General features: G+C 36.8%; 4 protein-coding genes and 2 pseudogenes across 6 annotated transcripts; 2 read left to right on the top strand and 4 right to left on the bottom strand.

The window, feature by feature from the left end:
• Positions 1-1,378, bottom strand: part of LOC125807250 (MADS-box transcription factor 22-like) — a 1,751-nt pseudogene extending 373 nt beyond the window's left edge.
• Positions 1,379-13,355: 11,977 nt separating this feature from the next.
• On the bottom strand, positions 13,356-14,486 carry LOC125807225 (uncharacterized; annotated as a pseudogene).
• A 12,668-nt stretch (positions 14,487-27,154) lies between these two features.
• LOC125807251 (uncharacterized) lies at positions 27,155-28,832 on the top strand. The gene is made up of 2 exons (XM_049486966.1): positions 27,155-27,314; positions 28,272-28,832. Exons 1-2 carry the CDS (start codon positions 27,159-27,161, stop codon positions 28,830-28,832), a joined length of 717 nt encoding a protein of 238 aa, XP_049342923.1. The 5' UTR covers positions 27,155-27,158.
• A 1,759-nt stretch (positions 28,833-30,591) lies between these two features.
• Positions 30,592-31,727, top strand: LOC125807252 (uncharacterized). Its single transcript, XM_049486967.1, has 2 exons — positions 30,592-30,781; positions 31,174-31,727. The coding sequence occupies exons 1-2, from the start codon at positions 30,592-30,594 to the stop codon at positions 31,725-31,727; spliced, it is 744 nt and encodes a 247-aa protein (XP_049342924.1).
• Positions 31,728-32,830: 1,103 nt separating this feature from the next.
• Positions 32,831-36,866, bottom strand: LOC125807229 (uncharacterized). 3 transcript variants are annotated; one of them, XR_007441655.1, is made up of 4 exons: positions 36,706-36,866; positions 35,875-36,175; positions 33,877-34,019; positions 32,831-33,070 (listed from the first exon to the last, which is right to left on the bottom strand). XR_007441655.1 is itself a non-coding variant. In XM_049486950.1 (3 exons), exons 1-3 carry the CDS (start codon positions 36,706-36,708, stop codon positions 34,000-34,002), a joined length of 324 nt encoding a protein of 107 aa, XP_049342907.1. In that variant the 5' UTR covers positions 36,709-36,866; the 3' UTR covers positions 33,843-33,999. The 3 variants fall into 3 exon arrangements, 1 of the variants encoding a protein (XP_049342907.1); XR_007441656.1 differs by lacking the exon at positions 36,706-36,866 and adding an exon at positions 36,506-36,683; XM_049486950.1 differs by lacking the exon at positions 32,831-33,070 and having other exon boundaries at positions 33,843-34,019.
• Positions 36,867-37,771: 905 nt separating this feature from the next.
• On the bottom strand, positions 37,772-38,386 carry LOC125807253 (agamous-like MADS-box protein AGL62). Its single transcript, XM_049486968.1, has one exon. The coding sequence runs from the start codon at positions 38,384-38,386 to the stop codon at positions 37,772-37,774; it is 615 nt and encodes a 204-aa protein (XP_049342925.1).
• Between the last annotated feature and the right edge of the window lie 22,616 nt (positions 38,387-61,002).

Here is a 61,002-nt window from a genome sequence, read left to right on the forward strand (position 1 = left end):
GATTTCGCGAAAGAAACCTATCGATAATGGACTCAACATTAGCATTGCCAAAGGAGTATGTTTTTCTTGCAGGGGAGAATACCATTATGGCAATTTCAACCCCACATAGTGTGCATAGTTCATTGGCTTTCCTGAAAAGTCTTGAACGACGTTTAGAGAATGTGACTTGGAGGTGATTCTTGACTTCTACTTTGGTAACTTTGATCTTCTGCCGACCCATGTTTGGATTCATTGCTAGGTATTGTCTTTTACCTTATAATTGAGGATAAACATAGTCTTTTGTGATGGATAATGTAATGATCCAAAAGGTCATTTTTAGAAATTTTCATAAAATTATCATTTTACCCCTCTCAAAAGTTCTCTCAAGTCATGTTTGACCAGTTTATAAAGTTGGTTTTGAAATTTGATTAAAAATTGTAGTTTTTGGAAGGTTCAAAGTTGTTAAAAGTGGTATGAACCGAATTTTTGAGTCCTAGATTGGAATTCTATAGAATCGGTTTTGCTTTGGAGCACTTGAATCCGAACCACTAGGCGGAGCATGTCTACCATCCTTTCCCTTGTCAATTCTATACGGAGAATCTCTCAAGCAATGACAACTTTTACCACAACCAAAGCAATTATCCGTACCCATCAACCATTTTCTCGAATGGCTCTTACCACACTTTTGGCGTGAGGGAATTGAAAATATGTTTCCACCCCCACTTCCTCCTTGAGGCTTAGGGTTAGACACCCTCTCTTTGTTGAACTTAGGAGTTGGAGCCTTGGAGGAACCTTGACCGGAAAACCTTCGTCGGAACCTAGAACGATCATGTCCATTGGAACTTGAATGTGGAAAGTCACCATCACTGGTCTTTGCTCTCTTTGCCTCCCTAGACCTTTCCTTAAGCTTCTCCTCTTTTATTTGTTCAGCATGAATCTTAGACGTGAGATATCCATTTTTTTAATGAGGATGATGGTACGACATTCCTTAACCACCAACCATTTCAGACGCACCCGAGACAAACTTACTCATCCTTGCCCTCAAGTCAGCAACAATAAAAAGAACATATTTACAAAATTTTGTGAACTTCAAAGCATACTCCTTCACACTCATATTTCCTTGACGAAGGTTGATGAATTCAAGTACCTTTTCATCCCTTATCTCAAGGGGAAAGAACCTATCAAGGAAAGCACCCTTAAACTTTTTCCAATCAAGAGGACCCGCATCAACCGCCCTCTCTTCTTTCCATTGGTTGAACCAAACTTGAGCAACACCCTTAATTTGGTAAGCGTCCAATTCTGCCATTTCCACCGGCGTCACACAAACGATCATCAAAACCTTGTATATTTCATCAATGAACACTAGACGATATTCCTCAACCTTAGAACCATAAAACATTGGGGATTCATTCTAGTGAAGTCCCTCACTCTAGTTGATAACATACACATATTTGGGTTCATGGGAACCACAACCTCCCTATTGGTGTAACGACCCGGAAATCTAGTAGGTGAAACTAGAGCCTAACGAGTGTGTGTTTGAGTTTGATATGGGGTTATGAGTTGTAAAATGATGTCCAGAGATTAGGTTGAGGAGTTTAGGGGTTAAACTTCAAGGTACGACCCCCCAAGGACCAACCAAGGGTCCTTGAGGGGGACCCTAAAGTCTAACCCCCAAAGCTGCCTAGAACGAAAAAGCTGCCAAAATTTTGGTGACCTACGAAAGGCACCTATTGGGCGTTGGTCCATTCACGCCCCGTAGGTCATGGGGTGTAGGTCAAGGCCCCAAATGGTGACGCTCAGACCCAAACCACGGACCAGCAGGATAGAGCTTCACCCCACCTACGGTCCGTAGGTCATGGGCGTAGGTCACCACCTGTAAAAGCTGTCAAGCTCGGCCAAGTGAGGGGTGTTATGGTAAATTCATAATTAATTAGTTATGGGTTGGGGATGGTTATTATTGATTAATTAAGGTATTTTAAGGCATTTAAAGGTATTAAAACTCCTTTTCCAATTCATTTCTTCAAATCACAAAATAGAAACCTCCCACCCTCTCCAAATATTCTCTCTCTAGAAACCACCATTGGAGAAGAAGGAGTCAAGCTTTGAAGCTCAAGATATCACCTTTCACTCACAATTTTCATGGATTTTCTTCCCTAAAGTTATGGTAGTCTTCATCTTTGATTAAGTTTCATTCAAGGAGCCCTATCAAAAGATGATTTCAAGCTTCCAAAATCCTCCAAAAACCTAGGGTTTTCAATCTATGCATGGGTTCACTTCCAAAATGTTTTCAAAGGCTTATATGTGATGAATTATGAATGGATTGTTGAATAAATGATGAATTATGGTAAATTTTCTCTACGAACCCATGTTTCCTCCAAAATCCTAAGTTGTGATTTGTGATTGGGAATTGATTGATCATGAAAGTTTGTTGAATTGTTTATGTTTATATTGAAATATTTATTGAATCATGTTAACTCCCTTATCTATTGTAGTATCTTAGATGTTTGGGTTGTGATTGATGTATAGCCTTGGAGGGCAACTTCATGACGGATCTATGTATGATCATGATGTGAAGTATATGTGTGTGATCTCAATGAAAGTGTTATTATCATGTTTAGAATGTAATTGTGTTATGATTGAAAGAATATTCTCAATTAACACTCATGAATGATGATGATAGAATGTGAAGGGTTTCTATAATGAGATGTTGTATCTTGAATTGGTAGGCTTAGGCATCCTATTCATGTATAAATGAAAGTAATGTGGATTGATGTATCTTGAATTGGTAGGCTAACGCATCATTTTCTTGTATTGATGAATGTGATCTTGAATGAAGTACCTTGAATTGGTAGGCTAAGGCATCATCTTCTTGTATAATTAATGTGCTCTAGGCTATCTCTTGAATCGATAGGCCAATTGCATTCCTTTCATAATGAGCCAATACTAATGTAATGATGACTCTTGAATCGATAGGCCTATGGAATTCCTTTCCTAATGAGTTAATGTACCATGAATCGATAGGCTTATGGCATTCCTTTCATGTGTAAAGTAATGTAATGATGAACCATGAATTGATAGGCTAATGGCATTTCTTTCATGAGGATTCTAGAGATATCCTAATAATGAACAATGAATCGATAGGCTTATGGCATTCCTTTCATGTGTAATGATGTAACTTGGGTCGATAGGCCAATGGCATTCCTCTCAAGTACAATAATGTAATGTGAATGAATACTCTATGGGAATGGAGGCTAAGCACCGAGTTGATATGGTAAGATGGAAACTCTCCCAATGTTAGGTTAGAGTTCTAATGAACATCTTCTTATCCCATAACTATGTGCCCACATAGGATATTAGCTAGTGGATCCACGTAAGCTAAAATGTTACAGGTCCTACGTTAGGCAAGAATACCACCTCTTTACGGTGTGGGTTCATGACACCGGATTTTATGTCAACCTCACATGGTCTATGTCGGTTAAACGCTTATTCCCATCATGTGAGATGTGCACTATGGTTACTTGAGAGGTTTTATGAAGTGTGGGTGGTAGTATTGGATGTCATCCATGCATTGCACGAGTAGGCTTTGAGAGGGCTATAGTGAGTTCTCTAATGTCTTAATGTCTAATAAATTAATGTTCTCTTAATGAAGCTAATGAAAAATGTTGACTTATATGCTTAAATTTGATGATGCATGCTTTACTTGGATTGTATTATGAGTTACTTCCTTGTCATGACTTATGAAATGTTTATGTCTCTTATGTATGAGTATTGTGTAAAGATAGAAAGAATGAACGGTAAGTTCACTTTTGGTGGCCTTAATGTGGTACTTAGTGTGGATGGTGGTATGGGACTCTATTCATACATTGCACAAAGTATAGCTTGGGGTTACTTGAGGTGAAATCTTAATGTGATTAAATGGCTTATATGTTGATTTTGTTCTAATGTGAAGAAATGAGTTGTATGTTGGTTATGTTTGTATATTATGCCTCTTATACTTATGTTCATGAAGTTTTCACAAATTGGCATAAAAGCATGACTTTAAAATAAAATGTTTGTTTTAAGCATAGATTTTGCATGGCTATCATATTTAGTACATTAAATGTGCTAACCCATATTTCTTCATTTTTACCAAAGTGTAGGTTCCGACATTTGAGTTGATTCTCTCTAGTTGAAGCTTGGATTGAGTTCTTCCAAGACTATTGGTATTTCCTCATGGATTTGAGGACAAGTACTTTGATGTTTCATTTCTTTCATGTAATAGACATTTGTTAGACTTTCTATTGTAAAGGGTCGTGACCCTACTTTTGTTTCAAGATATTGTTCTAGATGGCCATGTGAGACAAGTAGACTTCCGCTGTTTTTAAATGATTTTTTATTGTATGGATTTAAATGAGTTTTAAATTATGTACTATTTATATTATCTTATATGAGACATGCTATGAGGCTTGTAAGATAATTTTCAGAGTCTTGTACACCGTTTCACATCTAGGGGGTAGCCCTGGGTCGTCAGAAACATGGTATAAGAGCACAAGGTTTTGGGAATGGTTTTTAGGATTGATGTCTCACAAGCCACGTCTAGTAGAGTCTTGTTCATGGGTGTGAGTCGTGACACATTTATGAATGAGAGGCTATAGGACGTTAGGCAGCTACACTTCTTTCATTAATCTTTGAGTTGTTAATCCCTTAAAGTGTTTAAAGTGTCATTCGAGGACAAATGTTCCTAAGGGGTAGATAATGTAAAGACCCGAAAATCTAGTAGGTGAAACTAGAGCTTAATGAGTGTGTGTTAGAGTTTGATATGCGGTTATGAGTTGTAAAATGATGTCCCAAGCTTAGGTTGACGAGTTTAGGGGTTAAACGTCAAGGTACGACCCCTCAAGGACCAATCAAGGGTCCTTCAGGGGGACCCTAAAGTCTAACCCCCAAAGCTGCCTAAAACCAAAAAGCTGCAAAAATTTTGGTGACCTACAGATGGCACCTACTAGGAGTAGGTCTATCCACGCCCCATAGGTCATGGGGCATAGGTCAAGGCCCTAAATGGTGACCCTCACACCCAATCCATGGACCAGCCCGACAGGGCGTCACCATATCTACGGTCCGTAGGTCACCACCTGTAAAAGTTGTCAAGCTCGGCCAAGTGAGGGGTGTTATGGTAAATTCATAATTAATTAGTTATGCGTTGGGACAATTATTATTGATTAATTAAGGTATTAAAACTCCTTTTCCAATTTATTACTTCAAATCACAAAATAGAAACCTCCCACCTTCTCCAAATATTCTCTCTCTAGAAACCACCATTGGAGAAGAAGGAGTCAAGGTTTGAAGCTCAAGATCTCACCTTTCGCTCTCAATTTTGGTGGAGTTTCTTCTCTAAAGGTATGGTAGTCTTCATCCTTGATTAAGTTTCATTCAAGGAGCCCTATCAAAAGATGATTTCAAGTTTCCAAAATCCCCCAGAAACCTAGGGTTTTCAATCTATTCATGGGTTCAATTCCAAAACGTTTTCAAAGTATGTGATGAATTATGAATGGATTGTTGAATAAATGATGAATTATGGTGATTTTCCTCTATGAACCCATGTTTCCCCCAAAATCCTAAGTTGTGATTTATGATTGTGAATTGATTCATCATGAAAGTATGTTGAATTGTTTATGTTTATATTGAATTGGTTATTGAATCATGTTAATTCCCTTATCTATTGTAGTATCATAGATGTTTGGGTTGTGATTGATGTATAGCCTTGAAGTGCAATTTCATGAAGGATATTTGTTTGATCATGATGTGAAGTATATGTGTGTGATCTTAATGAAAGTGTTATGATCATGTTTAGAATGTAATTGTGTTGTGATTGAAAGCATATTCTCAATTAACACTCATAAATGATGATTATAGAATGTGAAGGGTTTCTATAATGTGATGTTGTATCTTGAATTGGTAGGCTTAGGCATCCTATTCATGTATATATGAAAGTAATGTGGATTGATGTATCTTCAATTGGTAAGCTAAGGCATCCTTTTCTTGTATTGATGAATGTGACCTTGAATGAAGTACCTTGAATTGGTAGGCTAAGGCATCCTCTTCTTGTATAATGAATGTGTTGTAGGCTAACTCTTTAATCGATAGGCCAATGGCATTCCTTTCATAATGAGCCAGTGAACTAATGCAATGACGACTCTTGAATCGATAGGCCTATGGCATTCCTTTCCTAATGAGGAAACGTACCATGAATCGATAGGCTTATGGCATTCCTTTCATGAGGATTCTAGCGCTATCCTAATAATGAACCATGAATGGATAAGCTTATGGCATTCCTTTTATGTGTAATGATGTAACTTGAGTCGATAGGCCAATGGAATTCCTCTCAAGTAAAATAATATAATATGAATGAAATAATTTATGGGAATAGAGGCTAAGCACCAAGTGGATATGATAAGATGGAAACTCTCCCAATGTTAGGTTAGAGTTCCAATGAACATCTTCCTATCACATACCTATGTGCCCACATAGGATATTAGCTAGTGGATCCACCTAAGCTAAAATGTTACCGGTCCTACCTTAGGCAAGTAGACCACCTCTTTACGGTGTGGGTTCATGACAACGGATTCCATGTCAAGCTCACATGGTCTATGTTGGTTAAACACTTATTCCCATCATGTGAGATGTGCACTATGGTTACTTGAGAGGTTCTATGAAGTGTGGGTGGTAGTATGGGATGTCATCTATGCATTGAACGAGTAGGCTTCGAGAGGGCTATAGGGAGTTCTCTAATGTCTTAATAACTAATAAATGAATATGCTCTTAATGAAGCTAATGAAGAATGTTGACTTATATGCTTAAATGTGTTTATGCATGTTTTACTTGGATTATATTATGAGTTACTTTTTTGTCATGATTTATGAAATGTTTATGTCTCTTATTTATGAGTATTGTGTAAAGATGGCAAGGATGAATGGTAAGTTCACTTTTGGTGGCCTTAATGTGGTACTTAGTGTAGATGGTGGTATGGGACGCTATTCATACGTTGCACAAAGTATAGCTTGGAGTTAATTGAGGTGAAAGCTTAATGTGATGAAATGGCTTATATGTTGATTATGTTCTAATGTGAAGAAATGACTTGTATGTTGGTTATGTTTGTATATTATGCCTCTTATACTTATGTTCATGAAGTTTTATCAAATTGGCATAAAACCATGACTTTCAAATAAAATGGTTGTTTTAAGCATAGTTTTTGCATGGCAATCATACTTAGTACATTGAATGTGCTAACCCATATTTCTTCATTTTTACCAAAGTGTAGGTTTCGGCATTTGAGTTGATTCTCTCTAGTTGAAGCTTGGATTGAGCTCTTCCAAGACTATTGGTATGTCCCCATGGATTCGAGGACAAGTACTTTGATGTTTCATATCTTTTATGTAATAGACATTAGCTAGACTTTCTATTGTAAAGGGCCATGACCCTGCTTTTGTTTCAAGATATTGTTGTAGTTCGACATGTGAGACAAGTAGACTTCCGTTGTTTTTAAAGGATTTTTTATTTCATGGTTTTAAATGAGTTTTAAATTTCGTACTATTTCTATTATCTTATGTGATGACATGCTATGAGACTTTTCGGAGTCTTTTACGTTGTGTCACTTCTAAAGGGTAGCCCTTGGTCGTGACAATTGGCTTGTTCCGTCATGGCTTGAGCCAACACTTAAAAAGCAGCTCGAAACTTTGCAATAGTCACTTGTTCAGCCAAAGGGCCAAAACTTGAGGAGCTTTTCATTCCACATTCTCATTCGCATTCCTCCTAACAGAAGCTCTTTGAGGGGCCATAGTCTAAAAAGGATCGGATAAGGGTTAACAGAGAGACATATACAGTTACACTGTATCGCATGACTTTAGAATGATGAACTAAACATCTTACAAGTTGATATTCATAAATGTGGCGCGTTTTACACTCATGAACAATACTTTACACGACATGGCTTATGAATGATAAGTTTGTCACGACCCAAATTACACCCTAGGCATAACATGGAATATAAAACCCCGAAGGGACCTACACAAGCCACTTAGCATACATCATACAAGATAATAGAAGTAAAGACTTTAAAATATAGCATTTTATACATCAAAAGAGTTTGACAAAGCGAAAGTTTAACGTAAGTCTAAAGCCATATAATACATCATAAGGAAAGTGATTGGGACGTAACTCATACATCACATACAAAGTCTAAAATGAAATGACATAAATTAAAGCTATAGAGTGTATCGGTCCTTGGAACATGATGACTCACCAATAACTAGAAGTGTAACACCCCGTATCCAAAACAGACCAAAAATGCAGATTTTGAGAAGTTGCAGGTGCAACCCACGGTTGCCATCCATGGACCGTAGGTTAGACCACGGCCCGTGCTGGTGGTCCGTGGTTTACCACCACAACCCCTCCTCAAACCCAGCTCAAAAAATCGGCTAAGTCTCGACCCACGATCTATAGGTCAGACCACGGTCCGTGGTCTATGTCCGTAGATCAAGGCCCCTTTTACCCAGCCTCTGACACAAACAACGGCCAACCAGCACAGATCGTCGTTCGATCCATGGTCCGTAGGTCTGATCGTAGGTGAGGGTAAATAGCCAATTAGAGGAAAGTTGTGATTGGGTAAAATTCAAATGGCCATAACTCTTAGAACAAAAGGAATTATGTGTCTCATGACCTATGATATGATAGATAATTGAATCCTCTTTCCAATGCCATCGAGTTTGCTAAAATCCGACCTCTGAGTAAACTGTTATGTTTGTTTTAGTGAAGCCTTGTCGGGCAAACTTGACCTACGACTCCAATATACGGGCCGTAGATTGACCTACAGCCCGTAGGTCCCGTCCGTCGATCACTCTGACATCAGTTAAGTCAGGGGTTTTTTGGTCTTTTCCTATTTCGTTGGACCCCTAAGCTACGTCGTTTAGACCCTAAATTATGATGTTTTAGTCAGTTTAAGCCTAGAAACATAACTAGACCTTACCTAAGTCAAATCATTAATCAAAACTTAGAAAAAAATTAGAGTGTAAGAGGAGAAGAGAAGTCAAGAACCCTAGTTCAACAACACAGCAAGGCTCCATTAGTTCCAGCCCCGAAATCTAAAGATTTCTCCGTGGAATTCGTCACCAGCTATGTGGGATTTCACTAGTGGGTTCCTTTCACCCATTAGGTCCTTAGTTTTCAGTCAGTTTCTTGATTCCCTTATTATGATTAGACCTAGGGTTTCTTGAATGTTAGAATTATTGGGTTCCTAGCTGTTAAAATGATCCAAATTAGATTAGTATGTTAATATTCAGTTTATTGCATGAATTCCAGAACCCTAGCTATGTATTTCTTTAGTTCTTGAATTACACATGCTAGGTAAGATATTTCAGTTATTCAGTTATATATGCCTCAGTTATTAATGCATCAATATCAGTTTAATTGTTGCACACTCAGTTTGCATGTTCAATTCGAGTCATCCAGTAAATTACAGATATTTAGTCATAATGTGTTAATTACTTAATCTATTGGGAGTAGCATAATACCGAGTTGGACTAGGGTTCAGCGTACACAAATAATCCCAGAACTACTAGCCACGTAGGTTGTAAGTCCCCTCTGTGGGCATCATTTCAGTGATCACGCCAGCATGCCTCTATACCTCTGGCAGGGTATATTGGGTCCTCTCGATGAGGCGTATACATCGGACTCCACATTTAGCTCATGTAGTTTTATGATCGGTTGTTAGTAGCTCCCACAGTTCAGTCAGATTCTATTGCATTGACCATTTATCATTATATCCAGTATTCAGTTTCAGCATGTTATAAATTGGTCACTGCATTCAGTTATCTCAGCATTCAGTATCTATATCATGTTCAGATTATATCATTGCTTATTTTCTTTGTTCAGTTATATGTTGTTTCAGCTGTACTCTATCCTGCATGCTCAGTACCTCTCAAGTACTGACGCATACTCTGCGCTACATCTTCTCGTGATGTATGTTCAGGTTCTCAGCATCCAAATCATGCATAGATCGGTTCTCGATCTCCATTTCAGCAGAATCAATGGTGAGTCCTCATACTCCGAGGACAATAGTCATGAGTTTCTTTTCAGTATTTTTAGTCCTTTAGTTTCAGTTTTGCTAGACATAGTTGGGGCTTGTCCCAGTATTTCTAGTCAATTAGAGGCTATTTTCAGACATAGATAGATTCAGCTTAGTATTGAGTTAATATCTTCCTTGTATTAAACTCATCAGTTTTCATATATCTCAGTTATAGTATATGGGTATTCCCCATCTTTTCATTTTGTTTATGATTATAGCTTCCGCACAATTTATATTATTCAGTTTATATTTAGTATGCTCATGATCATGCCAGCAGGGTTAGCTTGGGATCACTTGTGGTTTTAGGTCCCGTGTCCGCGTCTCGGGGGTAGCTCGGGGCATGACAAGCTTGGTATCAGAGCACTAAGTGTCTGAAAAGCCTCACTAGGTAGAGTCCTTTTTCATGGATATGTAGTGCGCACCACATCTAATGAGAGGGGAGAGGGAGTCTACAAAGTGTCTTATGAAGAATCTTCATTTTCTTGTTACTCTTATCGTGTGTAAGGTATGATCTAATTTCATTCTAACTCGACGTTCTACGTTTTAGTGATCAAAAATATCATAGGATATAGTCAAATCATTTGAAATAAAGGACATAAGAAAAGCTTTGAAGAAAACATTGTCATGTGGGGTCTTAGCTTTATCCGACATTAAGACAACAAGAGCTATATCATGGAATCCGGTATATCCCTTAAACCAAATGAAGGGGAATCTACTTGCCAAGGTAGAATCTGTACATATTATTATTTGCTAAAGTGGATCCACTAGCTAGGCCATTTAAGACAATTCTACGAGGGCACGTAGTTTGGGACTAGAGGTTGCTACTAGAGACTCTTCTATTTGATCCTCCACCTCAAAGCACTCTCGGTGCTAAGTCTAAGTTCCAACAGAATAGATAAAAGTCAAAGATCGTTATAACATAGGAAAGGCAATGATCAATACCAATCCACGTCTTTCAAAATTAAAACATAGAATATCTCCTTATACATCATTCAACATAGATGAGAAATTTTTCACTAATGTGAATCCATATGTGAGAAATACCTTTCACAAGCATGATGATAATATCATGTGAGAAAACCTTTCATAATAACATTGATAATTTCCTTTCAAAGAATCCTTAAATAATTAAAAATAACTTCATAAAGACATGTATATCTTCATAATTTCATAATTCATTGGTTCATGAGTGCATCGTAGGTTCATAATTGAAAAATTATAATATAGGCATGAGTCAACATAATTTCAACTAAATATCATGTAGTAATATTGAATCATGCATTAGAAGACTTAATTAACAATAATCAATCACCATAATGAAACCCATGAAATTGAATTTAAACCCTCACTTGAATCAATTGAAATTGAAGGGAGAAATTGGAAACCTTGGGGACCCTATGGAGGAAAGGACTTCATAGGTGAATACCCACATACCTTGATCCTTTAAGCCCAGAAAATAAGGGAGGATTGAAGACTTGAACGGAACCCTAGCTCTTCTTATTCTTTCTTAGCCTTGAGAGAATTTGGGGAGGATGGGTTTGGTTAGGTTTAGGGAATTTAGAAGAATGAATTGAAAGTGGGTAATTTGGGGCTTAAAAACTTTATATAGGACTTAGGTTAGAAGGTAAAATGAAATAGTTTTTTGATTAAGAACTATTAGGGAAAAGACGTAAAAGCCACTTAAAGTAACTGCCGGACTCGACCTACGGTTCCGATCCATACTGGTCAATCGTAGACCAAGTACTGGACCATAATTTCATCAATCTTTTGACACAACATTTCTATGGCTCGTAGGTCTCCCTACGGTCCGTAGAAACCAAAAGTAGCAACAAACTTTAACCTTAAAAAACTCACTAAGACTGGGACTCATCTATGAAACCTACCTACGACTCGAACATAGGATGACGGACCATCCTGGTGAACCTTACAAAGGGTACTGGGACTTGATTTTAGAAAATTATTTTCCCCCTTCCTAGGGTTTCTATCTACGACCCGTAGAATCTTCTACGGTCCGTACATGGGAGCCGTAGACACAGCCCGCAACACTAAAATTTTATTTTCCTTCTTTCCAAATTTGAGGTGTTACATTAGATTAGTAAGAGCATCAAGAGGTGTACCCGAGATCGTATGTAGTAAAATGAGGTTCTAATTAAGTTTATGATTTTCTATGTGTTCCTAGATAGTATATTTGAGTTATCAATGTGGAATAGGTTGGTCTAAGAATTAATTATTACCATTATGGGTTTGATTGAAGGGGTATCCTTTGTTAGGTAAAAATAGAGAAGTTTTCTCTCATTTTTAATAAACAATTTTTTCTTATCTTCTACTCTTCTTTTTCTGGTACATAAAAAAACTCGCATGATTTAATGTTGTCGACAGAGTTCACAATTCACTAGAGTTCACGTTACCACTATACTGATGAGTAGATCGCTATATTCAGTTGTCACGACTCGAGCCTACACCCTAGACATGGCCGGCACTAGAGAACCATTGATGGTATCCAAGAGAACCCTCATCCTGACTGACTACAAGCGGAAGACTAACTCAAGAATACACAAGCATCATACTAAAAGAAACGTTTAAAAACAACTTACTAAATCTCAAAACTTTGCTAAATATACTGAGTATGACTCATAAGTTTAAATAAAACATTTGATAACTGAAAGACTCTCACAAACTGTCTATATATGAAGCCTCTACTATATATAGACGAGTGTCAAGACAAGACCCATGACTACTCAAAATGTTACTAATACTAACAACTCATAAAATTGGAGTTCTCCGAAAGCAAGGAGGTCTTACTCAAAAGTTGGTGAGCAGACGAAGTGATATCAACAGTCTCTTGTTGAGAATCCTAAGAACCTATATCCGCATCATTAAAAGATGTAGGTCGAATGACATCAGTACATTCAATGTATGAGTATGTTATATAGCTTAATAACAAATAATTGAAAGAAAGGACTGGAATAGATAACAATGTACTCCAGCTGAATGTAAAGAATAAAGGAGTTAAGTCATTTAAAAATTTACAAGATACTTTCTCATGTTTGAACTCAACATTATAAGTGATATATAAAAATACACTTTAACTCTATTGGGAGATTCTCTAACCGACAACCATCACTATGAGCTACGTGGATAGAACACCACAGGACCACGAATCAAAAGGTAATACTGGTAACAACAGTTTTACTTGACAACAAAAATAATTAAGCTACTAGTTGTTGACACAATCATTTCTCTGCGTTTTTTACACTACTTGTCCTTGCGAATAAAATCATGGTTGATCGTTATCGTTTGTACCTGATGATCTTTCCTCTAATTTATTCCCTGATATCATATCATTGAAAGGATGTTCCACAAGTTGGATGAATTGTGGTTTCATTGGTGAAAGAACAACACTGCAGTTTTTGTTCTCCTCTTTGCGTTTGTGTTTTTTCCAATCTTATGTTGCCTCCATCACCTTTTCAGCGAAGGTCCGTATTTTGCGTGTCACACCAAAACATGAACCCCCTAATGTTTTGCTTTTCATGATCTGTGTTCTTTCTCATGTCATCCGCATTGTCATCTATCAACAAGGATGGTGGATGATTATTGTTGGGACTTGATGATCCTTCCTCTGATTTCTTCCCTGATATCATATCATGGCAAGGACGTTCCACAAGCTGGATGAATTTTGATTTCTTTGGAAAAAGACCAATGCTCCAGTTTTTGTTGTCCTTCTGTTCTCTAAAAGTTGCCCCCTTGCGTTTGTGTTTTTATCCTTGCAAGTGGTCATTCAGGACATCTTGACTTCGGGTACATACCTGACAAAGTTCACAATTCCATTCCGTAACATTTTTCACTGGAGCACTGCTTAATGAAGGCTTATCAGCAACCTCTTCAATCAGAGTTATAGCTTTCCATTTTGCTCTAGAGAAAATAGTGTCAGGCTTAGCCTGTATCAATGACAAAATAAGCACTTCTCAAAAATTTAAACACATCGTAAATGGTTTATGGATCTGTAAGCATTAAATGAATCTAAACTTGTTTTGATTAAGGAAACATATTTTGGAGTACACTTTCCTGATTCGGCTCAACATTCACTCAGTTGTATAAGAATGAATGTTGTTTCCATTGATAACTTCTAGGAAACAGGTGCTTAACAGATATACTTTCAGCACAAAAAATTACACTAGAGAAAATCTTCTAATGCGGGCCAACAATTAAGAAGAACACTAACCAACAAGATTCTGCTAAAGCCAGGGGGCTGTTCTTGCGAAATCTCCACCTCTGGACTTCGATTCAATATTAAAATTTTTGATTCCCCGGCACGGTACCAAAAAGGAACCTCTGAGATCATCTCCTCAAAGGCCTCAGCCTGGTTCTTCAATCCATCTCCTTCACACATTGCTCCTTTTCTTTCCATCAGAAATCAAACGAGATTTGTTAAACTGCGAGAAGAAGAAGAGTAGAATATCAGAATATATATGAAAAATGAGGGAATCAACTATTTATAGCAAACAAGTGTGATCTAATTCATGTTTTTCCCCTAAAAGGAACTTCATTTTTCATAATATCTTTTAAGCCACATGTTTTCTCTAATTGATTTTTTTCCTAAAAAGAATTTTATTTTTCAATAACACCTTTTAAATTACATGTTTTCTCTAATCGATTTTTTCATAAAAAGAACTTCAATTCTAATTAACACCTTTTAAAAGGCATGTTTTCTCTAATTGATGTGTTTTCCTAAAAAAGAACTTTATTTTTCAGTAATACCTTTTAAATTACATGTTTTCTCTAATTGATATTTTTTCCTAAAAAGAACTTTATTTCTAATTAACACCTTTTAAACGGCATGTTTTCTCTAATTGATGTTTTTTTTCTTAAAAAGAACTTCATTTCTCATTAACACCTTTTTTAAATGGCATGTTGATGTTTTTTCCTAAAAAAGAACATTATTTTTCATTAACACCTTTTAAATTACATGTTTTCTCTTATTGATGTTTTTTTCCTAAAAAGAACTTCATTTCTCATTAACACCTTTTAAACAACATGTTTTCTCTAATTGATGTTTTTTCCTAAAAAGAACTTCATTTTTCATTAATACCTTTTAAACGGCATGTTTTCTCTAATTGATGTTTTTTCCTAAAAAAAGAACTTCATTTCTCATTAACACCTTTTAAATTACATGTTTTCTCTAATTGATGTTTTTTTTCTAAAAAGAACTTTATTTCTCATTATCACCTTTTAAATGACAAGTTTTCTTTTATTGATATTTGTTTTCCTAAAAAGAACTTCATTTTTCATTTATACCTATTAAACGACATCTTTTCTCTAATCGATGTTTTTTTCCTAAAAAAGAACTTTATTTTTTATTAACACCTTTTAAATTACATGTTTTCTCTAATTGATATTTTTTCCTAAAAGGAACTTCATTTTTCATAAACACCTTTTAAATTACATGTTTTCTCTAATTGTTGTTTTTTTCCTAAAAAGAACTTCATTTCTCATTAACACCTTTTAAACGACATGTTTTCTCTAATTGATTTTTTCCTAAAAAAAGAACTTCATTTTTCAGTAACACCTTTTAAATACATGTTTTCTCTAAATGATGTTTTTTTACTAAAAAGAACTACATTTCTCATTAACACATTTTTTTTAAAAAAAAATTGCATATTTTATCTAATTGATGTTTTTTCCTAAAAAAGAACTTTTTTTGCATGAGAACGAAAATCATAATTTTATTAATAACTAAAGAAAAGTAATTTTTTTTTTTGAAAGCATCCTTTTTTATTATTATTAATAAAGAGAAAATGATCTCAAAGAGAAAAGTACAAGCAAGGAAGGCTAGGCCTAAAAAAGAACTTCATTTCTCATTAGCACCTTTTAAATTGCATGTCTTCTCTTTCTCTAATTGATATTTTTTTTCTAAAAAGAACTTTATTTCTCATTTACACCTTTTAAAAACTCAACAATATCACGTCATAAAGCTTAGCAGTGATTCTTAGGGCTGGACATAAAATATCAAAAATCAAATTACTGAACCAAAACTTTTGATAATTTGGTATTTAATAATATGGTATTTGGTATGATATTCAGGAGTAAGCTTTTAGAATTATGGTATTCTAGTTTGAGTTTGGTATGAGACATTAGTACCATTTTGTATTCGGTATTTTTTTGATTGCCAAATTATTTACTTAATGAAAGTCATATATCAACATGTTCATTACTCTTTAGTACAATCCAAAGAAAGTTAAAGAATAAACTTAAAAAACTCAAATATATATATATATATATATTAGTTGTATAAATTTGTTTTTCTTGATGTGTTCTTACTTGTTGATATTCTATTATATCGGCATCAACATAAAAAATAGAAATAATTGGAGAAATAATATTAACTTTGTAATACAATCAACTGCAACTTCAATATGGTATTATCGAATATCATACCAAATTAAGTTTAATTTATCGATTACTGAATTACCGAAGCAAAATTTAAAAAATTAGTATTTGATATCTACTTTTAACTACCAATTACCGAACTCAAAATTTGAGAATCCCAAACCGAACACCGAACACACAGTCCTAAATTAATTCTTCCCAAATATCCAACTATTAAAATTAACAAAAAGGGTTTTGTTACCGATGATTAATTAATTATTACAAAAGTTGGAACCCCTCCAATAGTTTCTCTTTGTCAACTTTATCTTCTATCCGATAGTAATATTTGTTCCTAAAAATAAATATATTGGCTCCTCAATAATTAATGATCTTGTATGAAATAATCAAGTATTATTATAAAATATTACTCCCTCTATTTCATATTAACTGGATTTTTGAGATTTTTTTGATTGTTCAAAATAGTTGAATTATTCAATGTTCAAGATGGATGTTAAATATTTTTTCAATATTTGTGCTTTTCTGAAGTTTGATATTTTCTAGGAAACAAAGAGCACTACTTATAAAGTTAATTATGATTTAAATTATGTCCTTGATATAGTGGAGTATAATATAGATGTCAACTACACCAACAAGTTAATTTCATTATTATCTTCATTACTTCCCTCTATTATGAAGATAACCTCCAATTTTATGATCATTACTCGTCAAGTATAGGACAGTTTTGCCGGGGTATAGAACACCTCAACTAAGTGGATCCTCTAAGCTATGCTTAAAAAGAAATAAGGAATCATCTAAAAAAGTATGACCCTTTACCCATGTTGGCATACATGGCTTATGAGGACTTTGAGTTGTATGAACTCATCCTCATATAGGTTCTCAATACTACTCCCAATAATATATACTCATGCTCATATGTTTAAAAATATAACTCTTCCTCATGTTTAAGATAATTGCTAAAACTATCATCTTAAAAGAGGTAACTACTCTTGAAATATCTTTGAACTCATAACTCATTTAGAAATCAAAGTTTCTCTTTTATCAATATAAATCTGATACCTTTGGGAATACTTAGTTCCCTTATAGTCTTACTCAATTCATACTTGAAAACTCTTTCTCAAAAATATATCAAAATCATATTGTGATATGATCATTGATGACTGGGGAATTCATATTGCATAAACATTGATGGTATAACTACATACTATATTGCTTAATCATTGATGGCATACTCGATTGTCATACTAATCATGTTTTAAAAACTATTTCTCAAAACCAATCTTTACTTCCTCAAAACTCAGTTCAAAACTCAAGTGTTGGTTTTAAAAAGCTTCTCAAGATTTATAACTCAATTCATAGGGTTCATGCAGAATTATGGAGATGAACGACTCAACTCAAGGATCTTAATAGCAATATGGAAACTCAGTACTCAGAACTCAATGATACTACTCATCTAAAAAATACTCATTCATAGGGTTCATGCTAAAATATAGACATGAACGAATCAACTCAACAATATTAATGCATAGCATAATAATTAGGAATAGAATTTCAAACAAAAACGGGAATTCAAGAACTCAAAATCAACTCATCTCAAGAATACTCTAATATAGGGATAGAATCTGGAATGATCTTTTACTGATTTGAAAGTAGATGTAGGGTGTGAGAACGATCTAGTACAATACTATGATATACTTACATACCTGAAGAAGAACTATATTAGAAGCCTTTAAACCCTAGCTTGAAGGAGAACAATCAAGAAAACCTTTCTTGAGATTTTTGAATTAATTTCTTGAAATCTCTATGGCCAAGAATTATAATTTTCATTAGTGATTCATAATTGTATGGAGGAATTTGAATTGGAAAGAATGGAATTCTTGGAGAAGAACTTAACTTCAAGAAGAATCTTGAAAAAGATTGGTAGAATCTTGAATGAAAGTCCTTTACTATGATTATTCCCTAGAGTTTGAGAGCTAAGAGAATGATGGATTAAGAGATGAAAATATGATTGTTTTGGGTCTTTAATTAGTCAAGAAACTCATTTAGGTTTTAGGGTAAAAAGAGAAAAATGACCCTTTTTAATGTTTATCGTCAGCTAATTCGTCGCAACACTGTATCAAGTAACTAAAATGGTCAAATCGTTTTACTCAAACCTCGGGTTGTTGCAAAATTGGTGGCGTTGGAAACAAGATTCAACTACTTTTAATTTGATATGTTATGGTCCACGTAATTCTTTATATTCTAAGAGATATGGTTGTTTGAAGTTGACCCAAGTAGAATCTTACATCAAAACTTAATCGATAAGGAATTTCTAGTGACCTTAATTGATATCCAAAATCATATTCTAGAAATTCTCACACTAAAGAATTTACCTTTACATATTTGTAAAAGTATAAGAATCACCTGATATGACCCTACAAGTAAATGAAGAATGATTCGAGTTTTAACTTAGAAATTTTTGGGGTGTTACAATATCTCCCCCATAGGATCATTCGTCCCCGAATGACGGCTGGTCTGAGAATGGAAAGGGGTTACTCTTACTATATTAAAGTCTAACTCAGAATCACAAAGTACATACCATAGAGTGATTATTCTGATCTAAATCACAAGATTCGGGTTCTATACATTTATAGGGAATCTTAGCCCAAGAATACTTCTCCATATAGCTGCATTCAACCAACTTTGAGCCCATATCAAGAAAAACCTAATGCATCATGCATTTGTCTACATGTTAACAACACCACATTCAATCTTAACACTATAAACACTCCGTGGACTTCTCCTAACTAATCCTTCTAAGAATTTCTCATCATCTCTACCAACTGAAATTTCACGCATTACTACTAGAAACTGACTAATTGCTCTCATTTAACTATTACTCATGGTAAAACCTCATCCTCTTATTCCTCCACATTTATAACCTTAGATGGAAGAAGAAGACCACCACTACCACAATAAGAAACATAAACCTTATTCTTCTATCATTATTCAATTACTATCGACAACATCGCTATCAAAACTGAAAAGGATCACTGAAAGAGCTTTAGGGCGAAAGATCTTAAACACGATTCATTCGAGATGTATGATATAATAATATGCATGACATAACTTATGTTTCTAGCCATTGAGAGTAAATCATGAATTTGCGAGACTGTTCATATATGATATCCATAACTTTATAAATTAAGCTTGAGATTAATGGGCTAAGGTCTTTGCCCCTCATTCTGAAAATTGAGCATATATGTGAATCTCTCTGAAGTGTATGAGCATAGGTCATGAGCACAATTCTGATATAAGAATATCAACAAGATGTTGTAATAACTTCACTTCAGGAAAACACAAGATTATGAATGAATTGATATATCCCTAAAACTATTTATGAAAACATCGCTATCTCATCCTCAACACTTGACTTGGTTTCTCATCTTATCATCTCCCCTTAGGTTTGCAACTGACACTTTAAAGTTATGGATCTATTCCATCATCTCTAAACTGGTGTACATTCGCTTTACTCTAATACTCGGAAAAGGCTTATCTCATGCTACTTAACTCTCTATATACAGGTACTAAGACTCATTATAAGATCTCTTTCTAAGATGATTCTCTTAACCTCTTCTCATTGGTTGATAAGGCCACTTAATCTAAGTGTTAATATTCTGCTTCTCCTTCTTAGCCTACTAATAACATCCTTCTAGGTTCATATCAACCTAACTAGAGGAAGCTTTGAACTATATTTACGATGCTCGTCATTGACTATATAAAATCCTTTATACCAAACTCTTAAGGGAAATAATTAATGCTTACATCAGTCTAATCCACATTGACAACTCAAATATGCTATCTAGGCATATATGAAAAATCATTAACTTAATTGGAACCTCTTTTGATTACGTACAATCTCAGGTACACCTCTTAATACTCCTTACTCTCCTTACTTCATCACTTACTTATCTATGATTGAATGTTGTTGAACAACCGATTAGGAATGATTTTTGGGGGTTGTTATTTGAAAATTAACATAGGTTGCTAGTGTGATAGAAAAATGTAGCATGGGTACTTCTGTTACATCTCCAACATCTCTTCAACGTTCTCGGCATAAGGATTTCGTAGAAATTCGGTCAAATCAATACCAAAAATGTTGGGAGAAGTTGAAAAGTCTCTTCGCTTAAAACTCAAATTCGAGGGGTATTTAGGAGTTATTTTGCCGAAACAATTGCATATTTAGGTTCTAGGGTAGATAATACACTCTGATCTGCTAAAATTCTGTAAAAATGAGGGTTTTGGGAGAAAAAGCGCCATGATCGCGCTTGATGTTCATCCTAGAGAAAAAGCGCCATGAGAAAAAGTGCCATGATAGCGCCTTCATCCCACTATGGCGGCCTCCCTCATTCCGCTTTGGCGGGATTCGGGCCGCTATGCAGGATTCAGGGGATCAGCAGCCTGACCCCTTAACTTAAATTTTTTCCATCTTCCCCTTCCAACCTTACACTGTCTATTTCCATCGTGATCAAACTTATATTTTTCATAACTTGCAGGCCTATCTAAATGGCAGGTCTGAATGAAGAGAACCTACCCTTCGTCTGATTTCCCGACACTGCTAGTCGAGAGAGGTTTCATGACTTTCCGAACAACAAGTTTTGTTGTGAGAGGGGCTTCATCTTGCTCAGGCTGGAGGAGAAAGAGCCAGCCTTCTATGCTCACTTGATGGAGGTCGGGTGGGCTCCACTGACTGAGGCTCCCCCTGCCGCACGTGTTGACTGGGTGCGAGAGTTCTATGCTATCCTGCCCACCATTCGCTGGGACGACCCTCACCCTCTCATCCGCATCTGAGGAGTTGACATCTCTCTGAACGCCATGGCCCTAATTGAGGTACTAGAGTTGTCGGAGGTCTCAAACGCTGAGTACAAGGCCAAGCTGAGGGAGGTAGATTTGGAATGACTGAGAAACATACTGGTGGAGCCTGCACGTCGAGACAGAGTCTATTGGCCTTCTGTTGAGGGTATTACTAGCACAGACTGGTCACCGAATACTAAGAGGTGGCTTCACTTGGTCACTAGGAGGATTCGCCTGTCGGGCAACTGCACTGACGTGACGTTCCCTCGGGCCTTGGTAGTGGCATGCGTGCTGTAGGGCATTAAGCTAAATATCGGGGCGTAGATTATTTCAAAGTGGAAGATGTTCTATCGAGGTAAAAGAAGGCATTCTTCCTCCCTGGTCTTATCACTGCGCTTTGCAAGCGGGTGGGAGTATCGCTTCTCGACACTAATGAGGTACTTCCCATGGACCCCCCATTTCACCCTCTTTTGGTTAGATGGGATTCTACTTCTCGGAGCAAGAGGATGAGGAGGATGAATAGGGCTAGCAGGAGCCAGGTGGCTGCAGGGTCGGATGAGGAAGGAAGCGACGGCAGCCTCCACTTTTAGCGGCACAGGTAGAGGAGGACTTGGCAGTTGTGCGGAGGAGGATGGGGTGCCCTATCACTCCCATCACCCTAGATCTTGAGATGCTCTGTCGCGAGCTGCGCCAAGAGAGTAGGAAGGGGCTGGAGAGGGACCGTCTGATGGTTCGAATCTGGAAGGTGGTGAAGATCATATTCACTTGCGTCGCTCCAGGGTGGGAGATTCCCATAGTGGAGATGGGGGATTTCTATTAGTTCTCTAGTTTAGATGAGGCCATGACAGGCTTGATGCCCCGCGGAGGAGCTAGATTTTGACACTGACACCTCTCGGTCCCAGGTCTCTTGAGTTATTTCTTCGCCCCTCTTGGGCATGTAAATTTTAGGACAACTTTGTTTTTATCTTTTCGCTTTTCTTATGTTTTTGTAAGCACTTGGATGCTAGTTTTTCTGCTCTCTCCATTGCAAATGGTTAATTATTTACTTTTTATAACTATTCTGAATTGTTGAATACTGATTGAATTTCAGGGGTTAGCCCGGATACCATTTGGGGTTTATTTGGGTAATTTGGGAAAACAGAGGAAGTAGGTTGAGGTTCTGCCTCGCCAGGTCTCGCCCTGGCGGGAATAATCCCGCCCCAGTGGCTCAAACGAAACCAGAACCCAGGAATAATTTTTTTTGAGGTTTTTCTCTTTTCTAAATTCCACAAAGGTTCCCAGCTTTACTTAACAATTTTAGGATAATTCCCTCAGTTAGATAGTCGATATCTACTTGAGTTATTCTCCACGAAACACACCCAGCTCATTCTCCTTAATTCAACACCACAACCCGCACATTCCCAAGATACACCCAGACACTTATACGATCCTTAGTCAAATGCAGGACACATCAAGATTTGGTTTACGAATAACCTTATGACTCATCTAAACCCTTGCCTCGAACTTAGTCGAAACCTTCTTTTCACAACGAGTTTCACGATACATTTACTTCTTGCATAACTTCAACAACTAGGCCAACTTATTGTACGTAACAAGGTTCAGACACACAATTATAGTACATGAAATCATATCGTCACATTCAACCAATTATGACTTCACATTCGCAGTTAGTTCAGACAACAAGAAGCACACATTCACCATTTCCAAGATACAAAGCACAGACCAGTCTAATTTGTTAATTAGTTCATTCCATGGATGACCATTTCTAGTCACTAGTATCCATGAATGATTTGGTAGTGCAATGCATGTCTAGGAAAGCAGATGAATTAGAACAGATAGATTCGCTATTTGATATCTACTTATAACTACCGGTTACCAAATTATCAAAAAAATATTAAAAATTCGATATTTGGTATCTAGTTTTTACTACCAATTACCGAATTAACAAATCTAAAATTTGGAAATTCCAAACCGAATACCAGACGCCCACCCCTATTTGACAATAGCTAAATGTGAGACAAATATTATACTATAATGATTCAGTCAGTCATTTTTTGAAATTTTTGTGAATTGACCATTTTGCCCCTCTCGATATCGACCTTGAGTCTTTTATTATTGAGTTTGAAAAGTTGGTTTTGAACTTTGAGTTTTGGGGTCTTTTGGAGTTTTGAGTGTCGAGATGGAATTTCGTTGATTCCATTAGTTCCAAAATATGGAATATGAGCCGTGAGAGTGTCGGTTTTAGTTTTTGAGTCTTTTGAGGATTTGAGGTCCTAAGTTGTGAATTTGTGGTAATTTAGCCTTTGGGTTGACTTTGGTCAATATTTGGGTGATTGGATAGGAATTTCGAGAGTTATGTTGGACTTGGGGGATGATTTTAGGCCTAGGTGAGGTCTTGGTTGATTTTTGAGAGGTCACGAGCTTGTTTTAGTCTTTTTAGGTGTGAGTTAGTTACATGTGATTTTCACGGATGTTGTGTCAAGGAGACCTCTGATTCATATTTTGAAGGTTCAATTGAGTCCGAAGTGTCGAGTATAATTAGTTTGCATATGTTGTTTGTGTGTACGGGGTTTAGAACGAATCTGAGGGATCCTTTCGATGATTTTGAGTTTGGCTGGTTTCTGGTTCTAGTGCATGACCATGTTCGGCATCGCGAGGCACTCTGATTGTGATTGTGTAACATCATCTTGGGGTGCATTGTTATCGTGAGGATCTTGCCGCAATTGCGATGGTCAACTTTAATTAGTTGACTGCCTTACTCATCGAGATCGTATGAGTTTAGATGGCGATCGTGATGAGCATTTGAGACCTGGACAGAATGTTTTCTAAAATTGAGCTTTCAACCCCATTTCTCCATTTTTGAGTTTTGGGAGCTTTGGGGTGGCGATTTGGACTAGATTTTTGAGGAAAATCTTTTGGGCAACAATTCTTAACTCTAAACTTTAATTACCCATTATTGTTTATGGATTTATGTGTTCAAATCAAGATTTTGAAATGAGAAAATTTGGGCTATCTTCAAGAACCTAAAAATTTAGTAAAATGGTGATTTTGAAGTTGTGTTGATTTCTTTTTTGAAATGGTTTTCATTAATGAGTTCCTAAAGCCTTAAACATCATTTTCAAGTATTATTTTCTGAATTCAAACCTTAATTTTGAATTGGGTTTTGTGTTGATTGACCCACCTTTCAAGGAAATTGATTTGGGTATTGTTGTTTTTGGAAATTTATTGTAAATACTTACTTGTATATAAATTGTGTGGCTTTGGAAGTGATTTAGAAGGGGCAGACTCAACTCTTGGAGTGATTGTTGATTTATTTAAGGCAGGCGGTTTCCTAAACCTTGTATTCTAGTTGAATTAGTATGCTTCCTTCATTGATTGTGAGTTGGGAGTAATGGAGATGACATGAAGGCTTAAATTGTCCACTTGTTACATCTAAATGAATAAAAAGAGGTTGAAATGAAAAAGGGTATGTGTTGAACATGATGATGTTAATTGTCTCACTGTAACCCTTGTTGATTGATTGATGAAATGCTTGAAAGCATGAATATGGACTTGAATTGAATGAATTGTTGTCTCTTTTGTGTGGTGCAATATGGCTTGTGCATTGGTTATGAACACCTTGATGAGACATGAGGTGATTTGTGATGTAAAGTCGATGGGATATGGTTCTGACCAGTGATATAAATTCGATGGAAAATGGTTGCGGCTAGTGATATAAACCGATGGGAAATGGTTTCGGCTAGTGATTTGATATAAAGACTATGGAAAATGATTCCGGCTAGTGATATTTTGCTGATGGGAAATGGTTCTGGCAAGAGATTGATTATGAGACTTGGTACCTTTAATGCTTATGCATGACTTGCTTGATATTTGAGATTGATGTACTTGTTATGCATGGCTGAACTACTTGTAATTGGGATTGCCTTACTTGATTTGTTTGATTGTTGAATTGTAAAGATTGAACTGTGAATATTGGGCCTTGCGAGCCGTGTATTGTAGAATTGCTAGGTTGGGCTAATTTGTTATAGTTTGAGGGGGTTCGATGGGAGAGTCAGGGGTATTCGTTTTCTTGCTAGTTACTATGTTTAGTAGGTTGCTTGTTGGGTATCGTGTTGTTGGTACTCACCACTTGTTTCTACACTTGTGTAGGTTTCGTGCCCGGACCCGCGTGATCTCTTTCTCTTTCTTTTGATCTCGAGGCTTGTCGAGGACCTAAAGAGGTAGTTGCTTGTCATTTGGAAGGCCCTCTTTTTCCTTTTCTTACACTTTGTTCTATTTGAGAAACAAAGATTGAGACTTGTATTTATTTTCTAATTTCACACTCATGTATTTAGTGACTTGAACACGTGACAACCAAGTTTTGGGGTATTGTTTAGAATGAATAAGTTTTTATGTCTTTGTCTTGTTCTTGTTTTATTGTATTTCCGCATGTCTTTCGTTTTCGTCGGGTTGAGGCTAATTTGTCTTGGTGAGAATAAACAAGTGTTATCACGTCCATTTTTGGGTCGTGGCATATACATTGTACCATGATTACATGTTTTTCAGGTGGCTACAACAATACAATAGCTAAGAATTTAAATGTGGTCCGCGACATTCCAAAAATAAATAAATGAGAACAGGCTAATTATAAAGAATCAAAATCGAGTAATGATTTACAATTGAGGAACCAATATGATGATGCCACGTGTTTAAATGATGTAATAATTCCAATCAAATTCAAGAATCAATCAAAAGTTGTCACGTGTCCATAATGACATATTTTGGTCAATCAAAATCAATCTTATTAGATCGAATTTGTAATAAATTTGACCAAAACCAATCAGAAGAAGACAAAAGAATTTATTGGAGGGTTACATAATTTTCTAAGTCAAATATCATAGAAAGCCGCCCTTCAAAAAACACGCTACTGGCGGCCTCCTTTTCCAAAGCAATAGCAACAAATCCAAGACATAACCACAAGGTAAAATTTTACAACTCTATTTGACTTATCTTCTTCTTAAAAGTCAGATCCAACACTGTTTGCGCATAAAATTGAAACTTTAAACAAGGTTTTAATTAATTTAAAGGATATTAGAATGTTTGTTAGAAATATTTAATTAGATTTAAATGTAGAAAAACTTTTGCAGAAAAGTCACATCCATAAATGTTGTTCAACTCCAAGAGTCACTTCATATTCCTCTCCCCTTTTCTACTATGTTTCAGATAGCTATGGTGTTGGAGGATCCATCCCCTGATCAGATTTCAGGTTCCACTCAACTAATCATCCCTCCAGGTTTGTCTTGAAAAAATAAAAAATAATCCCTCCGTCCATTTTTAATTGTCGTGGATTCCTATTTTAGAGTCAAACGATAAGAATTTTGACTAACATTTTACAATGTATTTTTTCATCATATTGATATGCAAAAAATTGCTATTTTTAGTATTTTTCGTATAGTTTTTGAATATCTAAATTTTTAGTTTAAACTATCGAATTAAAGTAATCTAATTCAACTTTAAAAATTAGTCAAATTGACTTTCGAAAAATACGACATGACAATTAAAAGTGGACAGAGGGAGAAAAAACTTGTTTCATTGCGTGCATTTATATACCATCTTTTATTTGTTTTTTGTTTTAGTTGGTTTGATGGAGCCTGGGTCATTGAACCGTAGTAGCAATGTGGTTGAGGCAATAAGGAATGAGATTGATAAAGAGTGTATCAGGAAAGAGATCATTGCAGAAGAGGTTGCTCGAAAGCAGATGTTGGAGTTGGAAGTAAGGAGAGAGCTTATGATGGAAAGAGAAATAGCAATGTTTGGGGGAGATAGATTTGCTTCATTCTTCAAGAATCAGGCTGACTCCGTGTTGTTTAAGGAAAAGATGGGAATGGGCGTCTCTGCTGTGTCTAGGCATGACATGGATCACTTCTCAGAGGTTCCTTTTTGCCACCGTGCTGTGGAACCAATAATTTCAACAGTGAACCAAAGTCCAAAGGTGGGGATTTTACAAGTGCAGCCCCCTGGAGTTGGCGGACTTTTGCTGGTTCGTGTTCTTCTTTATTGTTGGCCCTGTTTGTTAATTCTTAAATTGCTAAGTAGATGATTTTTTTTATCTATCAGTATTATTAGAACATTTGGCGTTAGTTCAGACATCAATTAGTAGTTTAGTCGTATTAGGATTGCATTAGTTAGTTCAGCAGCTATTATTTATTTAGATTACTTTAGTTCAGTTCGTTTAGGAGTCTTATTATTTTCCTTGTAACTCTATTTAATACCTTGTTGCCTTCATTAATAAAGATACTCTTCCAGTAGTATGTTGCAAACCTTACCTACAATAGTTGTTAAAGAGGCAGTGTCTAATAAAACAGTTAGAATAGTTGCTATTCTGGAAAAGAAGGTTTTTAATTAGTAACTTCTTTTGTTTCACTCTGTTTTTTGTGGATGGATGGAACGGGTTAGAATGTTAAGTTGGTATTTACTTTCATCTGTGTGTAGTTTCTCAAATCTCCTCTTTCTTGAACACTGTTACCTAAGGGAGGTAGCCGATGCAGAGGCTAATACAGTTGCACTGCAGAAAGTATAAAGGCATAGATGACCTGATTTTCTTCATTTCGGTACTTCGTTTGCATTAGTCATGTTCTTGGTTTTCTGGTGACTAGTTTACATAACCAGAATGCTATTTATACATGTTCGTATCATTACTTTAAATTGAACAGCCAAACCTAGGAATGTATTTCCTGAACTAGGTAACAGTAAGAAATGAAACATTATCAATGGCAACGATGATGTTTTGGGGAGATGATGCTTTGATATTAATGTCCTCCAAAATATGTTTTGGGGACCTTAATGAACAAGTATAGGTTCCTTTCCCCAAGCCATTTAGTACAAGCTACTATTGCTTTAATACATTCATTTAATATGCTTTCAGATCTAGATCGGTAAACCATTTACAAGGTGTTTAAATTTTTGAGCAGTGCTTCTTTTGTTGTTGATAATACAGGCTAAGCCTGACACAATTTTCTCTGGACCAAAACGGAAAGCTATAACACTGATTGAAGCGGTTGCTGACAAGCCTTCATTAAGCAGTGCTCCAGTGAAAATTGTTACAGAGTGGAGTTGTGCACTTTGTCAGATATTTACTACAAATAAAGATTGCCTGAATATCCACTTCCAAGGAAAAAAACACAAACGCAAGGAGGCTGCTTTTAGAGAACACAAGGACGACAGAAACTACAGAATTGGTTTTTTTTCAAAGAAACCAAAACTTATGCAGCTTGTGGAACGTCCTTGCGATGATCTGATATCAGGGAAGAAATCAGAGAAAGAATCATCAAGTCCAAACGACAACGATCCACCATCCTTGTTGATAGATGACAGTGCAAATGACTTGAGAAAGAACACAGCTCATGAAAAACAAAACAATGGGGAGTTCAAGTTTTGGTGTGACACATGCAAAATAGGGACCTTCTCCGAAAAGGTGATGGAGACTCATAAGGTAGCAAAGAAGCATGATCGGCATCTTCAACAACTATTTGGGAAGGACAAAGATGCAGAGGAATGATTGTGTTGGGCAAATTTCCGTCAACCAACTAGTTAGCTTATTTTTGTTTAAAGGAAATCTGATGTTATCAGTATTACCTTTGGATCCATGTGGTGTGATTTTTCTCTATTATCTATTTTGTTGCTCCTGTCTACCAACTAGTAGCTCATTGTTGTTTTTCATGGAAATTGGATTTCTTAATAGTACCTTTTGATACATGTGATTTGTCTCTTTATCTATTTATGCAAAATGTTCAAGTGCAAAATACATATATGTATGTTCTGCGAATATATGTATATGTCTATGATTTGGTTAGATGTGTCACCTCTCTCTAAAGCCAGGATTTCAGTTTATCTATTTCTTCTATTTTTTGAATTTCCCTTTATTTGATGTTAAGAAAATCTGCAGGAATTTAAATATTTTTTCTTTGTCACGAAACATTGCAGATTTTAACAACATTGTTTGTGTATCTTCCATTATTTTCTTTTATTTTTAATTCTATATTCACCTTGTTTTTTATTGTATTTGTTCAAATGTATTTTATGTTGTTTTTTTTACTGGTACACGTTATTTAAACTCACCATTGATTATAAGAATTCTTCACATCACGAAGTTCTTGATAATGAACATATGTACCCCCGTGAAATTTAAAATTCTATATATTTTGTGTACACTATAAATAGCGAAAATAATACTTTTAGTGTATTCAAGTATATATAAACAATATGAACTCTTAGGTCTCTATTTATAGTGTTATATAGAGACATACAAAAGTTTAGTCATAAACATGTTATGAAAGTGTAAGGTTACAAGAATAATGGTCATAAAGATGGAGGTTATCTTCATAATGGAGGGAAATAATGGAGATAATTAGTAAAAGTAACTTCTTGATAATGGAGATAATTACTATAGTATTTTATAACAATACTTGATTTTTTCATACAAGATCATTAGTTACTTAGAAGCCAATATATAAATTCTAGGAACAAATGTTACTTCCTACCTGATAGACGATAAAGTTGATAAAGAGAAACTCTTGATAATGGAGATAATTACTATAGTATTTTATAACAATACTTGATTATTTCATACAAGATCATTAGTTACTTAGAAGCCAATATATAAATTCTAGGAACAAATGTTACTTCCTACCTGATAGAAGATAAAGTTGATAAAGAGAAACTTTTGTAATAATTAATCATCGGTAACAAAACCCTTTTCTTTTTTTTGGTTTTCCACCCGGTGTCCGGAGCCCAGATTGGAGCTCCGACTATATCTGGATCGCGCACTGCAGGGCCCATTCGGAGGTGGCGCTCCCAACAAGATTTTCTCCATACCCAGGACTCGAACCCGAGACCTCTGGTTAAGGGTGAAGCACTCCCACCAGTGTACCACAACCCATGTTGGTAACAAAACCCTTTTCATTAATTTTAATAGTTGGATATTTGGGAAGAATCATTTCTAAGCTTTATGACGTGATATTATTGATGAGAAATGAACTTCTTTTTTAAGGAATAAACTTCAATTAGAGAAAACATGTAATTTAAACCACACTTTTTCACATTTGAAGGGTTGTAATTGTTGCAAGAGTTGTGACTTTTTTTTATAATTGTGATTTTTTCGAAAGATTGTGACTTTTCTGATAAGGAACAATAAACATCTATTCATACTAGTCTTTGTTGGCTATAAATAGAGGTTTCCCTCATTTTTTTATATATATGAATTTTTGATATTCTACTCTTCTTAATCTTGCTCTTTAAAAAGTCTTGTGTGATTTCTGATGGAAAGAGAAGAAGCAATGGGTGGAGGAGATAGATTGAAGTGCCAGGCGGAGGCCTTTGAGGAGATGATCTCAGAGGTGCCTTTTTGGTACCGTGCCGGAGAATCAAAATTTTCAACATTGAATCGAAGTCCAAAGGTGGAGATTTCAGAAGAACAGCCCCCTGGCTTTAGTGGAATCTTGCTGGTTTGTGTTCTTATTTATTAACTCTTTCAATAAATTGCTGGTTATTGAATAATCAACAACGTACCAGAATATTGCTATCATTACTTTAAATTGAGCAACCAAACCTAGGAAATAATTTCCTGGACTACGACATTCGTTCTTATACAACTGAGTACTGGCTTGGTTGAGACGAATCAGGAGAGATGATGCTTTAATTTTAATGTCCTCCAAAATATGTTTCAGGGCCCTTAATGAACAAGTATAGGTTCCTTTCCCCAAGCCGTTGTTCCTTGCTTTAGTACAAGCTACTATTGCTTTAATACATTCATTTAATGTCTATGAAATCGTCAATATGCTTCCAGATCGGTACAGTATTTAAATTTCTGAGAAGTGCTTCTTTTGGTGTTGATAATACAGGCTTAGAAACGGTTTCCTCTGAAGCAAAATGGAAAGCTATAATTCTAATTGAAGAGGTTGCTGGCAAACCTTCATTAAGCAGTACTAGTGCCCCAGTGAAAAATGTTACGGAGTGGAATTGTGAACTTTGTCAGGTGTGTACTACAAGTCAAGATGGCTTGAATGACCACTTGCAAGGAAAAAAACACAAACGCAAGGTGGCTGCTTTAAGAGAACACAAGGACGACAAAAACTGCAGCATTGGTCTTTTACCAAAGAAACCAAAACTTATGCAACCTATGGAATGTCCTTGCGATGATCTGATATCTGGAAAGAAATTAGAGGAAGAATCGTCAGCTACAAACGATAACGATCCACCATCCTTGTTGACAGATGACAGTGCAAATGACTTAGGAAAGAATGCAGCTGATGAAAAGCAAGACAATAGGGAGTTCACATTTTGGTGTGACATATGCCAAATCGGTACCTTCTCTGAAATAGTGATGGAGTCGCATAAAATCGGAAAAAAACACAAACGCAAAACAAAAACTGCAACATTGGACAAGCAGTGTTAATTACAAATGACGAGCAAAGATTATTTATTTATTGTGTCAAAGATGCAGAGGACTGATTGTGTTGAGTAAAATTGTGTCAACTAACTAGTAGCTGATTTTTGTTGTCAAGTAAATTTGGTCTTACCAGTATTGCCTTTGGATAATCATCAATGTAGTTTGATTTGTCTTTATATCTATTTTGTTGGTCCTGTCTACCAACTAGTACCACATTTTTGTTGTTTAAGGAAATCGGATTTATCAATATTATCTTTTGATACATGTGGTGTGATTTTTCTTGGGTTTTAAAAAGGTGTGAATGGAAAATGAAGAGTGATGACTTTTCTGAAGAGGTGCGAATGTTCTCAAGAGGTGCGACTTTTCTGAAGAGGTGCGACTTTTATGAAGAGTTGTGACTTTTCTAAAGAGGTGCGACTTTTCTGAAGAGGTGCAATTTTTATGAAGAGTTGTGACTTTTCTTAAGATGGGTAACTTTTATGAAAAGTTACGACTTTTCCATAAGATTGTGACTTTTATGAAGGGTTATGACTTTTGACTTTTTCAAGGGGTTGTGACATTTACGATAAGGCACAAAAACGTGTTCACACTACCCTTTGTTATCTATAAATAGAGGGGTTTTCTCTTATTTTTCAACAACGACATTTTTGAACTTCTTCTCTGCACAAATAAATGTGTACTTTGCTCCCGTTGAGTGATTCACTTATACAATTATTATTTTTAACGATACACTGGTGAGTAAAATCGTTTTATCCTGGAAAATATTTTTCAATAACATCGGATACTTGAGGCGAATAATTTCTTTAAGGACACACGTGCATTCAGTATCGGAATCGATTTTCTTCTTTTCTGTTTCAATTTATTGTTACAGAGTCTATTATCAAAGTTTTTTTAGGTGTTTTACTAATACAGATTGGACAACAATTGCATATATATATATATATATATATATATATACTAGAAGGGCATGGCCCGTGCTCACGGGCCCAACATAATTAGTTTGTTCGTTGTAAATAAAATGTTGCTGGAAATTATTCAGTTATAAAAGCACAAATTGCAAGGATTACATTAATTCGGGTTGTGTGTATGTTCTAATATAAGGAATGATCTGAAAAATGTAAAACAAAGTCTCAAGCATTAAAGCAACTCAAACAACTTATACAGGACAAAAAAAAATGCTCAAGAAGTTGTTCGGAACGTTATGATTTTACAATCTATCGTTCAAATTCTAGTGGTGTCCCAACTTCTGGAGTATACAATGTGTCATAAATAACGTAAACTCTTCAACTCTTTGTAAGCATTTTCTTTGCAGTGCCCAGAGAAATGCTATATGTTGTTCCTACAAATTACTGAAAAGGCCACGCACCAGAAATAGTGGGCAAGTTTATGTTAAATGTGTCAACAAAACAGAGAGGAAAAATATTCATGTTAAATAAATATGAAGTAGAAGAAATTAGATTCTAAATGAACAAATGCAAACTTGAAAATGCTCTTCCTTATTCCTGAAGAATGAGTATCAAAGGGATTGATCAAGAAAGATCTTCACAATTTCCGCATATTACAAATTTATATCATAAGATCTAGATAGAAGAAAGTAGTTCTTTTATAATTTAAAGTTTCATTGTACTTGTCATACATGTTCTAACTAATCCAAAAGCACATTTGACTACTGTTAATAGAAAGCAAAAAGATGAATGAGAGTTTATCTTTGAACTTATGTTTATATTGACCAAAATAGGTAAAAATAAAAAAGGAAATAAAATTGGATCAACTCTTTGGCAACTCATATTAGAAAGCAATCTTAAGATATCATGGACATAATTTTTCTTTTGTCCTGCTAAAGATTAGAACTTTAGTTTGTACTTTATTTATAAAACTATAATGAACAGTTGGGCTAATTTTTCTCATTTCATCTAGTTTACTAATCGTCTTGATTACTGGGTACAAAAAAATGAAACATGATCAATAATACATATCATTTTAAGGTCAAGTGAGTAGTAATTTTTTTACATGTAGTTAATGTAGGATCTGAAATATGCCTCAAAATGGCCTGAGCCGAAAGATTTTGCTTTTTTTATGGTAGTTGAGAAATGTAAAAATTCATTAGCTTCTAGCTAATGGCACCTAATGACTTGCTCCAAGTAGAACAACTTACATCAATGATAGAAGGGTGATAAACTTGAAATTGCTCTTATGCATACTCCTTAATTATTTAGTAATTTTCTGAGGTAAATGTCATTTGTATTACTCTTCAATAGCAACCCCTGCATAGTTGGACTCATCTTTCTTCTTCAAATCCTACATACCAAATTTAGGTCCCTGTTATAACTAAGCACTTCAACAAAATGGTAATCAATAAAAGGATTTACAATATGAACTGTAACTTAATAAAGAGACTTAAAAATCAACATTTTTCTTTAATTCATGCATAGAAAAGTTCCTTGCTATAGCAAAAAAAAAAAAATCATTACAAAGAATAATCAAGAGACGACGCTTCAAAATAACTGCACCTTAAATATTAAGATTCATATATGAAAGATCAAAAACACACATCTAATTAAGATACTCCACATCAAATATAGTAGTTGTACACCTCTCTTTTAGTTTGTGAAGACTGAAATAAAGTTCACAGAATTTCAATTATTTCTGACATCAATGAACAATTCTTTACTAAGAAGTTTGAAAACGACTTTCATCAAATATATTAATGTGTGAAGGAAAGAAGACCTCCACACTTGAAATCACATAGTAGATCATACTATAAGAAAACAGAAACACTCAAATGCTATTAGCTTCAAATAACACGATATAACAAATGGGTTAGAGATGTCACACACTTGCATCATTCAGTTACAACAAAAAAAAAATTGATTCTTGCGCCCACCAAGCTTGGCCTGATGAAAAAACTCTGCAGCAATAGGGATATAGATGTATTTTTAACTTCATTCCTTTGAGCTCATCGTCTACTCGTCTTGTTTACACATCATAAATTAAAATGAGAGTTTTCAAAATATACTTACATAAATGCATCTCCACACTTGAGTATTTGAATGCTAATTGGTTTCATGAGAAATGAAATAAACTATTTTGCCTCTTTATTTTCTCATGCTTTTTTTCCTTAAGTACCTCAGTTGAGAAAATGAGACGCATAAGAGAAGCTGTTAATTTTAAAAAGATATAAAGAAAGTTGCATATTAGCTTATCTAATTCCACATTGGAGGTATAATATTTTTACTGGATAGTCATGCAAACATTACAAGGAAAAGACCAGGACACACTTCAAGCTCCTAAGAAGATTTCTTTTCGAGATGTGAATAGGCAAGGACATGTGTGTACCCGTGTTCACGATGCAGTAAAAGTGGTATATTTCATATGAATCTCATATTACATAAAGCACTCAAGAAATTCTAGAATCAGATAGAAAAGAGAGAACTTGAAATGCAGAAATAAATCGACATGACTTCATATGCTTAGATCTAATTGATAAAAATATTGATATACAATGGATGAGATTGCACAATTTATCAGAATGAAAAAGTAATAAAAACGAAGTATTACCTTATACGTCTCTACTTATTTGATCCACACAAGTTAATAGTATATCATGGCGTCCATAATTATTGATCGTGAATGATCAAAATGATTTTTTCTTAGTTTGGTGAATGCTCTTGTTAAATTCTTCATTGCTATTAACTTTTTCATATATCATCTATGTTGCTCGGACTCTTAAAAATGCCAATGGGTACATGTCGGATTCTCCAAAGTAGTGTAATTTCAGAGAATCCGACAACGGTGTGGCATCAAAAGTGAAGAGTCCGCGCAACTAAGATGAGTATATGAATGGAAAAGCTCTCATATCGAATAAAGTTGTTCTATTTTCTCCCACCAAGCATCAGCCGGCAGAAAATACTATTTTCTCAACATGTAAGTGTAGAAACATTGGCGCCAATACTAAGTGCAGAGAGCCTCTTGATGACTACGCAAACTTTCACCTTTTTGGTGAGAGTTCGAATTCCGACTTACCAGTAAACAGAGCATCAACCCTAATCATAAATTGTAACATGCATACTGATAAATCTAACAATTACATCGAGCAAATTTAACAAAATGAAGAAATTGAAGTTAAAAAAAACCCGAAAAGGCAAAAACTCACCTCTCTGTACCATTAAATTCCAGCAAGTTTTCACCTTCAAAGCTGCCATTGTTGTCAATTTCCTTCTGATTTTCCTGTACATGAACTTCTTCCTTCTTCTCCTCTTCACCCTCAACAGACCCATAATTCCAAGATTGCCGTTCATCTCCCTAACCCTCAAACTCCGATTATGTCTTTTCGATTCCTTCAAAGGGTGTTTCCGTCTTTTCTTTTCAAAACCCACCAAGGGTTTCTCCAGCCTCCTGCTGCTCAGCTGCAAATAACATCCCCCACTCACATCACCGCCGCCTGAGCTCGATTTCTGCAAATTAAGAAGGCATAAATCATAATACATATATTGGACCTTAAACTTGGCTTCAAATTTTAACTTTGACCTCCAACTTTCAAAGTGCACAAATAGACACTTTAACTATCCAACCTTTTAATAAATAAACACGCGTGTCTTTTATTAAAAGGTTGGATAGTTAAAGTGCTTGTTTGTGCACTATGAAAGTTGGAGGTCAAAGTTAAAATTTGAAGCCAATTTTAAGGTCAAATATATGTATTATCCCAATTAAGAAAGCGTCCCAATTCATTTTGAAGATGCGGGCACTACGAAAATAAAACAATCATAAAAAAGTTAGATCCAAACCTAAAACTAAGTAATAATACCCTAATTAGCTTGTATTTTCCGTCAAAATCGTCAAACTTCTAGTTCAAACACATGCAAAACTAAAATAGAAAATATATCCAGAGGAACCCAATGAAAAAGCATGAATGAGACAATTCAGATAGAGGAGGCAGACGTATAAAGCAAAATTTGGCAAAAATAGACAAAGTAAAGGCATTAACCATGACTTTTGATGCCTTTTCCCCTACTTCATCGAGTGAACCAAGCTGCTCCAAAGAAGACAGACTTGAGAGGAAATTTTGGTTAAGGTGTAGGAGTTGAGTAATTGTAAGACATCTGTTTCAAAGTACCTACACGTGGCTATAAAGTACAATTGTTAAAGCACTTTGGTACAGGCACCTACAGTTGTATTCCTACAACCTCTCATTTTTTGGCTTATATTTGTTTGGCAAAGAGAAGTGTGCACACGTGTATTCATCAATCAATAAATAAGCCGATATAAAAGTACAATCCACACAACATGATGTACAGTTATATATTGCAGTGATAGTCCCTTTCTTGTTGGCTTATATATAAGAAAGATATAAGAGTGAAGTAATATATATATGATCTTGGTTAGATGTGTCATCTCTCTTAACCCAAGATTTTCATTTATCTATCGCTTCAATTTGATGTTCAAAAAATCTTCAGGTATTTAAATGAACTTTCTTTGTCACGAGACATTCAAGTATATTTTGTGTTGTTTGTTTACGGGTACATGTTATCTAAACACATAATTGATTTTAAGAATTCTCACATTATGAAATTCTTGAGAATGAATTGTAACAAAAGAATCATGGCTAAGCTATATGAGGCAATCATTGTTGGATATTAAAAGGTTTTAAAGAGAAATAAAGTATTTTTCTCAAAAGATATAATTTGAATAGCATATTTTCATATTGAGGGGTGATTATGATTTTTTTAAAGGATTTTAAATTTTTTAAAAGATTGTGATTTTTTCTAATAAGACACAATAAACATTTGTTCTACTATCCTTTATTGGATATAAATAGAAAAGTTTTATCTCAATCTTCATATACAAATTTTTCTGATCTTCTCTATTCTCTTCTTGAACTTTTAAAAGATGTCTATATTACCGTTGAATATGATTTAAATCGGTCGTCTTAAATAATAACATGATTGAAATGGAAGAAGGCTACACTGTATTAATGTCATTTTAATAATGAAACATATATTAATAAATAAGACAACCAGAGATTCTGGCTATAATTAATTTAACCAAAAGAATTAAAAGAATCCATGATGATCATAACCAAAAGCATGGTTATGAGGATAATTTGAAACATCCATAACAGGCTTGAAAAATGATTTATTACTATTCTCAACCATAATCTTGCTTGCATGAGTTATCACATTCTTTTTAAAGTCTTCCAAAGAATTTTTTAATTGCTCAAGCTCATGATAGGCAAGTTCACCTATAGGGGCTTCCCACCAATATTGACTTTCACAATTCTTCCTCATTTGATCAAATGCTTCACTCTTTTTCTCCTCAACTTCAACTTCATCAAGAATTTGAGTGAGTTGCAAGTTGAGATCATAAACATTAACATCATGTTTATTATGAGACTCAAAAAGATGAGGTGGATTATTGAAGATTGGATGAGGATTTCGTGAAAGAAACCTATTGATAACGGACTCAACATTAGTGTCCCCAAATGAGTAAGCTTTTCTCGCATGGGAGAAAACTATTATGGCAATTTCAACCCCACATAGCGTACATAGTTCACTAGCTTTATTGAAAAGTCCTGAACGACGTTTAGAGAATGTGACTTGGAGGTGATTCTTGACTTCTATTTTGGCAATTTTGATCTTCTGCCGACCCATGCTTGGCTTCTTTGCCATGGCTAAAAGTTTATAACAAAAACAATTCTTCTTAGAAAGGAAGTTTGAGTTTGCATTTCAAGTGTACTAAACATGTACTATTTAAAGGTGTTTTGGAATTTACTCTTTACTACTATATTTTTCTTACATAGCTGATCATGATGTGTGTTGATTTGGGAGTTACAATATATTAAAATTTAAATGTCTTAATTAATGTATGGATATAAAGGGAAACTCAATGCACCTTTGGTTGGCATATATTCCATATTTTTTCCTCATAAAAGTCAACAGTACAATTTTTTCTATATATCCCTTAATCAATAGTCAACCCTTTTATAAGTTGGTCCTAACGAAGCTTGTGAGGCTATCTTTTTTCCTTAAAAAGCGCTTATTTTAGAGAATTGAAGTGTTTGACTAATCTTTTAAAATATTTTTGAGTAGTAGCAAGAGTACCATTCACAAGTTGAAAAAGTAGCTTCTCCCTAATAATACTTTTTGAAAATTTGGTCAAGCATAAAATATTGCTCTAATATTAATAAAAATATTTTTTCAAATTGATTATTTGAATATATACAAACTTCTATTCTCTAAAAAAACTTTCAAAGAGTACTTATTACCAACAAAAAAAAACATATTTCAAAATAAAGAAATTTTGATGGTATGATCAAACATGCTATAACCATTAATCATGATAATCAAGAGGGTGAGTAACCTCTTAAAAGTAAATGATTATAAAGTAAGAAATAGTGAAACCGTTTACCACCATAAGATGAATAAATTTATGATTGAATTTTAAGTTTTAATTTTTATACAATTAATGAATTTTAATATATAGAGATAGACCTATATTACTTTATAGGCTTTACATTATAAGTGCATATAACTTAAATTTTATGTCGTTAAATTAGAAATCGATCATTTATTGCATATTAGAGAATTGTAACCTAAAGCCAAACTTGTCAATTCTCTTACAGTAAAATCTCACTAAATTAATTCTCGATTAGTTAATAATCTCTCTAAGATAATAGTTTTCTCCGGTCTCGATTTGGGCCAATGGAAAAAATCACTCATTTTTTATAAGATAATAAGATAATATATTTTCAAAGACCTCTATACAAATATATGGTCCCATTAATATTATAAATTAATAATTCTTTAAAAGTATAAATATATGTAACACAATTTAGTGAAATATGATTCTATCATGTTATGTTTTTTGTTAAAATTTAAATCTAGTTGAAGCTCATCCCTAACTTTTCTTATTGCATCCAAAAAATCCGGTGTTGTCTTTTTGGATTGCACCTTAAATTGTGAAGAGTTCAAGATGCGATAAGTGTTTCCTTACGCGTAACTGGATACAAAGGTATTGTATCATCTTCAACTTTATCATCGACATTATTTTTTTCAATGATATTCATAATTTGTTCTAAGCTTTGGACCTCTAAACATGTAACATTTTCACTCATCACCCCTCACTTCCAACCCGAAAGTTGCGAGTTCGAGTCACCAAGGGAGCAAAAAGGGTGGGAGCTCCTAGGGAGGGTAAAAAAAACATCCAATTTATTGCGGTAACGAGATCATTAACCATGATCTCAAGTTCATGAATGATGTTTTCACAAGTGGGTTCATCCAAATTCATTGAGATTTTATTCCCGAACAAATTTTTCGATGTCTAAATACTCATTAAATTAATATATATTAATTTATCGATTAAATAATACATCTACAAAATAATAATATTTCATTGTCCCACCTATATTTATTTAGAGAGGTTTTACTATAGTTAGATACTAATTATGAGAGGAAAGGACCAAAATGGTCCTTTATCTTTGAATTAAGAATCAAAGTAATCCTTATGTTTTAACATGGAGCACTAATAGTCCTCTGAGTTTCAATAATTAGTACATATTTGGTAAAACTCAGATGACTATTAGTGCTCCATGTTAAAACACAAGGATTACTTTGATTCTTAATTCAAAGTTAAAGGCCGATTTTGATCCTTTCCTCCTAATATTCTATGAACGGAAATCAGAATGCCACGATAAGAAGCTCAACATATTTGGTGATCTAAAGTCAAATTTTGGTGATAGGCAATGTATATCAATGCAAGTTATGCAATAGAAATCAATAGTGTTATCAATACCAAGTACCACGTAACAAGTATATACACATACCTTCTGCCCCCCACATGCTAGGTAGGACCCATGTGGATACCCCTCCTCCTGTTCAGTGGATCACACAGACAGAGGGACAAAAAGTCTGTATATACTACCTAGTCCCGATGCAGGACTCCGTAACCTATCCGGCATAGTATCGGATTTTCTCTATCATGGTACCAGAAATACATATCAACCTCATTAAAATAAAAAAGGTCGGCATCCACATCGATCTATCAAGTATATAGTGAGCACATCCCCAATGCCTCTTTATCTAAAAAAACATATTTCAAAGTGGTAAAGGTGGTACGACTCACATTAAAATTAGTTTACGAGTAAAAGTGCAAAACCATACTATCTCAAAATAATGGTAGTGAGAATCAATGTATTTACGGGAATCATACCACAAAACACGTGAAGGTTAGTATCAATGCAATGCATGTCATCACCATCATCCAAACAATAGCATCTAAAAAACCTAATGTACATAACCAAAATCACCTCACTCCCAGAGCATAAAAATCGAACATGAAATCCAACTGGTCCTCGACCATGGCCCCGGGACATATAATATTCTAATATACTCAACAATTGCAACATAATAGGATCATCACTACTCAGGAAATGAAGGAATTTATGAAGGATCAAACAATCCAAAAAGTAACTCAAGGATCTCAACCTTTACCTGAAAGTACTACTCAAGTGAAAAATAAGCGCAACTAATGCCAACCTACGGCTATAACAAGCAATTAAGATTCCATGTACTAACGGAGGGTACCAAACCGTAGCAATTACTACAAGGAGCAATATAATACTAGAAAATCTCTAAGAACTCATTCTAAGGAACCTAGATCACCAACTATTATAAAGCCTCGAAGAGGATAGAACCACCAAAATAAGCCACAAGTAATGAATTTACATCCTAAGCTAAGGATTTCACAGGATAGAACTCTTTAAGGCTCCAACGAGAATCAAGAAAATAGAAATGAAGTAGTAATCCTAGCCTGTCAAATACTATCCCAACCCACATGTAATATATACTAAGAATTATCTCATAGAGAAAAATCTAAAAGAAGTTCGACTACAGTCTATCTAGAAGTCGAACTATAATCTCAAACTCTCCACAAGCTGCCTGACTCTTCTCCACATCCTTTAGATGTCTTGATATTATCAAAATCATAAACTATGCATCACTACGAGAAGAATAATATCCATATTATTATAACATATTTTGGCCCCAAAATAGGCCCGTGATACCCATTAACGAAATTCAAAAATTGAATCTCTCACTAGCTAGGTGTCTAATAGTTCTAGGAACTTGTGAACCATATTTGAACACAACCGGAGAATAAATAGGGCCCCAAATCAGTCCCTCAATTTAAGGTTCAAGAACACTAATTTAATGAAATTTAACGGAGGAATCGACAGAAAATTAAAAGGATAACGGTAGATTTTCGGCCCTCAACGTATTTCCAAGCAATCCCTAGCTTTGACATTTGACATCCCCAATGAAATCACCCAAGACCGAGCTCTTTAATCCACTTCTATAATTTATGAAGAATTTAGAAGATGATAGAAATATATCCTCAGAGACAACCGCTAAAGTGGTCACATGGCCGCTTAAGCGATCTAGTCAAAGGTGGTCAACTACTGCTAAAGTGGTCTAATAGCCACTAAAACAGTCAGAGGTCGCTAAAGTGGCTATGAAATAGATGTCCAACTAAGAGGTCTGGAGGCTACTAAAGAGGTCGCACCAGCAAGGCCAAAAATCAGGTAAGGCTCTAATGTTGGTTTGTTGCTCAGTATTCATCTGGGACCCCTGGATACATATGAAATATGTTACCCCGTCAAATTCGACGTATGGACTCATAAAATCATAGTATTTGATCAATTCTTGCATAAGAGATCATAGTTCAATAATTTAAATCAATAATCAAGAGAACCCATGACAATTAAAGAAAATCCTAACTCAATTGGGGATTTCTAACTTTGAAAATAGGAGAATTTGGGAACTCCGTGAATGGAAGGAATCCATGGATGAAAACTATCAGACCTTGAAGCCAATATCTTATTTTCAATGGAGGAATTGAGACTTGACTTGAAACCCTAGGTTGAATCCTTATTCTAGAAGCTTTCTAGAGAGAGAAATATTTGAGAGTTATTATTTTTGGTGAATTTGAAGATAATGAAGTGAATGAACTAGTTTGGAGGTTGAAATCACTTATATAGGGGTCTTAGTGATGGATAAAACGACGTGGTATAGGAATAAAATAATTAGAAAAAGACCCAACTACCGACCTACGGACCACTGCTGACGGACCGTGGACTGACCGACGGTTTGTCCTGCACGATCGTCGTCCATGGTTAGAAGCTAGATTTTGGGGGTCTGGACCACAGGCCCTCAACCACGGGACCGTGGACCAACCAACGGTCCGTGGGTCCGGCCGTGGTTATGGACCTCTGAGCCAAATTTGGGGGTGACCAACCACGGACCACACCTACCATATGTGGTCCCATTCACGAGCCATGGTTGGCCGCCGTCAGTTGGCACCTGTAACTTTCAAAAACTTCTATGCTTCCCTCTTCCGGATCTGGGGGGCTACAATATCTCCCCCTTGGGATCATTCGTCCTCGAATGAGATTCAAGCTAGTACGAAAAAGGGTAGGAGAGAAACTAACAACCCAACCATCAATGCAACTTGATCTAAATGTATACAACCAAGGAGAAAATATCGACTCCAAGCTAGGACGTAATCAAAACATCATAAGAGGGATGTAACTAAATTTAACTGCCAATCATGCATGCAATACACATATCCGAGGAGGAAACATCAACTCCAAGCTAACATCCGAGGAGGAAACATCAACTTCAAGCTAAAACATGATCATGTCATCGTATCATGTAGTCTATGTGCAATTTATACTCAAATGCACATAAACATGTAGAAATCAATCAAATTGACTCATTTTCTCAAAACTTAAACTTTTCATGAATCATACATAGTAAGGAAATCATGGAAACATTTAAGGCACGTGACTCCAAAAACAAAGAACAAACCATGAGGAACTCATTACCTCAAGCTAGGGGAGGAGTAAAAGGATATAGATAAGGGTATCAGGTCATCATATCGGCCTCGGACTCCCAAGTAGCACCCTCAACTAACTGATTCCTCTACAATACTTTCACGAAAGCTACTTCTTTATTTCTCAACTTCTTGACTTGCCAGTCTAAAATCTCAACCGGAACTTCTTCATAAGAAAGATTCTCCTTAACTCCCAGACCTTCTAAGGGAATTATAGATGTCGGATCACTAACACATTTCTTCAACATAGAGACATGGAAAACTGAATTCCCCGATGTCAACTCATTTGGCAAATCTAGTTCATAAGCAACCTTACCAACACGTCTCAAAATCTGATATGGGCCTACATAACGAGGACTAAGCTTCCCTTTCTTACCAAACCTCATTACACCCTTCATGGGTGAAATTTTCAAGTAAACCCAATCATGAACATGAAACTCAAGATTTCTTCTTCTTACATCGACATATGACTTTTGCTGACTTTGAGTCGTTTTCAACCTTTCTCTTATAAGTCAAACTTTCTCTATGGCCTCATGTACCAACTCAGAACCTATTCGGGCATCTTCACCCGCCTCAAAGCAACCTATAGAAGATCTACACCTCCTACCATATAATACCTCAAATAGAGCCATATCAATACTCGAGTGATAGCTATTGTTATAAGCAAACTCAATCAATGGCAAGTGGTCATCCCAATTATCCTTAAAATCAATCACACAATCCCTTAACATGTCTTCAAAGTTTGGATAGTACGCTCCGCTTGCCAATCGGTTTGGGGATGATAGGTCGTTCTAAGCTTAACACGAGTACCAAGACCCTTTTGAAAAAACTTCCAAAATTGAGAAGTGAATTGGGTACCACAATGGGAAATAATGGACAAAGGCACTCCGTGCAACTTTGTCATTTCTCTCAAGTACAACTTAGCATAATCCTCCGCCGAATAGGAAACATTGTATCACGTCCCAAACTCAAAAGGAGCAACTGGCTCCTAATGCCAAAACTCAGGCTCGAGCAGACCCTGCTGAACCATTTGCTACTAGCGCATGGCAGCCACACGCAATCAAGAAAACAAACAAGTATATCTCGACTTAAAATTAAGCTTTCGGCTGGCAAGGCCCCTGTCAACAGACCTATAAAAGAAACAGCTACTCCTAAGAATTCATATAAAGAAATATCCAACTAGCACAAAAGTCCTGATTGGGTCATCGAGGCCACCATGATCTCTATACTAAAACTTAAAGCAGGTACATGTTAAGACAATATATCAAGCAACTAACAAGCTTCAGCAAACTAACAAACTAGGTCAGCATGGCCATAACGTAGCTATACACCCCACACACTAGTATGCAAGCCTCTAAGAGTAGTAAATTGGTGGGATAGAGGCCGAGCCTACCCATGAAAATATATACAATAAAAGCTAACAAATTTCCCAACTCTGGCAGCTCCGGAGGAAAGGGGCTAGCCAACCGGATAGAATTCAATCCTGCTGTTGAGAAGGTCTACTGGGTCATATGTCGGGACCTGCAGGCATGAATGCAGTACCCCCCAGGCAATGGGGGCATCAGTATGAAATAATATACCGAGTATGAAAGGAAATAGACTATGAGCAGGTATCCTAATATACTGTAGTAATCCGATAAATAAATCAAGGATAAAATAAGTGTACTGACCTGCTCCTAAATCTAAACTTATCAAAGTAATAAAACAACAACCTTACCAAGCCCCCATAAGCTCGATAGGTATAAACAGCACAAAAGACTACCTACCCAAGTCCCCATAAGCCTAGAAGGTGCCAATCAGTCTATATACCCCTATCGGTAGTCCCCTATCACCGTAGGCAGTCACATAGCCCTCTTAGGTATTATTATAGCCCTATAGGCGGTACATATCTCTCTTAGGAATCAACATAGCTTATAGATAACTCATAGCCCTCTTAGGCAACAACATAGCCTTGTAGGCTGCACATAGCCTTCTTAGGCATCAATATAGCCCCGTAGGCAGAACATAGCCCTTCTAAGCATAGATCACATTTCTGCAGCTAACCACAATAACCCCCAGGGCAACAATAACAATCCAATAGGCTAGAAGCGAGCAATTTAGCTATAAGCAACCGATACGAATAGCCTCTAAGTCAGTCCAACATAGGGACGCTACTAACTGAATAAGAATCCTGATAAGAGAGGATTATATCCACTCGAGCAGCCAACAATCAACAATAATGGCTACAAGTATAACAAGAATAACAACCCAATTACATTGCTCATAAGCTTAAAGTAAACATGTTGTAAGAAGGGAATAGCCTTAACATACCTTTCTCGCTGAATTCACGTGGCCTAACAACTTTTTATCACAACCACCTCCATACTACAACAAGACAGGACCATAATGAACACACAAGAATAGAAGATACCATGATAATGCATTAAAAGATATGTATTTTCGTCGCAAATTGCTATTTGCGACTTATAAAAGCTAGAGTCGATGAAAAAAGGGTCTTACATTGATCTTAAGTTCATAATACACCTCAAAACCTTAAAATATGTCCAAACCCCTGCTGTCCCAACACCAAAGTATGATATGCTACGAAATCGATAAAACAAATTATACCATGTTGATGAGCTCAACGTGTAGAACAACTTTCGTCAAGGACTTAAGTCGAGAAAATCTATAATTTGGTTGATCCTAGAAGTGGGTTTCCTTAGTTTTCTGGTTCTTCACTAAAAAAATGAAGAAAAGTCGAAGAAGAAGATATATAAAAAGTTCCACCGACCTAGGGGACCCACCTCACGTGCCTGCTTGTGCAGTCTCGCAAAAACACAAATATATCTCTATTCTAAAGTTGTATGAACGAACGGTTTGATGCGTTGGAAACTAGACTCGAAGACCTTCAATTTGATTGGTCGTGGGCCCCATAAATCTTTATAGATTGGGAGAAAACCTCCGAGACATTTGACCCAAACTTCAGAGAAATCTTTAAAAATGAACTTACGATAACTTTCGCCAACTTTTATTTTGCGACTTACCTAACTTCAAAACTTGAGATACAACCCTTGAACACTTGAAACATCATTCTTAATCTATTACTCATCCTCTTGTCTTTCCACGAAGGTACGAGTTGATTTAGACGTTTCGAAAAGTCAGGGTGTTACACCTTGACGGGGATAAAATGAGCAGATTTCCTCATCCGATCTACTATAACCCAAATCGAGTCATGTTTTCACAGGGTTCGAGGCAAGCCAACAATAAAGTCCATGTTCAAATCTTCCCATTTCCAAGTAGGAATGCTAATTTCTTGGGACAAACCTCCCAGTTTTTTATGATCAACTTTCGCTTGTTGACAATTAGGGCACTTAGTCACAAATTCCGCAATATCCTTCTTCATCCAATTCCACCAATAGACCTCCCGTAAATCACGGTACAACTTGGTGGCTCCCCGGTGAATGGAATACTGTGAACTATGGGATTCTGATAAGATTTGTTCTCTCAAGTTGTCAACATTCGGAACAAACAAACGACCTTTATATCTAAGTACACCATCTCCCTTTGGGAGAAAGCCTCAACAGATTTCTTAATTCAACCAAAATTGGATCAAGACCTTGCTTGGCTTTCACATCTGCCAAAACGACGATTCCAAGCCGTTGTTAACCATAACTCCACCCTTGGTGGAGTCCACTAACTAAACACCCAATCGAAATATTCTATGAATATCTCAAACAAACTCTCTCTTACCTTCTTCAATATGAGCAACATTATCCATGGATAACCAACTAAAAGCATCTGCCACCACATTAGCCTTACCGGGGTGGTAGAGAACACTCATATCATAATCTTTCAATAACTCAACCCACTTTCTTTGGCGAAGATTTAGATCTTTCTGATTAAACACATATTCCAAACTTTTGTGGTCGGTAAACACATCTACCTGAACACCATACAAATAATGCCTCCAAAGCTTTAAGGAAAAAACAACCACTGATAGTTCAAGGTCATGGATAGGATAATTCTTGTCATGAATCTTAAGTTGCCTTGAGGCATTGGCAATAACTTTCCCATTTTGCATAAGCACACACCCTAGCCCAATTTTCGAGGCATCATAATAAACAACAAAACCATCAGTCCCTTTTGATAAAGTCAACACCGGAGCAAAAGTAATTCTATCCTTCAACTTTTGGAAACTCTTCTCACACGCTTCGAACCATATGAACTTAGCCTTCTTTTGAGTCAAACCCGTCAAATGAGAGGCAATTAAAGAGAATCCCTCAACAAACCTTCTATAGCTAAACACAAGAAACTCCTAATATATCCGAAGGGGTTAGAGGTCTAGGCCAACTCTTGACTGCATCCGTCTTCTTAGGATCTACTTGACTGCCCTTACTTGAAATAATGTGGCCAAGAAAAGCTACGGACCTTAGCCAAAACTCACACTTGCTAAACTTCACAAAGAGTTGTTGGTCCTTAAGAATTTGCAATACGATCCTCCAATGATCAATATGCTCATTCTCACTTCTCAAATAGATCAATATATCATCAATGAACACAATCACAAACATGTCGAGGTATTGTCTAAACACCCTATTCATCAAATCCATAAACGCTGCTTAAGCATTAGTCAACCCAAACGACATTACCAAAAACTCATAATGACAGTACCGAGTTCAAAAATCCATCTTTGGAATATCATCTTCCTTCACCCTCAATTGGTGATAACCGATCGAAGATCAATCTTAGAAAAGTAACTCGCCTTGAAGTTGGTCAAACAAGTCATCTATCCTTCGAAGAGGATACTTATTCTTAATGGTCACCATGTTCAACTGACGATAGTCTATACACATACGAAGAGAACCATATTTCTTTCTAACAAACAATACTGGACAACCCCATGAAGAGATACTCGGTCGGATGAAACTTTATCCAACAAATCTTTCAATTGTTCTTTCAACTCCTTAAGTTCTACTGAATCCATATGGTAAGGAGGAATACAAATAGGTTGTGTATCTGGGAGAAGGTCAATACCGAAGTCTAATTCCCTTTCAGGAGGAATACCGGGTAAATCATCTAGGAACACTTCCAGAAACTCATTAATAACAGAGACCGACTCAAGAGTAGGGGTTTCGAAATCCACATCCTTCACCCTAACTAGATGGTAAATGCAACCCTTAGAAATCATCTTTCTAGCTTTAAGACAAGAGACAAATTGACCCTTAGGCATATAATTTCCCCCTTTCCACTCTAGGACAGGCTCATTTGGGAACTAAAACTTGAATGCACGAGTTCTATAATCAATAGAAGAATAACATGAGTGCAGCCAATCTATACCAATGATAACATCAAAATTTATTGTATCAGGCTCTACCAAGTCAACTAGAGTAACTCTATGGTACAAGGAAACGAGATATTTTCTATAGACCCTCTTAGCCACAATAAAATCACCAACAAGAGTAGAGACAAAAAAATGATTTAACAACATATTTGGAAGAACATTAAACCTCATAGAAACATATGGCATCACAAAAGGCAAGGTAGCACCGGGATAAAGTAAAGCATAAACATCTAGTTGGAAGACTTTCAACATATTGGTAACCACATCGGAAGAACCCTCTTGTTCACCACGAGTCTGAAGTGCATAGAATTGATTTTGTTTGGGAGCATTGGGACTCGAACCACTAGGAGGAGCTTGCTTGCCCTCTCTTCCTTTAGCCGTAAGCATCGGTCAATCCCTAATCTTATGACCACTCTTACCACAACTGAAGCAACAATCTATGTCGTCTAGGCACTTACCCTCATGTTTCTTTCCACACCTAGTACAAGTAGACATAGGAAATGAAGATCCACTACCATTCCCTTTTTTAGGCTTAGGGTTAGACACCCTATATTTGTTAAATGTAGGATGAGCATTGGAGGAACCTTAATCAGCTTTTGTCGAAACCTAGGACGACCATGTCCCTCGGACCTTACATGAGAGAAATTACCATCATCGATTTTAGCCCTCTTTGTCTCCCTAGAATTTTCCTTAAGTTTCTCCTCTTCAATTTATTGAGCATGAACCACGAGATAAGAGATGTCCATGTCATTAATGAGCATGGCGGTATGACACTCTTTAACCACCATTTCAGACACACCCAAAATGAACTTACTCATTTTTGCCCTCGGATCGGCAACCATTATTGGAGCATATTTAGACAATTATGTGAACTTTAAAGCATATTCCCTCACACTCATACTTCTTTGACGAAGGTCAATAAACTCAAGCACCTTAGCCTCCCTCATCTCAAGGGGAAAGAACCTATCAAGAAAAGTGACCTTAAATTTTTCCTAATTAATAGTACCCGCATCTTTTGGTCTCCCCTCTTTCCTTTGGTTGTACCATATTTGAGCAACACTTTAAGTTGATAAGTTGCCAACTCCGCCTTTTCCACCGACGTCACTCCCATGATCATCAAGACCTTATAAACGTCATCAATGAACTCTTGAGGATCTTCCTCAACCTTAGAACCATGAAACTCAGGAGGATTCATCCTAGTGAAGTCCCTTACTCTCGATGTCGTTGTACCCACATTTGGGTTCATGGGAACCATAACCTCCCTATTGGTTTGGGACATCACAGCTTGATCCAACACTTGAAAAACAGCCCTAAACTTCACATTAGTCACTTGCTCGGCCAAAGGATCAATCGGAACTTGAGGATCTTGGGGAGGAGCTTCTTGTTCCGCATTCTCCCTCAAACTCCTTCTAGCATAAACTCTTCGAGTAGCCATATCCTGTAAAGCATTGGATAAGGATTAGGAGAGATACCTTATAGAGTTCAAATCTATCGCACGACTTTAGAGTAATAAAATAAGTGGATTTTCCTAATCATCTTGTAGCCTCTCATTTATAAATGTGGCGCGCGTTTCACACTCATGAACAAGACTCTACTCGACGTGGCTTATAAGACTTCCAAGGACCATTCTAAACCTTGTGCTCTGATTACCAAGTTTGTCACGACCTAGGGGTACCCCTTAGATGTAACATGGCGCGTAGGACCCAGAGAGACCCCATACAAGCCACTTAGCATTCATAACATAAGAAATAGAACAAAAGAAGTAAAGACAACATTTCAAGTCTAATAGTTTTATAAAAGTAAAGCGGAAGTCTAAAACACTTGTCTCAATAGCCACCTAATACAATAAATAAAATTGGGTCTAGCCTATACATCATGTCCAAAACTGGAAATAAGAAAGAAACTAGGAACAATGAAAATCTATCCTCAAAGTATAAAGACTCACCAAAGCTCGGGAACCTCACAATCAACCACTAGCCACGAAACTGAGAAGCTTGACTGTCGGACCCTACATTTGGGGAAATGTAGGCAAGAGTATGCGCTAGTACAAACTAATGTACCAAGTATGATAGTTATGCATAAAACATTTAAATCATGCTAAAAGGGGACATTTCATGACATGCAATTGACCAAGCTAAAACATGATATAAAAGGGTTAGGAAACATAATTCATAAAACATGGTCAATGTAGGCTAACATCATTTAAAAATTTTGAACACATATGAGATACTTCTTGAAGTAACCTTAGTTCATTATTATTATGGGAATTAGCCTTAACCGACATAGAGACCATGTGAGCTATAACATGATCCCTTGGTGTCTCCCATACCAAAAAGGGTTGTCCTACTTGCCAAGGTAAGGACCATAAATTTCTAGCTTAAGTGGATCCACTAGCTAATGTGGGCACATAGGTAAGGGATAAGGAGATTGCTCCTAGAAACCCGGCCTCTACTAACAAGAGAGTTTCCATCTCAATATTCTCTCGGTACTAAGCATAAATCCCATGCAATAATCCTTTCTTACTTGTTCTTATTATCCATGGAAGGGCACGTCATCTTGCCAATCCAATCTAAGTCATTATCCATGGAAAGGTATCATTCAATAACCAATCCAAGCTAACTCATTAGGATAGCTCTTAATTTTTTACTCAATTAGGTGAGAAGACCTTTCAACCTTAGAATCCTTATTATGTGAGAAAATCTTTCACAATCATGCTTTCATGTGTATATGAGAAGAATCTTTTCAACAACACATCAACAACATCATTATTGATACTTTACTCTCAAAGCATCCTTAAAACATTTGCATAGATTTCATAAAGACATGCATAATTCCATAATTTACCTTTCAAGGTTAAAAACCCACTTTCAATCATCAACCTTTAGAAAACATGGGTTAAATATGGATTTTATCATAAACTCATGTAATTCTATCATACATGCTTAATTTCATAAAACTCTTCCTTCATAATCAAAATCCCACATCATACAATCATAGCTTGGAAAACATTAGGATTACATGGGTTCATAAGGAAATCATCATAAAATCATAGTATTTCATCAATTCTTGCATAAGAGATCATAGTTCAATCATTTTAATCAATAATCAAGAGAACCCATGACAATTGAAGAAAACCCTAACTCAATTGGGGATTTCTAACTTTGAAAATAGGAGAATTTGGGAACTCCATGAATGGAAGGAATTCATGGATGAAAACTATCATACCTTGAAGCCAATTTCTTATCTTCAATGGAGGAATTGAGACTTGACTTGAAACCCTAGGTTGAATCCTTCTTCTACAAGCTTTCTAGAGAGAGAAACATTTGAGTGTTCTTATTTTTGGTGAATTTAAAGAGAATGAAGTGAATGAACTAATTTGAGGGTTGGAATCACTTATATAGGGGTCTTAGTGAAGGGTAAAACGATGTGGTACAGGGATAAAATAATTAGGAAACTGCCCCTAAAGTAACCTACGACCTACCGACCTATAGACCATTGCTTGACGGACCGTGGACTGACCGATGGCCCGTCCTGCACGGCCATCGTCCATGGTCAGAAACTGGATTCTAGGGGTCTGGACCAGGGCCCTCAACCACGGACTGTGGACCAACCGACAGTCCGTGGGTCCGGCCGTGGTTCTGGACCTCTGAGTCAAATTTAGAGGTGACCAACCACGGACCACACCTACGATTCGTGGTCCCATCCACGGGCCGTGGTTGGCCGCCGTCAGTTGGCACCTGCAACTTCTAATAATTTCTATCTTTCCCTCTTTCGAATCCGGGATGTTCCAGAAAAAAATGCTGGAAAATGACGTAGATGGTCATTATAATTATTGCTTACTTAGATGAAAAAATAATGTAAAAGTAAAATTTTCTTGTAAGGAAAAAATGAGAAGACATAATTTGTCTCACTTATCACTTAATTCAAATATCAAGTGTAAATGACCTAAAAAGATCTAAATTGTTTTAAAACATAAGTTTAGAATAATATAATTGTAAAGAAAAGAAGGCAAGAAATGTAGATAGAAGAGAGAACTTTCCTTCTTATTTAAGTGTATTCTCCAAATGGTAAATGATATCTCTATTTCTAGTGTTGAGATATCATATCCAAAGGTCAACTTGTTAAAATCCAAACTAGTAGATACATAGTTATCCACCAAGGTTCATATCATCTTGGAATGATACATACATGGATTCATCAATTAATTCTTGAAGTAATCAAATGGACAATCCACAATTCAATGAATTTATAAGACTTGCCCTTGGATGTCCATAGATAATGTACCTCGTTAAATCTTTACTAGAAAATACTCTGTGGGAAAAAATTCTAGTGAAGAAAAAAGAGTACACATATCTTTTGATACGCATTATTTGTTGTCTTATTAAGAACCTTGTCTAGAAAACCCAGTGGGACAAAACCTCGGTCGAGGAAAAAAGAGTGCAATGTGTATTTTACTACCCCTGATCAAAACATCACTTAATTTCTCGTGATGATGTCATCCAATCTTATATACCAACTTCTCAAATATTGATAGTGTCTTTGTGATCAAATCACATTCACGAAGATGTTGCATGATTGAACTCATTCTGATATATTATTTTTTGGTTTTATGGATATGATGAGACTTTGAGCTTAGCCAAATACATTCTTGAAAATTACTTTATTTGTGACCTCGTTGTTGCAAGTAAATTGTGCACCCAACTTGTTCATAGCAACAATTATTTTGTGGACATTTTCATTTGCAGCTGATTATCATCTAAAATAACTTCAAATAAATGTCTTTGATGTCAACGTCTTCTCATTGGGGAGGAGTAGAATCTTGTAAATTGTAACATCTGGCAATATGAAATAATTGAAGAGGCTTAGAATTGGAAATTTTCATTTTTTTTTGGAAAGAATTTAAAGTTTTGGAAATTTTGGCTAAGTATGGGAAATGTGAAATTTTGGCCAACTTTGAACAGCCATAAATTCTAGCTCAGGATGAGTTAGGTGGAATTCCAGTTATGGTTGCAAAGTTTGTGGAACGACCTTTCCAAAGCCGCCGAGTTTGCTCGATTCCGAGTTCGTATGAGGGAGTTACGACCTTCGAAAGTTGGGCAGTTGACAAGGAGATCCGTCCGGGAATCATTAAGGGCATTTTAGTCTTTTCCCTAGCCAATTCTTTTGAGCTCATATTGTTGTATTAGGATGATCTTTGGATCATTTTTGTCCCATTTTTGGTAAGAGAAAGAGTTAGGGTTCTTGTGATTGAAGAAGAGAAGAAGGAGAAGAAGAAGAAGAAGAAGAGAAGAAAGAGGAGATTTGTCAAGACCATTATGGAAATTCGTCGGGGGTGATCCCTATCAAGGTATGTGAGTTTTTTTCCGTGTGGGTTGATCCTTTCCCCCACACACCCCAAGTTTATTCCTTGCTTTGAGAAAAGATTGGGAGTTTGTTATTGAAGTGTTGAAGTTGTTAGTTGTTAGTTGTTGTTGAGGTTGTTGGTGGTGTTGTTGAATTTATTGTACGTTGTGAGACATGATTGGATCGTATATTTAAGTTGAAACCTATTGTATGTTGAGGGATTATGATTCTAAGAGCTATGACCCTTTAGAGGTTGATCCACCATCGATTTGCAGAAGTTTCTGGGCTGTCGATCCCCATCTACGGGACTGACCTACGGACCGTAGATAGATCAACGGTCAGTACTGGTCAACCGTCGATTGGGACAGAAGTTGGGGTTATGGGGCGTCGATCTACGGTCGCGACCTACGGTCCGTGACCTGACCTACGGACCGTAAGCCTATACCGTAGGCCAACACTCAGTCTTTTTCTTAAATGAAATTTTGGGGAAAATCTCTGACGAAATCTACGGACCTGCAGTACGGACCGTAAGTCCATCTACGGTCCGTCGATGGCGACCGTAAGTCCCATCTGTGAACACCAAAGGCCCGGTGGTTTGGCTCAGAATATAGAGCTTCCGGAATGGAAGTGGGAGATGATCAATATGGATTTCATCACAGGGTTGCCAAGGTCTCGCAGACAGCATGATTCTATTTGGGTGATTGTCGACAGAATGACAAAGTCAGCCCATTTTCTACCGGTAAGGACTACCCATTCGGCAGAAGATTATGCCAAGTTGTACATTCAAGAGATAGTGAGACTTCATGGAGTGCCAATCTCCATTATTTCAGATAGAGGTGCACAATTTACCGCACAGTTCTGGAAATCTTTTCAGAAGGGTTTGGGTTCGAAGGTGAGCTTAAGTACTGCATTTCATCCTCAGACTGATGGGCAAGCAGAGCGCACTATTCAGACCTTAGAAGATATGTTGAGAGCTTGTGTAATCGATTTCAAAAGCAACTGGGATGATCACCTACCTCTCATTGAGTTTGCCTACAACAACAGTTATCATTCTAGCATCCAGATGGCTCCATACGAAGCTCTATATGGGAGAAGATGTAGATCTCCTATTGGATGGTTCGAAGTTGGTGAAGCACGGTTGATAGGACCAGATTTAGTTCACCAAGCTATGGAAAAGGTGAAAGTGATTCAAGAGAGGTTGAAAACGGCACAGAGTCGCCAGAAGTCCTACACTGATGTTAGGAGAAGGGCGTTAGAGTTTGAAGTAGATGATTGGGTATATTTGAAGGTTTCACCCATGAAGGGAGTTATGAGGTTTGGTAAGAAGGGGAAACTTAGTCCCCGGTATATCGGACCTTATCGCATAGTCCAGAGGGTCGGCAGTGTGGCTTACGAGTTAGAGCTACCACAAGAGCTAGCAGCGGTCCATCCGGTATTTCACATCTCTATGTTGAAAAAGTGCATAGGTGATCCTTCATTGATCCTACCGACTGAAAGTGTTAAGATCAAGGATAACTTATCTTATGAGGAGGTGCCGGTTCAGATTTTAGATCGCCAAGTTCGTAGGTTGAGAACGAAAGATGTGGCATCAGTCAAGGTCCTTTGGAGGAACCAATTTGTTGAGGAAGCCACTTGGGAAGCCGAAGAAGACATGAAGAAGAGATATCCTCATCTTTTTGAATCCGGAGGGAATGCGGATTAAGGTATTAATTTCCTTCTTAGTGCTCTTTAATATAATGGGCATGTTGTAGTTGTTGTTGTTGTTTGCATGATTGCTTGTTGAGTGTTTGAGTTAGATGTTACACCCTTAGTTTTGTAAGAGCAACCTCATTCGAGGACGAATGTTCCCAAGGGGGAGATATTGTAACTTCCGGCAATATGAAATAATTGAAGAGGCTTAGAATTGGAAATTTTCATTTTTTTGGAAAGAATTTAAAGTTTTGGAAATTTTGGCTAAGTATGGAAAATGTGAAATTTTGGCCAACTTTGAACAGCCATAAATTCTAGCTCAGGATGAGTTAGGTGGAATTCCAGTTATGGTTGCAAAGTTCGTGGAACGACCTTTCCAACGCCGCCGAGTTTTCTCGATTCCGAGCTCGTACGAGGGAGTTATGACCTTCGAAAGTTAGGCAGTTGACAAGGAGATCCGTCCGGGAACCATTAAGGGCATTTTAGTCTTTTCCCTAGCCAATTCTTTTGAGCTCATATTGTTGTATTAGGATGATCTTTGGATCATTTTTGTCCCATTTTTGGTAAGAGAAAGAGTTAGGGTTCTTGTGATTGAAGAAGAGAAGAAGGAGAAGAAGAAGAAGAAGAGAAGAAATAGGAGATTTGTCAAGACCATTGTGGAAATTCGTCGGGGGTGATCCCTATCAAGGTATGTGAGTTTTTTTCCGTGTGGGTTGATCCTTTCCCCCACACACCCCAAGTTTATTCCATGCTTTGAGAAAAGATTGGGAGTTGTTATTGAAGTGTTGAAGTTGTTAGTTGTTAGTTGTTGTTGAGGTTGTTGGTGGTGTTGTTGAATTTATTGTACGTTGTGAGACATGATTGGGTCGTATATTTAAGTTGAAACCTATTGTATGTTGAGGGGATTATGATTCTAAGAGCTATGACCCTTTAGAGGTTGATCCACCATCGATTTGCAGAAGTTTCTGGGCTGTCGATCCCCATCTACGGGACTGACCTACGGACCGTAGATAGATCAACGGTCCGTACTGGTCAACCGTCGATTGGGACAGAAGTTGGGGTTATGGGGAGTCGATCTACGGTCCGTGACCTGACCTACGGACCGTAAGTCCGTACCGTAGGCCAACACTTAGTCTTTTTCTTAAATGAAATTCTGGGGAAAATCTCTGACGCAATCTACGGACCTGCAGTACGGACCGTAAGTCCATCTACGGTCCGTCGATGGCGACCGTAAGTCCCATCTGTGTCACCAGAAATCTGAAGTCTCAGCCAAGTTTCCCCTCTTCTTTTCTCACTTTCTCATACATGTTCCAAAGTAATTTACCTATGTTTTATAGTAGTTTTCGACGTTTCAAAGTGCGTCTAAGCGTTCAAGAATCCTTCCATAACATGTGATCGAACACCTTGAATTCATAATTCCAATTCAAGGAAAGATAGTTCCAAGTCAAGTGAAGTTTCAAGTCGAGTAAGAGTCTTAGTTTCAAGCTAAGTCATGAGTTTAAAGTTGAATTCTCTTCAAAAAAAAAGAGAAAGCTATTAGGGAACTAAGTATTCCCAAAGGAGGTTGTAAATGCTTTTATATTTGAATAAGAAGGGAATCCTGTTTTTTTTCCCAAAGGAGCCTTTGGGCTAAAGTTTTGAGTAAGTATCTCAATCAAAGAAAGAAGTTATTTTAAAAGCATGAGCCAAAGTATTTTTGGGAGTAGTATTGAGCACCGAATTAGGGACACGAGTTCATATTAACTCAACTCTCCATAAGAACCATGCGCCAACATGGGACTTGTCGTATCATTCTTTTTAGATGATCACGCAAGATTAGGCTAGTGGATCCACTAAGCAAAAGTAAGGTCCTATATCGATGGCAAGGTATAGGATGGTCCTTTGGCAACGTGAGGTAAAACGTTGTATCATCACTAAGGCTCGTAGTGGTGGTTGTCGGTTAAAGAACCTCCCACAAAAGCTGTTTTATGTTTATAAAAGAAAAGTGGAGTTTGTTGTCATTTTATCCTTAACGATCTAAGTTGTTTACAATCTTTTACAAGCTTTATATGTGTGGCTCGTGTCTTATTGCTTTACTTTGAGTCCAGTTATGTATATGAGTCGTTTAGAGTCAAGGTAAGTGATCTCTTGTTCCCTTTTCAAGCTTAAGTTGTTTTTAGCGGTCCAGCTCGCATACTCGTACATTCCACGTACTGATGCCAGTTGGCCTGCATCGTTTTATGATGCAGACGCAGGTACCCAGGATCAGCACCCTGCACGCCGTTGATCCAGTTGGGCACTCTAGAGTCAGTGGTGAGCCTCCTTGCTTCCAAAGGGCTCAGTTATTTTGTTCTCTTAGTTTTGTTTATTAGGGTGTTGTGGGGTCTGTCCCAACATCCATCTAAGTATTTTAGAGGCTTCATAGACAGTCAGTCAGATAGTTTTGAGTCTCTTATCTATGCATATGTGTAAGTATTCTATTTTGAGACTCGAGTTGCCTTTTTGGCTAGATATGTATCATTTAAGTTGTTTATGCCTCTGCATAGCATTGAGTTATTTTGTTGAGTAGGTTTCCGCTGAGTTAAGAAAGCCAGGCCAAGGGTTCGCTTGGGGCCAGCAATGGTCTCCGAGTGCCGGTCCCGCCCAGGGTGTAGGCTCGGGGCGTGACAAACTTGGTATCAGAGCACAGAGTTCAAGAGTCCTAGGGTGTCTATGAAGCCGTGTCTGTAGAGTCCTAGTTATCGGTGTGAAGCGCGCCACATCTATAATTGGGAGGCTACAACATTTAGGAAGGTTTCCCATTTTTTTCATACTCCTCTCGTGCGCTAGAGTTGATCTCTAAAGAGTTTCCTTTTAATCCGTGCTTGCGCGTGTTTTCAGATAGTCATGCCTCCACGAAGAGTTGGTAGAGGGCGTCTTCCTAGACGCTATGTTGATGAGCAAGAGTTACCCTATGCACCGGGAGTGCAAGATCAAGGGGAAGTTTCTAATGCCGAGTTCAGAGAGGCAATTAGGATGTTGAGTCAAGTTGTAGCCAATCAGGTGGGTCAGCAAAGGGGAGTTCGACATGAAGGAGCTGACACTTCAAGGATCCGTGAGTTCTTGGGGATGAATCCTCCGAGTTTCATGGGATCAAGCACTACTGAGGACCCAGAGAACTTCATTGAGGAGTTGAAGAGGATTTTTGATGTAATGCATGTAGCAGACACTGAGCGGGTTGAACTAGCTGCGTATCAGCTGAAGGATGTTGCTAGAACATGGCTTGACCAGTGGAAAGGGGGTAGAGTGGAGAATGCACCATCGGCGAGTTGGGCCGATTTTGAGGAAGCTTTCTTGGGGCATTTCTTTCCTCGAGAACTGAAAGAGGCCAAGGTACGTGAGTTCCTCACACTTAAGCAGGAGCCCTTGAGTGTTCGCGAATACAGTCTGAAGTTCACCCAACTTTCCCGCTATGCTCCGGAGATGGTTGCGGACATGAGGAATAGAATGAGCTTGTTTGTTGCTGGGCTGTCTCGGTTGTCGAGTAAGGAAGGTAGGGCTGCAATGCTTATCGGGGACATGGACATATCCAGATTAATGGTCTATGTACAGCAGGTTGAGGAAGAAAAGCTGAGGGATAGGGAAGAGTTCAGAAGTAAGAGAGCCAAGACCGGTAATGAGCCTGGGCAGCAGAAAGGTAATGCGAATCGTCCGTCCTTCCAAGAAAGGCAAAAGGGACCTGCTCCATCATCTGTTAGCGCACCCGCACCAAGGTATAGAGGTGGTCATAATGGCCAGAATTCGAAGGACTTCAAGGCTAGACCAGTACAGTCCTCAGGTAGTGTGGCACAAAGAAGCAGTTTGTTTCCTGCATGTGCTAGGTGTGGTAGAACCCACCCAGGCAAATGTCGTGATGGCCAGACAGGATGTTTTAAGTGTGGGCAAGAGGGTCACTTCGTGAAGGAGTGCCCTAAGAATAATCAAGGTAGTGGAAGTTTGGGTAGTAGGACCCAATCTTCATCAGTTGCTCCCCCAGACAGGATGACACCTAGAAGAGCTACTTCTAGTACCGGTGGAGGAGCAAATCGCCTTTATGCTATCACCAGTCGCCATGAGCAAGAGAACTCTCCGAATGTTGTCACTGGTATGATCAAAGTCTTTGCTTTTTATGTATATGCTTTGTTAGATCCAGGAGCAAGTTTATCTTTTGTGACTCCTTATGTTGCGAATAAGTTTGATGTTCTTCCTGAAAGACTTTGTGAACCCTTTTGTGTCTCTACACCTGTTGGGGAATCTATTCTAGCTGAAAGAGTTTATCGTGATTGTCCTGTTTCTATCAATCACAAGAGCACCATGGTTGATTTGATTGAGTTAGACATGGTAGATTTCGATGTCATTTTAGGTATGGATTGGCTTCATGCTTGTTATGCATCGATAGATTGTAGAACTCGAGTGGTCAAGTTTCAGTTTCCGAGTGAGCCAATCTTAGAGTGGAGCAGTAGTTCAGCAGTGCCCAAGGGTCGTTTTATTTCGTACCTTAAGGCAAGAAAGTTAGTTTCAAAGGGTTGTATCTATCACTTAGCCCGAGTTCATGACTCTAGTGTTGAAATACCTTATTTTCAGTCGGTTCCTATAGTAAGAGAGTTTCCAGAAGTTTTTCCTGATGATCTACCCGGAATTCCTCCCGAGAGAGAAATAGATTTCGGCATAGATCTCATTCCAGATACTCGTCCTATCTCTATTCCGCCTTATAGAATGGCAAAGTTATCGCTTATGCCTCCAGACAGTTGAAGGTTCATGAGAAGAACTACCCAACCCATGACTTAGAGCTAGCTGCTGTAGTATTTGCTTTGAAGTTATGGCGTCACTACTTGTATGGTGTGCATGTCGACATATTCACTGATCACAAGAGCCTTCAATATGTGCTTACTCAGAAAGAGCTTAATCTCAGACAGAGGAGGTGTTAGAGTTACTCAAGGATTATGACCTGAGTATTCTTTACCACCCAGGTAAGGCTAATGTTGTTGCTGATTCTTTGAGCAGGTTGTCTATGGGTAGCACCGCCCATATTGAAGAAGGAAGGAGAGA

This window comes from Solanum verrucosum, unplaced genomic scaffold, assembly GCF_900185275.1.
Source record: "Solanum verrucosum unplaced genomic scaffold, falcon-dt-bn FXZP01000153.1, whole genome shotgun sequence".
NCBI lineage: Eukaryota > Viridiplantae > Streptophyta > Magnoliopsida > Solanales > Solanaceae > Solanum > Solanum verrucosum.

Bases quoted from the DNA above. Each gene is read 5' to 3' on its own strand.
- LOC125807251 (XM_049486966.1), top strand. From the start codon at position 27,159: ATGGGCGTCTCTGCTGTGTCTAGGCATGACATGGATCACTTCTCAGAG. The intron at 27,315-28,271 runs GTTCGTGTTCTT...TTGATAATACAG, and splicing joins GAGTTGGCGGACTTTTGCTG to GCTAAGCCTGACACAATTTT.
- LOC125807253 (XM_049486968.1), bottom strand. From the start codon at position 38,386: ATGGCAAAGAAGCCAAGCATGGGTCGGCAGAAGATCAAAATTGCCAAA.
- LOC125807252 (XM_049486967.1), top strand. From the start codon at position 30,592: ATGGAAAGAGAAGAAGCAATGGGTGGAGGAGATAGATTGAAGTGCCAG. The intron at 30,782-31,173 runs GTGTTCTTATTT...TTGATAATACAG, and splicing joins TAGTGGAATCTTGCTGGTTT to GCTTAGAAACGGTTTCCTCT.
- LOC125807229 (XM_049486950.1), bottom strand. The intron at 34,020-35,874 runs GTGAGTTTTTGC...TTTGGTATGTAG, and splicing joins GAATTTAATGGTACAGAGAG to GATTTGAAGAAGAAAGATGA.